At 43.5% G+C, this 72089-nt stretch overlaps 3 protein-coding genes across 3 annotated transcripts in view; all 3 read left to right on the forward strand.

The window, feature by feature from the left end:
- Nucleotides 1–5737: 5737 nt before the first annotated feature.
- Nucleotides 5738–25705, forward strand: fgg (fibrinogen gamma chain). Its single transcript, XM_072464085.1, has 9 exons — nucleotides 5738–5868; nucleotides 6155–6202; nucleotides 7508–7694; nucleotides 8587–8671; nucleotides 10276–10406; nucleotides 21126–21259; nucleotides 21924–22108; nucleotides 24305–24582; nucleotides 25510–25705. Exons 1-9 carry the CDS (start codon nucleotides 5806–5808, stop codon nucleotides 25692–25694), a joined length of 1296 nt encoding a protein of 431 aa, XP_072320186.1. The 5' UTR covers nucleotides 5738–5805; the 3' UTR covers nucleotides 25695–25705.
- Nucleotides 25706–27401: 1696 nt separating this feature from the next.
- plrg1 (pleiotropic regulator 1) lies at nucleotides 27402–35366 on the forward strand. The gene is made up of 14 exons (XM_072464078.1): nucleotides 27402–27528; nucleotides 28078–28184; nucleotides 28740–28867; nucleotides 28957–29010; nucleotides 29777–29870; nucleotides 29987–30068; nucleotides 30141–30236; nucleotides 30399–30641; nucleotides 31437–31538; nucleotides 31669–31771; nucleotides 32552–32660; nucleotides 33536–33675; nucleotides 34308–34501; nucleotides 35251–35366. Exons 1-14 carry the CDS (start codon nucleotides 27520–27522, stop codon nucleotides 35308–35310), a joined length of 1521 nt encoding a protein of 506 aa, XP_072320179.1. The 5' UTR covers nucleotides 27402–27519; the 3' UTR covers nucleotides 35311–35366.
- A 10085-nt stretch (nucleotides 35367–45451) lies between these two features.
- The window catches only part of dchs2 (dachsous cadherin-related 2), a 54101-nt gene continuing 27463 nt past the window's right edge, over nucleotides 45452–72089 (forward strand). The window contains exons 1-12 of the mRNA XM_072463655.1: nucleotides 45452–46382; nucleotides 47186–47732; nucleotides 48200–48436; nucleotides 53425–53613; nucleotides 54195–54426; nucleotides 60358–60594; nucleotides 62284–63312; nucleotides 64045–64232; nucleotides 65666–65765; nucleotides 65843–66015; nucleotides 67113–67944; nucleotides 70583–70822. Of these exons, the coding sequence (XP_072319756.1) occupies nucleotides 45472–46382; nucleotides 47186–47732; nucleotides 48200–48436; nucleotides 53425–53613; nucleotides 54195–54426; nucleotides 60358–60594; nucleotides 62284–63312; nucleotides 64045–64232; nucleotides 65666–65765; nucleotides 65843–66015; nucleotides 67113–67944; nucleotides 70583–70822 (4915 nt within the window). The 5' untranslated portion in view covers nucleotides 45452–45471. The remainder of the gene's footprint in view (nucleotides 46383–47185; nucleotides 47733–48199; nucleotides 48437–53424; nucleotides 53614–54194; nucleotides 54427–60357; nucleotides 60595–62283; nucleotides 63313–64044; nucleotides 64233–65665; nucleotides 65766–65842; nucleotides 66016–67112; nucleotides 67945–70582; nucleotides 70823–72089) is intronic.

Here is a 72089-nt window from a genome sequence, read left to right on the forward strand (position 1 = left end):
ATCGAACGTTCCTTCACACAGAAATTCCCGTATTAAAGTATATACAATGTTAATATCATGATATGTATGTCATTTATCTGGTCTCAACCTAAACTTAGTTAGCCTTTAGCGCAGATGACAATTTTACACGCTAATTGTTATCAAAAGTAAAACGCCAAATGTTTTTTACACACAACAAGGACTTTATAAGAGGCTGTGACCTGAATGTGGCCAATGTGGTGTCAGCCCAAACCCCCTGGATTATTAAGAACTTGCCTTTTTTGCAGGCTAATGCTAACCGCTACAGGAAAACACACAGCGGACTGGCTCCGAGTCCCTGAAAGTGATTCGCAGCATGAGCATCTGTCTGAACGTGCACGTGCCGAGGAGGATTTCACAGTCGTCTACGTTTAGTTTATCTTTACTTTTCTTTCAGTGGTTGTAGAGACAAAGGACTCGTCATGCGCCAAAGCAGATCCATTTGTCCAACACTAATGGCACTTACGACATTTCTTTGTGAAGAGCTCTATTTCAGTCGGAAGTCTATGGATTTAAGAGATGGTCGTAGAAAAAGGTTCAGTTGTCATCATCTGGACTCGTTTCGACTCATCCAAGAGTCATTGTCAATAAGGCCGCAGTTATTTTATAACTTGGTTTACAGATTTTTAAATGAAATGTATTGAACAGGCGGGCGAAATATAAATATAATTTAAATTTCAAAAGACGCAGGGACAGAGCAGCTCCGTCACAAAAATGCTTTCCAAAATAAATGACTCCCGCAGGATTTTGGCAAAAAAATGCTTCACACGCTCTTATCTTTTGACTCAATACCGCTTTTTATATTTCATTTAATGCTATTTTGCGTTGGTGTCGGTACTTTATATATTTTTTTATAATAATTAATTTTATTTATATTGTAGAAATCAATAATCTAAGTGCGGCGGATCCGTAAACCAAGTAATAAAATAACTGCGGCCTAAGCGAATTTAGGCCGGGAACTCGGATGAGATGGATGCGAGTCGAAACGTCCAGATGACTACAACTGAACCCTTTTCTACGATGGAACACTCCCGGACGAATGAAGGATTACACCGACAGATTTAAGAGATTATTGCGCAGCCTTTTTACCTCCAGGCCCATAGTTACCAAGGGCCCGATCTCATGTTGAGTGTATTTAATGTGGGTGAGGAGAGGTGGCCCTGAGGAAGCAAAGGACAGTAAACGTATTCGTATTTGTGATCTAAATAATTCCAACATACAGTAAATCATCATGTAAAGACTGAGATAAGTAATATATGACAAACAAACAGATAAATAACTTTGTTCTTCTCATGAAAATGAACTGGGAGACATTTTTAAAGGTGCACTATGTAGTTTTCCAGGTAAGAGGTCTGTCTCAATGGAAACGTTTTGCTTTGTCTAGAATGTTCTACGGTGTGACAAAATACTCAACTACTTTGCATTTATTTCATTACAAGTGTTTTAATTGCTCCGAAACACCTTGAGAACCATGCATTTTCATGGTCACCGCTTCACAGATCTGACCTGTAACTGGGCCTGTTGGACTCACCTGTTTGTTTCCAGGGAAAGTATCATGTCATACACTGTGGAACATTCCAGACAAAGCAATTGCATGTGGATACAAGCAGGCAGCAGGCCCTTTATCCGAAAAGTTACATAAAGCAAGTCAATTATTTATTTATTTTATTTTATTTATTGTATTTATTGTATTTATTTTATTATTATTTTATTCAGAGATTTATTTATTTATTCAGAGTTGTTTATTTATTTAGATATATATCTATTTAGAGATTTATTTATTTATTTAGAATGATTTATTTAGAGTTATTTATTTAGAGATGTATTATTATTATGTTTATTTTAATTTAAAAACATGCCACATTAATATATTTCATTATAAAATAAAAAGTAAACTTAATAAATCATAGTCTTCCAAATCTTTACTCACAATGCTTTTGATACAAAGTCGAGTTGCCAAAATAAGTACTATATACACAATAAGTACTATATACACAATACGCACTATATTCACAATAAGTAGTAGTTAGAAAAAAACTCAAAAGTGAAAAAAAATATATATATATATATATATACTGAAATTGAAGTTAAAAAAAGCCTCTTAAATGCCCCTCATAATAAAAGTGGGGTTCTCGCCGTGAAGCCCATGACCCCGTGACCCCCTGACACATGCTCTCCACAGTGTCCAGGCTTCAGCCAAGTGTAGAGACACCCGGAGGTCATCTGTGTTCAGGTTCACCTGCTGTGGGTCACGCTCAGGTCAGCACCCTCACATGCACCCTGGGCCTGCGCCACCACGTCATGAAAACAGGCCACCCCGGGGTGCTCATGTAGGGCCAGATTTATGAGCTAATGTCATCTCCCTTGAACAAACACAAGTACTGTAAGTATTAAACCTTCTTCTGTCACACAGTCCTGCTTGTTTTGATGCAATAGAAGAGCCACGAGGCGGCTACGCTACTGTGCACTGGGAATACAGCTTAATACGACGGCTACTACAACGTTATGAACATTTTTATAAGTATCCCTACAAATAAAACGAATAAAATAATGTGTACTGCGGAAAACTATATTTGCCATCAGTCTCGTCCAACCAGCACCACTCAGTCACACAAAGTATTCACACGAAGCAAGGAGGGCAAAGGGTCTTGCCCAAGGATACAACAAAAGGATGCACAAGTCAGAGCTGGGATCGCACCGCTGGCCTTTGAGTTGAACAATCCAAGACGTGTCACGCTTAAAGCTCTAAAAGGTTCGACTTAAAGGTTGAATGGAAGATTTTTTTGACCCAAATCTGAGTCTCATTTCCTCGTGGCGTGGAATGTCCATTAGTCCTGCCACGTATCAATCATAAAACGCACCTACCGCTCACCTGCAGCCGTGTGTGGCTCATCCCCACGTTTCCGCGTGTCTGAGCGCATTGATCTATCATAATATAGTTCCCTCAGTGTACGGGACAAAAAGAAGAGAAGAGAAAGACAGTTCGAGCTGACTCAGAAGAAGACGGAAATCTACGGGAGACGAGAGATGCGATGTGATCCGTCTCGCTAATAAACAAACGCACGTGTGTGTTGTATCAGTCCACACGGGGGAGTGGCATGTGCACTTCCGCCTGAGTTCTCAAATCGCCGAAAAATCGTCCATTGCGCCTTTAAGAATATTTTTAATAAAATAGTAAAAACCACAATGAAGCGCTTTACCGTGTAACAATCAACAATTTGAAAAAAAACTCCAAAATTATCTATGTTCGAAGTAATTAAGAAAGAAGAATAGTGATGGTAAACATCCTTTTGTCATACTCGTGTGCAATACTGTCATAATCGTGTGCAATACTGTCATAATCGTGTGCAATACTGTCATAATCATGTGCAACACTGTTATACTCATGTGCAATACTGTCATAATCATGTGCAATACTGTTATACTCCATGTGCAATACTGTAATACTCCATGTGCAATACTGTCATAATCATGTGCAATACTGTCATAATCATGTGCAATACTGTCATAATCATGTGCAATACTGTCATAATCATGTACAATACTGTCATAATCATGTGCAATACGGTCATAATCATGTGCAATACTGTCATAATCATGTGCAATACTGTCAAAGCTCTTAAAGAGTTTTTTTTATGTTATCTGTTTTTTTTAATTATTACACTTCTGTGCCTAATCTGTGTTGCAACAGTGGAATTTCCCCATTGTGGGACAAATAAAGGTTATCGTATCTTATCTCATTTTTTGTCTGTAATTCTGTCCATTAAGTGTCCGAGCGACAGAAAAAACAGGTCTGTTGCTGAGTATAAGCCGTGGATTTATTATGGTATAAGCGCTTGGACTTTAGGAGCGAGCCTGTGTTTACCAGACTCACATGAACGGTAAATGTGTGGCTGGATAAACGTCTTTCTCCTCCTCCTGTTCTCCCATGTGGCACTTTTGTCTGATGGGACGAGTTATGTTGTTGCTACTGAGCTAAACTGGGTGATTCTGAATATGAATTAACCAAAAAGTCAACAACGGCACAAAATAATTACTTTTAAATCACCTTTGACTATAACGTTCCACAGTACGGCATGACACTTTTCCATCTCTATTATTAAAAAAATGTTCTGAAATATGAATATGAAATATTTTTTGCCGTTCTATTTCCTTTGACGCTCCGCCACAAGGTTCACGGCAAAACATGATCATTTTTACAAACAAAACATTTCCGGACGGTCCAGAGTCCAGACACAGAGACCATTCCAAGCCAAATCAATTTATTACTTTTCCTTGGACTTCTCTCTCCCCCAGACGCTTCCTCGAGCTGTCCCGCAGAAAGCTAAGGGCCGCGTGTCTCCCTCTAGTGGCGGGACAACACGTAATCAAAAGAATGGACAGTCCTGCTCGTCACAATTTGAACATCTTCTCCTTTTTTGGCGATAACAACACCTGATTAAATGTATGACGGTGGAGATGTTTAAGGATATACTGTGGGACATTCCGGAGAGGTTCGAACTCAGAAAAATGCGTGATTTAGTCGGACACGTGCCTTTAAGTTGTTGCCCCCGATGAACGCGCCAAACAAAACACACAGAAACGATTAGCGTGCCGTTCCTAATAAGATTTCTACCGACGGATTACGAGGACTTAAACGTTCAGACAGTTTAAACACGTGGCCCATACGTACCCCGAATATGATATAGTTCACGTATAATCTGTCTTTTCTTGATATTTGTTGGCGAGGACACTTCAGCGTTTGTCCGTATTGGACCCGTTTCAGCCACGTTCAACCGCTAAAGTTCTAACGACAAATAAAGCCTCCGTAAAAGCTGCTTTGTTAGTTTAAAGAAAAAGAAAATCCTGGGAAAAATCCAGCCGGACAACTGTTTTGCACTGCCCTGGCAACAAACTTACGTTGATAGTGTTTGTGTTTGTGTAATTTATCGCTACGGAAAGCAACACATTTTTTATCACACACGACGGTTCTTGATGTTAACCACGTCTTAAGTTTTGTTTCATTCACACATGGGCTGTTTTTCTGGCCACCCGAGCTCAAAAATAGGCCACTTTCAGTTGTTGTGACTCTCTAACCCTTTAATGAACTCCGGGCACAGTTACCGCTTCTTACAGCTAATGCTAACTTTTATTAAAACATAAAATACCGGTACATCAACCCAACCAATTCAAATGTAAAGTCAAAACTACCTGATTGTTAGATAACTTCAGTTTGGTTATCTAATTTGTATATTTATTATGGCTTAGCGTTAGCATTAGCATTAGGGTTGATCCTCAAATTTGTTGCTCATTTATAAAGCCTTTAACATGCTGTCACTGACATTCACCTGCTATAATGTGATATCTTTAAGTGTTTGTTCCTTTTAGTGGGACTTTAATGGGACCTGATAGAGACAGAATTGGACAGGAAGTACTGGCGCTAACACCGAGCTAGCCGGCGCCGTCGTTGGCCTATCGTCTTCCCCATGACGCATCTCCAGGAAAGCAACTTCAAACCCATTCTTTTGGGTTTGCCCTGAGCCGCTTCAAACCTTCAAACCGCTGCAGCTTGCGTGCGTTGGAGTCGGTAAAACTGATGCAATATTTTGGGGGGAACTGGCCGTCCCCTGTGGCGTGTCAGATCTGGGAAACGACGGCCCGCACGGTGCTCTGAGTCATGGTTTTGTTAGGACGCTGTGTGTTGACCCTGTTTGCTCACCCTTCGTCAAACACCGCACTTAGGACCTTGTTCAGATAAATATCCCGGCGCGCTCGGCGACTCTTCATTCTCCGCAGACTTGGACCAGCATGGCGCCTTCCATTTTACACGCCGCAGCAGGACTCCTCTTCCTCCTCGCTTCTGTGGACGCGGTGAGGACAAAATACTTACATACTTGAGATTAAAGTACTGAAAAAATTGAATATATAGTTTAATTTATCTTTAATATCTCCATCGAGTGAGATGATTGCATTTGAAATAAGATACATTATTACTACGCTCCAATTGGTGGGTTTTCTTATCTTCTTTTTCTTATATTTGTCTTGAAACAAAGCTACTAAACTCCAGATAAATATTCTGATATACCTATTTTATCCCCTTCTCTGTAGTTTTTTTTATTATCATCTTTTAAATACCTTTTCTGATATTCTTTTCTAGCAAGTACGAGGAGACAATCTGGCATCATGTTCCCCAAATGACGGTTTTGTAAGTATTCGGAATAAACCTTTGCTCGAGCTGTTTAAGTACTTTTAGTCGAGCGCAATTTTCGTGTACTTTAGCTCTGGTTGTGATTATTATGAGGAAAAACATGGTCAACGTTATTCAAAAAGCCTAATCTTGTCCACATTGTCCAAAAGATATAATGTGACCACTTATATTCAGTGAGGGCATGTGACCCGTGAAATCAGACATTGTTGAGTCTAAAAAATGGTTGTGATTAATTGTAAAATATCTGGCTGAAATGGTTTGGGAATAATATTGAGTTGTATTTTATTCTGACGTTTGATTGCCTCTCTGGGATAAACAAAGTGATTGAATTTAATTGACATGACAAATACATTTCGATTTGCGTTTTATCATTTGAATCGACTTTTGGAAACGTCTAGGGAGCGTCAAGAGTTCGAGAGAAATCTAGTCCAGGATCCCATTTCATAACATGTTTGTAGGTCTAAAAGTTCATGACAACTTTGATATGTCTTCGTTGCCTGTGTATATGCTGTTTATACAATCTGCCACTCTTGAAATTGTGATTTTTATATTCAATTTGTGCTTGATTTTGTTGTCCAAATCAGTTATTTCAAACCCAAAGTATTGACAACGCATTTTTTTTTAAATTTCACTAAACTATGCTGTTCAAGTCAAATTAATAAACAAGACATACATACCGTATTTTCCGGACTATAAGTTGCACCGGAGTATGAGTCGCACCAGCCAAAAAATGCATAATAGAGAAAAAAAAAACATATATAAGTCGCGCTGGAGTATGAGTCGCATTTATTGGGGAAATGTATTTGATAAAATCCAAGACCAAGAACAGACATTTAATCTTGAAATGCAATTTAAAATAATAACAGATGAGAGAACATGGTGAATAGGTGTACGTATGCTAACGCTAACACCTTCAGCTACATGAGGCACAGACAGAACTGTGGTAAGTGTCTGGTATGTTAACGTAACATATGAACAGTTATTCAGATAACTATAGCATAAAGAACATGCTAACAAGTTTACCAAAGCATCAGTTTTACCCCAAATCACTAAATCCATTGAATTCTTCTTCCTCTGTGTCACTTCTAAACAACTCCACAAACTCCAGAGGAAGAGGAAGTGCAGATTCTTCTTCTGCGTCGCTTAGAGCCCAGAGCGCCCTCTTGTGGTTGTCAGTGTGAAAATAACGAATAATGTCACATTTAAGTCGCTCTGGAGTATAAGTCGCACCCCGGTAGTATGAAAAGGTCCAGAAAATACAGTATATAGTTGAATTGAATGACCTGTTCTGCTCGCGCTCAGGGAAAGTACTGCCCCACCACGTGCGGAGTGGCCGACTACTTCTTACGATACTTGCCGGACGTCAGCAGAGATCTGTTGAACATGGAGCAAGAGTTGGAGATGATCGTCAACATGACGACGAACACCGAGGAGACCGTGGTCTTCATTAAGGATTCGACCACAGCGGCGCAGAAGAGCTCTCAGTCAGGTCAGCGGGGGATTTCTGTCGTGGATGTTATGAATATGAGGGTATGCAGGACGGGTGGGTTGTCTCCATGGAGATGCGACTGCTTTGCCTGGCAATAACCACATTAGGGCCATTCAACTGCCACAGCGACAATACAAATGATGGATGACTGATATAGTAATTGTTTTGAAAAGTTGCAAGTTTTTTATTAGATTTCCCTTCTGCTTTTAATATACTGGATCATGAGTTATTGCTAAAAAATGCAATATGCACTATGGATTTTCATTGCATATTGTTGCGTGGTTTGCTAGTTATCTTTCACATTTAAAAAAATCTACACACAGCAGTTTGTCACTCTTAAAATACTTGAAATGCTAAGTACCTCAGGGAAACGGTTTAGGGCCTTTGATGTTTTCAGTGTTCATCATCTTCATCAGTGATTTGGATCATGCTAAATCTGTGATTAAAAGTTGATCTGTTTTTTTGTGGGCTCGTGCTGATAAGTTGGTTTTGAATACGACCCAAAGGTAGTCAAAGGTACAACGGTCCGTCAAGTACAGCAAACAAAACGTCCGGGTGTCATTCGATTGTGGAATGGAAGTGAATAAAGCTAGAGAAGTTAAATGTCATACTGTGAAACATTCCAGGCAAAACAATAACTTCTTTATGGAGACAAGCAAGTGGTCAAAAAGTCACATTCTGCACCGTCAATCAATAGTTTGGACTATTTGCTAGACAAACTATTTACGTCAGTTTTGGCATTTATTCAGTTATTTTGGCCGTGACTTATATTGGACCTGACAGCGAGCGGAGTGAAAGCACACAGAGGCTATAACTCTAAACTAAAGCTAAACTAAAGCACATAAACACAACCCAGATATGTCATGTGAATGTTCTTTGTGCTTCATTTCAGAGAGCTACGTCAAAAAATCAACCAACATGTTGGATGATGTCCTTCGGTTTGAAAAGACTATCTTTGCGCAAGAACAGCAAATATTGTAAGTCCCAGTGTACTCTGGAATAGAAGTTGTTTTTGTGTCTGCACCAACGCCCACGCTGAAAGGTCCATGCCCACACACGGTCAGCACATAGTGAAGTTTGCACAGATATATGTATAAAATATGTGTATAAAAACTTTAAGTTACTGGTACTTATACACATATTATGTGTATAAGTACCAGTAACTTAAAGCTTTGAATATTCATCTGTCATTTTAATATATGACATTTATAGATTCATGTTCTGTCAGTGTTGTGAAAGTTTGGGAGTTTGTTGTTTAGAAAAGAGGAGAACATTTGTCTTTTTTAATAATTTGGTGTCTTTGTCACCAACACATAATCTAGTGCTGAAGTGCACGTGTCGGGCGCATGATTTTCTGCAACACACACAAATCTGTCGTGGCACGCTGGCTGAAAATTAGATTTAAACTATTGTGTGCAGCGTGTACTTTTATTCAAATGGAATAAGTACTGACCGTGACTAATACGTTTTTATTTTACAATGTTTTTCCCGAGGTGTCCATATAGTGTCCATATAGTGTCCTTATGGTGTCCATATCATATGGTGTCCATATAGTGTCCATATAGTGTCGATATGGTGTCCTTATGGTGACCTAACTAGAATATGATTTTGTATCAAAAATCACTTTATTGTCGAACAAAATGTAAATGTTCCGGAGGTTATTTTCCACACCACCAGTCACATAGTTATCTGTATCAAGCACAAATAATTCTGTTCATTGGAATTATAATGACACACTTCTCATGGACATGATTTTCTAATGAGACTCAAATATGCACGCTCGTCAAAATGGAGAAAAACATTCTGAAAGGGTCATCATCCTTTTTGAATCTCTCACAACCATAAGGACTCATATGGAAATGACTTGTGGTCCATTTCACAGGGTCAAACCCTCTAATGCCCATAGTTAGTAAAAATAAGTATATGGACTTTGATACTCTTGACAACGTCAAAGTATGCACACCTGTAGCCTACATATACAAACAAGTTTGAAATAATTAAGCCTTAAATTAATATTTATCTGTGGAAATGGTAGCAAGGTGGTATTAAATGGGACAAAATATAAGGTCACACCCACCCCAATTGACTGAGGGCCTCAGTGTACACTCTCTTTTGTCTCTAAATTTTGTCTACACTTCCTTTCTTCACTTCGTCTCCACCCTTCATCTCCACACTTGGTCTCTCCCTTCATCTCTTCCCTTTGTCTCTCCACTTCCTTTCTCTTTTCTTCTCTCCACTCACATCGTATCGCCCTCATCTGCTTCACTTACACTCAACAGAACCACAACCTTGTCAGTGATTCCCAACAAAAACTAGTCCAAACTCACTACGCATTTTATCCAGTGGCGGACGGACAGATCTGGACCAGAATTTGGTCCAAAAAGCCCATAAAGTGTCCATAGGGCAGGCCTAATAGTTATCTTATGGTGAAAAACACTATCTTCATCTGACTGTATCCAGTTCATAGGGCAGTGGTTCATAAGTAGTGGGCCAGGGCAACACCATTTGAAGACTTAAAACTGACTGTAGCAATAAAGCCAAACCAAATGTATGACTAATGCATCGTTATTGCTTTTACTAGTGAGCTGCAGAACGTTCTTGCAGACAATCAGAGGAGGATGGCTGAGCTAGAGAGCATGTCCGCACAGCTTAAGCAGAAGTGCCAGGAGCCTTGCCAGGACTCGGTCACAATCCAGCCCACCACTGGCACAGGTAACGCCGAAAAAAAGCACTACAGAATGTTCCGGTTTCGTAAGAGCTTTCTCAATCCTCGCTCACATAGCCTTGACCGTTGCTCGATCAATATCCCACTGCAGAGCAAACACGCGCTCTGCTTTCATAGAGCTGTGACCTGCGGGTGTCCTACATGGGGCCAGTTCAGGCTTTAAGGAGGATATGTTCGTCTAAAGAGAGAGATTTAAATTCAGCGGCGATATAAAACGGTGTGGATATTTTTGAGCCAATGCCGATCTGGCTTTGCTGCTGTTGACGATAACGAGATTCGATTTTTAACCCCACAGCAAGGTCGACAAATCTGTGTAGAAGTAAAGTTCACAAATTAACTTTCCTCTTAAAAATACATACCGTATTTTCCAGGAGTATAAGTTGCACCGGCCAAAAAATGCATAATAGAGAAGAAAAAAACATATATAAGTCGCACTGGAGTATGAAATGCGGTTGCAAGTGTGAAAATAACAAATAATATCACATATAAGTCACTCCGGAGTATAAGTATAAGTATATAAATATAAGTAAAAGTCGCATCCCGGCCAAAACTATGAAAAAAGGTGCGACTTATAGTCCGGAAAATACGGTAATAACAAATAACGATAACAGAATGTCTTAAATCTTAAATTGAATCTTTTTTTTGCATGATTGCGTCAACATACAGCTGTTATTAGCCTAATTGCTCTTCTATTTCTATTTTTACTCATTAGTTTGTTAAAAAAATCATAATAATCACAATATGCTAAAAAATACCGATATTCCTCATAGCAGGAGTCATTTATTTAAACAGAATTAATATAGAAATTAAAGCCGCAAGCGGCATCCAACGGCCCTCGCGGGCCGCCGGCCTTCCGACTCTGCGCTTTCGACTTGATAAAGATGGCGCCCTTATTGTGTGTTGAATAAAAAAAGAACTTGACAGACGGCGACACATTGGACATGGCCAATCCAGTGCAAATGAACACAAGTGTCAGTCAAATTTGCTGCGCCACCGCACAGAGACCGTAGCACTTGGAATAAAAATATGGATAACTTTTGATGCCCCGCTTGTGTAGATGATTTTCCCCAAATATGAGCTTGATCGAGCTATTGCCCACAGAGGAGTTCATTAAAGTGTGAAGCGTAAATGTGAACATTTCAGAGATTTCGCTGTTTTCCCATTTCTGACATATTTTTGCGGGTCCGCCACACAGAGACCGTAGCACTTAGAATCAAAATATGGATAAGTTTTGATGTCCCGCTTGTGTAGATGATATTCTCCAAATATGAACTTGATCGGACAATCGCCCTAGGAGGAGTTCGTTAAAGTGTGAAGCGTAAAAATGTGGTGATTTGAGCAATTCTATGATTTTCCCATAACGATAACATGGGATGTTTCTGTCATCGCTACGGTTACGCCGTACAAAATATGACTTTGGCTCTCATACTTTTGTGATCAGGATGGCAAATTAGAATTGTGTTCAAAATATCATGTCATTTGGAAAAACTCTATTGTTTATAGGCCACTCTGAAGGCCAAATAGTCAGAATTCTGGGAAACGTTTGCGGCTCCGTCGCACAGAGACCGTAAAAGCTATCCTTAAAATTTGGATAACTTTAGATGCCCCACTTGTCTAGAGGACGTACACCGATTTTGAGGTCGGTGGGCAAAACGCACTAGGAGGACTTCGTTAAAGTGTAAAACATAAAAATGTGGATATTCGAGAGATTTAGCGGTTTTCCCATAGGGATAACATGGGAGGTTTATGTCATCGCTACGACTACGCCGTAAAAATTAAGGCATTTGTCTGACTGGCTTTTTTGATCGCGACGCCAAAATAGAATTTTGGGTAAAGTTTAGAAAATTTTGGTAAAACTAATTTTTGACCTTCAATGTTAATTTAAAGGTCACTCTGTAGGGGGCGCTATCGCGCCCATTTCAATTTTGTCATCATAAACTGGTCCAAACTAGAAAGTTGAACAACTGATTCAAATTTGGTCCTAATCGGACTTGTTTTGATCAAATGGGAACAATTTTTAGATCTGCAATATCCCAAAATAAGTTGTCCAACTTTGCGGCTGCGCCGCACACAGGCCGTAAAAGGTATCTCAAAAAATTGGATAACTTTAGATGCCCCACTTGTCCAGAGGACGTCCGCCGATTTTGAAGTCGGTGGGCAAAACGCCCTAGGAGGAGTTCGTCAAAGTTTGACGTGAACAAAATGGCTAACACAGCGTGTTTTCATTTTCAAAGGAAGATGGCGGGCATAGGGTAATTCTGGGGGCGTGGCCACAATAATATTTGTTTTTTGTCCTCACAAGAGGAATGCGTGTTCCGAATTTCGTAGCTCTACGACAAATTTGACCTCGGGGCGTCTCCCATAGGCGCAATGTATTTTGACTTTTGTCGGTGGCGCTGTCGCGCCATTTTTTAACGAAAAAAAAAATGGCCCAGAAAAAACAAAATTTTTCGCCGATTTTGAATTTTGGGTAAAGTTTGGTGAGTTTTTGAGCATGTTCAGGGGGTCAAATTAGAGCTCAAAAAGCAGAAGAACAAGAAAAATAATAAAAATTAAAGCCGCAAGCGGCATCCAACGGCCCTCGCGGGCCGCCGGCCTTCCGACTCTGCGCTTTCGACTTGATAAAGATGGCGCCCTTATTGTGTGTTGAATTAAAAAAGAACTTGACAGACGGGGACACATTGGACATGGCCAATCCAGTGCAAATCAACACAAGTGTCAGTCAAATTTGCTGCGCCGCCGCACAGAGACCTTAGCACTTGGAATAAAAATATGGATAACTTTTGATGCCGCGCTTGTGTAAATGATATTTCCCAAAGTAAAGCTTGATCGAGCTATTGCCCACGGAGGAGTTTGTTAAAGTGTGAAGCGTAAACGTGAACATTTCAAGGATTTGGCGTTTTTCCCATTTGTGACAGTATATTTGCAGCTCCACGGCACAGAGACCGTACCACTTAAAATCAAAATATGACTAACTTTTGATGCCCCGTTTGTGTAGATGATTTTCCCCAAATATGAGCTTGATCGGGCAATCGCCCTAGGAGGAGTTCGTTAAAGTGTGAAGCGTAAAAATGTGGTCATTTTAGAGATTTCGCTGTTTTCCCATTTCTGACATATATTTGCGGGTCCGCCACACAGAGACCGTAGCACTTAGAATCAAAATATGGATAAGTTTTGATGCCCCGCTTGTGTAGATGATATTCTCCAAATATGAACTTGATCGGACAATCGCCCTAGGAGGAGTTCATTAAAGTGTGAAGCGTAAAAATGTGGTGATTTGAGCGATTCTACGATTTTCCCATAAGGATAACATGGGATGTTTCTGTCAACGCTACGGTTACGCCGTACAAAATATGACTTTGGCTCTCATACTTTTATGATCAGGATGGCAAATTAGAATTTTGTTCAAAATATCATGTCATTTGGAAAAACTCTATTGTTTATAGACCACTCTGAAGGCCAAATAGTCAGAATTCTGGGAAACGTTTGCGGCTCCGTCGCACAGAGACCGTAAAAGTTATCCTTAAAATTTGGATAACTTTAGATGCCCCACTTGTCTAGAGGACGTACACCAATTTTGAGGTTGGTGGGCAAAACGCACTAGGAGGACTTCGTTAAAGTGTAAAACATAAAAATGTGGTAATTTGAGAGATTTTGTGGTTTTCCCATAGGGATAACATGGGAGGTTTCTGTCATCGCTACGACTACGCCGTAAAAAATTAGGCATTTTTGTGATTGGCTTTTGTGATTGGGACGGCAAAGTAGAATTTTGGGTAAAGTTTAGACAATTTTGGTAAAACTAATTTTTGACCTTCAATGTTAATTTAAAGGTCACTCTGTAGGGGGCGCTATCGCGCCCATTTCAATTTTGTCAGCCTAAACTGGTCCAAACTAGAAAGTTTAACAACTGATTCAAATTTGGTCCTAATCGGACTGGTTTTGATCAAATGGGAACAATTTTTAGATCTGCAATATTCCAAAATAAGTTGTCCAACTTTGCGGCTGCGCCGCACACAGACCGTAAAAGGTATCTCAAAAAATTGGATAACTTTAGATGTCCCACTTGTCCAGAGGACGTACGCCGATTTTGAAGTCGGTGGGCAAAACGCCCTAGGAGGAGTTCGTCAAAGTTTGACGTAAACAAAATGGCTAACTCAGCTTGTTTTCATTTTCAAAGGAAGATGGCGGCCATAGGGTAAGTCTGGGGGCGTGGCCACAATAATATTTTTTTTTTGTCCTCACGAGAGGAATGCGTGTCCCGAATTTCGTAGCTTTACGACAAAGTTCACCTCGGGGCGTCTCCCATAGGCGCAATGTATTTTGACTTTTGTCGGTGGCGCTGTCGCGCCATTTTTTAACAAAAAAAAAAATGGCCCAGAAAAAATCAAATTTTTCGCCGATTCTGAATTTTGGGCAAAGTTTGGTGAGTTTTTGAGCATGTTCAGGGGGTCAAATTAGAGCTCAAAAAGCAGAAGAACAAGAAAAATAAAAATAAATATAGCCGCAAGCGGCAATGATCGGCCCTCGCCACGCCGCCGCCACACCGCCGCCACGCCGCAAGAGGAGGGGGCGCTAACGCGCCCCAATTGTCCTTTTATCACGCCTACTGCTGAATCTGTGACGCTGTCACATGTTCTCCCCTTTGTTTTACCATCAAAAAGCAATTTTATTTTGAATTCTTGGCAAAATGTGCGGCTTTGCCGCACAGACACCGTGACTCTTTGAATGAAAATGTGGATAACTTTTGATGGTCCTGAAGATGAGTCTCACCAAATTTCAGGTTAATAGCGCTGACGCCCTGGGAGGAGTTTGTGAAAGTCTAAAGTGTAAACATGTTCTGGCCCCATTGGAATAACATGGGAGGTTTCGGTCATCGTTACGGCAACGCCATAACAATTATGACATGGGTCTCATTGACTTTTTTGATGGGGATGCTAAAATTGAGTTGTGTGTCAAATTTCATATAATTTCGCAAAACTAAACATTTAACCTCCATATAAAATCTGTAGGGGGCGCTGTGGCGCCAAATGAATTTATTTCACTTCAAGTAGGTTTAGGGCAAAGAGTTTAACAACTGATTCTAATTTGACGCAATTCGGACTTTATCTGCGCAAACGGCAGAAATTTTAAATATGGGAGATTTCTGAAATTTTAGTTACAGTTTGCGGCTTCGCCGCACAGAGACCGTGAGAGGTATCAATGTAATTTGGATAACTTTTGATGTCCCACTCCTCAGTAGCATTTTCACCAAATTTCAGCTTTTTAGGGCCAACGCCCTGGGAGGAGTTCGTAAAAGTACGACGTTTGGAAAAACTCCGAAGTCATGTTTAGCCATTTTTGAAGTAATATGGCCGACATTTGGTTCGGGGGACGGCGTTGCCGTAATAATATTTTTTACTTCTCTTGTCACCATCTACCTCTGCGCCAAATTTCATGATTCTACGATCAGATTTTTTTTGGGTCATTTCCCATCTCTCAATGCATTTTTGGTACATTTGGTGGCGCTGACGCGCCAATTTTTTTTATTTTAGAAAAGGGAAATAGCCAGAATGTAGAGAGGCACGATTTTTAGAGGTGTGCAAATTTTTGTGACTTTTCGTCAATGTTCACTGGGTGAAAAATAGGGGGGTTGGTCCCGAGAAGAAGAAGAAAGAAAGAAAGAAAGAAAGAAAGAATAATATTCCGATGCGAAAACAATGTTTCCCATTTTTCAAATATCATAAACTATACATTTTCGGAAAGCGCTCGCGCTTTCCTACCTCATGGTGTGGGTCCCTGGTCACTGACGGGTACTTTCGATAATTTTGAGTGGGCTCCGCCCACTTTGTGTTTTTGGCCCTCTATACAGTAATAATGTTCAATTTTTGCATTACATGCTTATATGCACGGAACATGCAAGAGATGGGGAACGTATTCGTGAGCTACTTAGCGCAAATGAGTGCTTTATATGGGGATGACGACCGCTTCGCGGTCGTCATCCCAATGTAAAGTGCTCGTTTAGTGCGAACTTTTGCACGGGCTTCGCCCGTTTACAACGGTAATGTTCCATTTTCCTACAACTAATTAGTATGCACGGGGCGTGCATGAGTGGAGGAGTGCGTTAGTGAGTGTTTGGAAGTGGGCGAGCGCTTCGCGCTCGATTTCGTGCGCACTACGTGCGCACTTTCGCAGCCGTGCTTCGCACGGCCTTACGAGATTAATAGGCCTCTCGCCAGCTTGTGGCGCTCGGGCCTAATAATATTTTTAGCAAAAACAATATAGCCGTTTCCACTATAACAACAAATTATACATCGTTTGAAAGCTCTAAGCCTTCCCCATGCCGCCATGGGGTGGAATCATCATTACGAGCGCTTACGCGCTCGTCACTCCCCATTCCGTCGGGATGCCCCGCCCACTCCCCATAGACTTCCATTGATTTGAGCAGATACAAGCATGGCCCATGCCTGCGGCATGGATTCTCGCGTACAGGACGATGCCAGGAGGGTTTTTGGAGGAATGCAGCGCTTCGCGCTGCTGTTGTCAACAATTAGTGAATGGGCTACGCCCATTCACAAATTGTTGACTATTTCTGTCATAGCAGGAGTAAGTATGCATGATCCATGCCTTCGGCATGGGCTAGTTCACTGTACTTGCCAGGGGCGACGGGGCACCAAACATGCGGGCTGCGCCCGCATGTTTGGTCAGACAGTTGCAACGCTGCCTTCGGCAGCGTTGCGGGAGCAATAGGCCCTCCGCCCTGCTGGGGCTCGGGCCTAATAAAAATAATTAAAGCCGCAAGCGGCATCCAACGGCCCTCGCGGGCCGCCGGCCTTCCGACTCTGCTCTCTGCATTTTACAGAGATGGCGCTAACGCAATTGTCTAAGAACTAAGACAGCGACACATTGGACATGTACAATGCTGTGCTTAACCAGTGCAAATGAACACAAATGTCGGTCAAATGTGCAGCTCCAGCGCACAGAGACCGTGACACTTGGAATAAAAATATGGATAACTTTTGATGCTCCGCTTGTGTAGATTATTTTTCCCAAATATGAGCTTGATCGAGCTATTGCCCACAGAGGAGTTCATTAAAGTGTGAAGCATAAATGTGAACATTTCAAGGATTTGGCGTTTTTCCCATTTGTGACAGTATATTTGCAGCTCCACGGCACAGAGACCGTAGCACTTAAAATCAAAATATGGATAACTTTTGATGCCCCATTTGTGTAGATGATTTCCCCAAATATGAGCTTGATCGGGCAATCGGCCTAGGAGGAGTTGGTGAAAGTGTGAAGCGTGAAAATGTGGTCATTTTGGAGATTTCGCTGTTTTCCCATTTCTGACATATATTTGCGGGTCCGCCACACAGAGACCGTAGCACTTAGAATCAAAATATGGATAAGTTTTGATGCCCCGCTTGTGTAGATGATTTTCCCCAAATATGAGCTTGATCGGACAATCGCCCTAGGAGGAGTTTGTTAAAGTGTGAAGTGTAAAAATGTGGTGATTTGAGCGATTCTACGATTTTCCCATAAGGATAACATGGGATGTTTCTGTCAACGCTACGGTTACGCCGTACAAAATATGACTTTGGCTCTCATACTTGTATGATCAGGATGGCAAATTAGAATTTAGTGCAAAATGTCATGTCATTTGGAAAAACTCTATTGTTTATAGGCCACTCTGAAGGCCAAATAGTCAGAATTCTGGGAAACGTTTGCGGCTCCGTCGCACAGAGACCGTAAAAGTTATCCTTAAAATTTGGATAACTTTAGATGCACCACTTGTCTAGAGGACGTACACCGATTTTGAGGTTGGTGGGCAAAACGCACTAGGAGGAGTTCGTTGAAGTGTAAAACATAAAAATGTGGTAATTTGAGAGATTTTCCGGTTTTCCCATAGGGATAACATGGGAGGTTTCTGTCATCGCTACGACTACGCCGTAAAAATTTAGGCATTTTTGTGATTGGCTTTTGTGATCGGGACGGCAAAATAGAATTTTGGGTAAAGTTTAGACAATTTTGGTAAAACTAATTTTTGACCTTCAATGTTAATTTAAAGGTCACTCTGTAGGGGGCGCTATCGCGGCCATTTCAATTTTGTCAGCCTAAACTGGTCCAAACTAGAAAGTTTAACAACTGATTCAAATTTGGTCCTAATCGGACTGGTTTTGATCAAATGGGAGCAATTTTTAGATCTGCAATATTCCAAAATAAGTTGTCCAACTTTGCGGCTGCGCCGCACACAGACCGTTAAAGGTATCTCAAAAAATTGAATAACTTTAGATGCCCCACTTGTCCAGAGGACGTACGCCGATTTTGAAGTCGGTGGGCAAAACGCCCTAGGAGGAGTTCGTCAAAGTTTGACGTGAACAAAATGACTAACACAGCGTATTTTCATTTTCAAAGGAAGATGGCGGCCATAGGGTAAGTCTGGGGGCGTGGCCACAATGATTTTTTTTGTTCGTCCTCACGAGAGGAATGCGTGTCCCGAATTTCGTAGCTTTACGCCAAAGTTGACCTCGGGGCGTCTCCCATAGGCGCAATGTATTTTGACTTTTGTCGGTGGCGCTGTCGCGCCATTTTTTAACGAAAAAAAAAATGGCCCAGAAAAAATCAAATTTTTCGCCGATTCTGAATTTTGGGCAAAGTTTGGTGAGTTTTTGAGCATGTTCAGGGGGTCAAATTAGAGATCAAAGCGCTGAAGAAGAACAAGAAAAATAATAATAATAATAATAATATTTTTAGCAAAAACAATATAGCCGTTTTCACTATAACAACAAATTATACATCGTTTGAAAGCTCTAAGCCTTCCCGATGCCGCCATGGGGTGGAATCATCATTACGAGCGCTTACGCGCTCGTCACTCCCTATTCCGTCGGGATGCCCCGCCCACTCCCCATAGACTTCCATTGATTTGAGCAGATACAAGCATGGCCCATGCCTGCGGCATGGATTCTCGCGTACAGGACGATGCCAGGAGGGTTTTTGAAGGAATGCAGCGCTTCGCGCTGCTGTTGTCAACAATTAGTGAATGGGCTACGCCCATTCACTAATTGTTGACTATTTCTGTCATAGCAGGAGTAAGTATGCATGATCCATGCCTTCGGCATGGGCTAGTTCACTGTACTTGCCAGGGGCGACGGGGCACCAAACATGCGGGCTGCGCCCGCATGTTTAGTAAAACAGTTGCAACGCTCGCGCTTTCCTACCTCATGGTGTGGGTCCCTGGTCACTGACGGGTACTTTCGTTAATTTTGAGTGGGCTCCGCCCACTTTGTGTTTTTGGCCCTCTATACAGTAATAATGTTCAATTTTTGCATTACATGCTTATATGCACGGAACATGCAAGAGATGGGGAACGTATTCGTGAGCTACTTAGCGCAAATGAGTGCTTTATATGGGGACCGCGAAGCGGTCGTCATCTCAATGTAAAGTGCTCGTTTAGTGCGCACTTTTGCACGGGCTTCGCCCGTTTACAACGGTAATGTTCCATTTTCCTACTACTAATTAGTATGCACGGGGCGTGCATGAGTGAAGGAGTGCGTTAGTGAGTGTTTGGAAGTGGGCGAGCGCTTCGCGCTCGATTTCGTGCGCACTACGTGCGCACTTTCGCAGCCGTGCTTCGCACGGCCTTACGAGATTAATAGGCCTCTCGCCAGCTTGTGGCGCTCGGGCCTAATAATAATATTTTTAGCAAAAACAATATAGCCGTTTCCACTATAACAACAAATTATACATCGTTTGAAAGCTCTAAGCCTTCCCCATGCCGCCATGGGGTGGAATCATCATTACGAGCGCTTACGCGCTCGTCACTCCCCATTCCGTCGGGATGCCCCGCCCACTCCCCATAGACTTCCATTGATTTGAGCAGATACAAGCATGGCCCATGCCTGCGGCATGGATTCTCGCGTACAGGACGATGCCAGGAGGGTTTTTGGAGGAATGCAGCGCTTTGCGCTGCTGTTGTCAACAATTTGTCAATGGGCTACGCCCATTGACAAATTGTTGACTATTTCTGTCATAGCAGGAGTAAGTATGCATGATCCATGCCTTCGGCATGGGCTAGTTCACTGTACTTGCCAGGGGCAAGCAAGTTCGGCAGCGTTGCGGGAGCAATAGGCCCTCCGCCCTGCTGGGGCTCGGGCCTAAATATCATTTTAATCAGTGTTTCTCAAACTGTGGTGGTATTTTATTTAGAGGCAAATCCATTTACGGGTTGTTGTTTTTTTGCCTTTGGATTAAGTCGCATTTACGAACATGTTAAGACCTAATGTGTTCTTGATATACTCCAGGTTCAGATCTCACGGTGCTCAGAAAACCTGATATAATACAGTATCAGGTGTGAAATGTTTGAGAACCACAGCTTTAAATCTTTAGCATAAAATCCTCCCTCAAACTGACCTGAACAGAGCCTTTTCTTTGGGCTCGGTCTGTGCGGAGTCAAAAAGGTCTCATATAAAGCCCTTTAGATCGGGCTGATTATTAAATTGAAATACCAATCGGTATCTGCCAATCACAGATCGCAAAGGCTGCAGTTAATGAATGTCCTCCGCTAACCCCACCTCTGGACAACATTCATTACATTCTTCTAATCACATCATTAGTCATTTTTAAATGTTCTCTGAAATGTTAATGAGAGTTTAACTTAGTTTGCAAATCTTGTATGGAGTCCTATTTTTCAACAGCTTCGTGTGAACTGTTTTTTGCTGACTTTTTGTGGTTAGATTGTCAAGATGTTGCCAACAAAGGAGCCACCACCAGCGGCCTGTACTTCATCAAACCTGCCGCAGCACCAGAACAGTTCTTGGTCTACTGCGAAATTGACGAATTCAGACGAGGCTTCACCGTAATACAAAGGGTAAGCAAATAATCGTTGAATTTTTTATTTTACTGTGACGTTTGAATTCCAAAAGTAGTGTAACTTTAGGCTGAGGTTGTCGCGAACGATCAGTTTCGACCGCCTGTGTGAACAACAATGAAAGGTCTTGTATTATGATGCAACGTTGTGTTGCTACCGCACCAAAGACATACTTGGAGCTGTGTTTGTTGCATTACCAAATCTCCAACTCTCATAACACTCTGTTCCAGCTTGTGACATCATCAGGTGGTAAAACCAGGAAGTGCCTCTTGCTGTTTTTTTGTTCTTATTTTCGCACACCAGAGTTTCAGTTTCATTTCCTACACTAAAATAGCCGCGAACATGTAGCTAGCGGCTGTAGTTTTAGCATCAACCAGCTAGAGCCTCCATTAATTAATGAACGGCTAATGCTAACAGCTAGCATAACAAATATACAGTGAACTGGTTCCACAATTCTAACATTACCGGACTTGCTTGACAGTGAATGAGCCATAGCTTTAGCATTGCACGCCATTTATGCTAATTATGTCGTGTACGTAAGTGTGCAAACTGTTGAGTTGTAAAATACCAAAGTTTAGAAGTTTAGCGGTGGTTTAAAAAGGGAAAGTGAAGACATAACGTGTTTTAAAAGATGCATGCGTTTGTTTGCTGCGTGTGTTCACAGAGAAGAGACGGCAGCTTGGATTTCAACAAGAACTGGATCCAGTACAAGAACGGTTTCGGGTACCTCTCGCCGGACGACTCCACAGAGTTCTGGCTGGGGAACGAGAAGATGCACTGGCTGACCGTCGGTTTGACCATCCCCACGGTGCTGCGGATAGAGATGGTGGATTGGGAGGGCAACAAAAAGTACGATCATTAACTCGTAAGACCGGCTTTAGTAAAGGCAGCAACTGTGAACTCTGATGCAACATGCTACGCTACACTACCTCTCCAGAGATCCAGAGATTCTGTGTGTGCAGAAGTGCCGCTCTTTGTTTTGAAAGTGAATTACCTTCACCGCATTCTCTCTGATATTTTAACAAAGTTCCATGACTTTGCAGCATACCAAAATAACCTAATTAACTATATTTAGCCTGGTCTGAAGCTTAAAACATATTAATTCGTCTGAGGAGCAGCTGGAGTCCACTGTTCGCATTTTGAAAACCTATTTGTAGGACTTTCGTTTAAGTCTTTGGACTAGAAACAGACACTTGTTCTGCTACTGCCGAAATTGGCCTTCACCCATAGAATCCCAAGAAAGAGAGAGTTGAGTAAACATGGAAAACACAAGACAAGTAACGCTACGGGAGCTAAACGATCAAAGCTCAGTGGAAAACACACCGTCTCACAAGCTAACGAGGCTAGCATAAAATGGTAAAAGGACAAGTTGCACGTCTCTCTACAGTTTTTTGTTTTTGTCGGAACAATGTAAGGGATTGGAACAGTTTGATCCTATAGCCCTCAGTGAACTGGCACAGATAGTTAAGTCTTTGATGCAGTTAGTCCAATTGTTTTGACTTTGATGAATGCATCACTTTCCTCTGGATGTGATCCCTCTGTTTTCAAACATACTGTTGTCCAGACCCATTAAAAAGCACAATTTTCGATACTACTGTTCTTACAAACTATAACGTAATGACATTTACGCATGTCCTCAGCCTTAGACACAGTTGACCACCTGTCGTCTCGTTTAGAACTGTCTGTTGACGTTAAAGGCACTTAACTGGTTCAGATCGTATTTGTCAGAACAAACCTTGTTTTAGACCTCACATCGGTCTAAAACGGGCCCATTGAACTGCGGCGTGCCTCAAGGTTTCATCTTAGGTCCAACTGTCGTCATCATTCATTCATTAGGATCACTCTTTAAAAAATGACAAGATCTCGTTCTATTGCTTTGCTGATGACGTGCAGATCTATGTCCCCTGCAGTCAAATACCTCATCATTTGACATTCAGAGACATTAAAGACCGGATGAGCCTAAATCTTCTACACTTAAATGAGAAAAAAACGGAACTTGGTGATTCAGATCTATTAGGAGGGGTGGATAGTGTTCTTGGTCCTCTGGCTTCTTTCAACCTCCCATTTGTGAGAAATCTTGGTTTGCTGATGGATTCACCTCTTAAGCTGGACGAACAAGTCAGTGCAGTGGTCAAAACCAGCCTTGTTTTCAGCTGAGGTTATTGGCTAAATGGTCTTGCTCCCTGTTATTTGCTGAAGTTATTGTCCCACCATGTTCCTGCTCGTCCCGTGTGGTCCTCCTTCTGCATGTGCCCAGGTCAAAGCTAATAAGCAGAGGGGCCCGAGCTTTCTCTGTGGCGGGGCCCTGGCTTCTCTGGAACAGCCTCTGCATGTTAGATCTGCTGAGACTTTTACTTTCAAGCTTTTTAACACAAACTGAGCCGACTCACTACTATGCATCTGTTTTTTAATTGATTGAATCTATACTTTTAATTGATTTTACTGTATTATTGAAATTGTCTGTACAGCACTTGGGGATTTAAAGTCGTAAATGTGCTTTATAAATAAACGTTGACATTTACATTGCAGCAAAGGCAGCATAGGAGCGTGGTGGTCTCGGGGGGTCGTGAATTGAACTCTTTGTGAGGAGTGGGACCAAGAACAGAGGGATGTTTGGGGGCCCTTCATTAGGAATGAAAGTCCCTCCTTTGAACAATCTGTTGTGTAGTTTTCGTGTTTTTGTGTTGTGTTCAACCAGAGAGTTTTCTAACATAAGTAAAGAGCTAATTCAATACAAATCAACCCAAATGTTATGAGTAGCAACCTTTAACGTCAACAGAGTCTTGAACCCAATCAAACGATAAATAATATCAACAAAAATTATAAAAGAAAAAATAGACATTATATATTTACAAGAAAAACATTTAAGCAAAAACTGACCAAATTTTCTTGCGCAGTCAATTTACAATAAAGACGGAGGGAAAAACCAGACTCCAAACCAATTAATTTAACAACGACAGCTCAGAGTTTGTATTTTTAATGCCCAAAATCACCACAACATTCCTTGTCCTATTGTTCAATTCCCTGTCCTTTCGTCCCACGCAGACACGCCGATTACAACATGTTCGCCCTGAGCCCAGAGGTGGACATGTTCCGTCTGACCTACGGCTACTACATGGGCGGAGACGCCGGCGACGCTTTCGGGGGTGTCGACTTCGGAGACGACCCCAGCGACAAGTTCTACACCATGCACAACGGTCAGCAGTTCAGCACGCCGGACAAGGACAACGACAAGTACGACGGGAACTGTGCCCAGCAGGACAGCTCCGGCTGGTGGATGAACCGCTGCCACGCCGGCCACCTCAACGGAAAATACTACCAAGGTACGAGTACAGGATATACTCAAGTACACAGTGGTCAAGTCTCAGAGTCAAAGAGGTGTTACCGTATTTTCTGGACTATAAACTGCACCGAGAGAAGAAAAAAAACATATATAAGTTGCACTGGAGTATGAAATGCGGTTGCAAGTGTGAAAATAACAATTAATACCACATATAAGTCGCTCCGGAGTATAAGTATATAGGTATAAATATAAGTATAAATTGCACCTTGGCTAAAACCATGAAAAAAGGTGCAAATTATAATCCGGAAAATACGGTTTATTTATTGCAACACACAACAATTAGCAACAAAATCAGTTGACAGCACTGGGTTCCTATGTAGTCTCCTTTATTGTCGGTCTACACTTGACTCATCATCATTACCGGCTAAATAAGTCCTTGTTGTTTGCTAGTCGCTCACAACAAATTTGAATCACCCATTTGTAGCGGGCAAATTCATAGTTCCCAAGTCATCTCCGAAGCCCGAGACCTCAGCTTCTACCTCAAGTTGACCCTTGACCACAAAATCTGGAAAAGCTGGCCAGGCGAGTCAGCCCCGCCTTCCTCCATTTTAAAAGCTAAAGATCTGATGCCCAACTCACAGCGAATCTCTGCTCCCTCAAGTTCGGCGTCAGAGCCACAGCACAGCCCTGTTTAAGACATATAATAACCATTGTCCAGTCCACTCACAGTTTTTGTTGTAGCCCGGTTGCTATTATTAGTTGTCCAGCTGCAGACTAAGGAACTTTGGTCGAAACGTTATCACAGTATGAGAATCCAGAAACTCTGAATCGCTAAAAAGATGAACTAATTTGCTGTCGAGACTCATGAAGAGACGAAAATGAAGCACCGAACAAAGATAATGTACCGTTTTAACTGGTAGTGGAAGGGTAAACTCAACTCAACTTGGCCTTGTGTCTTCTTTTACAGGTGGTAAGTACACGGCGAAGGATGCCGGCGAGTACGGCTTCGATAACGGCATCATCTGGGCGACCTGGCACACCCGCTGGTACTCGCTGAAGGAGACCACCATGAAGCTGATCCCCCTGACTCGCCTCACGGCCGGAGGAGGGCAGCAGGGCGGCATGAAGGAGTTCGGAGGACTCGGGGTCTGATCGCAACGCCAGTACGAGATGATAAAATGTATCCAGAATGTGCTTCCTTATCTGTGCTTGTTGTGTCACTGTAGCCCCGATACTAAAGGTTGTCAAGAGTAACTAAAAACGAGTGAATAAATGTCTGTCCTTTGTACTTAAACTACAGCAATATGTTGTAAAATGCCAAACAGGAAATAAAACAGGGTGGGAAATGTACTGGTTTCATTTGTATTATTTTTTTACATAAATACGCCTACATACAGCCATTGGCCAAAATGGACATCCGTCGGCTCTTCGGAAACTGAACACACGCAGTACTGGTCTTCTACCACACGAGCGCTCTTCTACCGTGTGACCGCTCTGACCAATCAAAGCGAGAGTTGGTACTTCCAAAGCCAAAGCTAAATTAATATTTTTTCAAGAAAAGTGAAGGATTTTGAAAGGAGTAAAAGTTCTTGATCTGAAAATAGGCAAATATCTCCACAAAATCAGACCTTTGTGAAAGCTGTAGGGGCCGAACACACGCAGTTTGTTTTTACATTGTGCGCTATAAGAACAACGAGTTTGCTGCACGACCAATGAACTGGCCATTAGTCCCAACTCACGGCAGATTTAAGCTAGCTTCATAGCACCGTGATCTTTTGTCTGCTCTGCTATGTAAACAAGAGAAAACACTTTTAAGCCCAGTCTGAGCCCAGTTTGAGTCCAGTTTGAGTCCAGTTTGAGTCCAGTTGGAGCCCAGTTTGAGTCCAGTTTGAGTCCAGTTGGAGCCCAGTTTGAGTCCAGTTGGAGCCCAGTTTGAGCTCAGTTTGAGCCCAGTTTGAGCCCAGTTCGAACCCAGTTTGAACCCAGTTTGAGCCCAGTTGGAGCCCAGTTGGAGTCCAGTTTGAGTCCAGTTGGAGCCCAGTTTGAGCCCAGTTCGAACCCAGTTTGAGCCCAGTTCGAACCCAGTTTGAGCCCAGTTGGAGTCCAGTTTGAGTCCAGTTGGAGCCCAGTTTGAGCCCAGTTCGAACCCAGTTTGAGCCCAGTTCGAACCCAGTTTGAGCCCAGTTGGAGTCCAGTTTGAGTCCAGTTGGAGCCCAGTTTGACCCCAGTTTGAGCCTAGTCAGAGAACATATTATGTTAGCTTATTTCTTTAGATTGAAAAAATTCCAAGCCAAACATAATTCTATGCATCAACTGAATGGAACTGATACTGACGATAAGAGAAACATCTCCAATTTCTGTTAGAAGTTCTTCTAAAGAGTATGCTCACTTTCTTTGATCATATTCAATCTATAAATGTCATTACTGAATAAGTCAAATCCGGCTGTGATTCTCCTTTTGAACAGCAGGAGATGCTGGAAACCATCTCTCAACTCTAAAATAATAAGTTACCAGGAACTGACGGTTCACATCATAATTTTACAATGAACATACTGAACTTTTGGCTCCTTTTTTACACAGTGTTTTGTTTTTTTAAGAAAGTAATGACAACGCTATGCTGCCAGGGAGTATATCACAAGGTCTCATCAACTTATCACTGAAAACAAATCATTTTTATTAATTTTTTGTTCATCTTAATTTCATTTAATTTCATATTGTTTTTCTTTATCCGTTATTATATTCGTATTCGTAACCCCTGTTGTGATAATTATGTAATTAAAACGAATAACATTTAAATCAAAATTTAAAAAAACTCGCCGCTCTGTCTTTACTTCCGGGTCGTTTCTTTTGCACCTTTAGCTTCCGGTTCATGCATGTTGTGGCGATGATCGTGTCCGTCTTTGAGAAGGTTTAGCATTTTTAGAAAGACCTGGGTTTAAATCATCTTTAAATCTATATCGGACTCTTTAGCGGCAAAATGAGCGAGGTGAGGACAGTTTGTTTCACATTTCTTTTCCCTAACTCTACATTATTGAGCTCCCGCGCAGACGAAGCGCGTGCAGCTCGGGACCGATTCATACAAACGTTTCGTGAACGACAAAGCTCCAAACTCTGTTATTCACTGTGCAAGTTAGAGTTTATAGGCTTAAATGTTGTGTTTTATAAAGCCTTTAAAGGTGTGTTAACTAAAGCATTTTATTATACATTCAAAGATGGAAGCTGAAGTGGAGCACGATTTGATTTCATTCATTTACTGGACAAATAAATAGAAATGTTTTGCAGAATTTTTTCATTTTATCTATAGATATTTTACATATGTACAATTTTACCTTTTGTGAAGCTTTGAAAGTCTATACTGTTGTGTTTGTAATAGAGAAGTTAAACGTAACTTTCATTTATACCATGGAAATTCAGAATGTTGTTGTTTTAACATCTGAAAATAGTCAGCAGTGAGGTCAGTTAATAATTAAGTGTGTTATGGTTTGATATTATGCCACTATATTGATCGTGACCTGCTGATGCTCTTGTCCCACAGGACGTACAGAAACACTCAGTCCACACGCTCGTGTTCAGGTCTCTGAAGAGAACACACGACATGTTTGTGTCTGACCAGGCCAAGTCCGTGGCCTCAGATGACGAAGGGTAAGACTTTATTTAACCCGGTCTATTACTGAGCCCTGGACACTACACCACTTTTACACATGTTTTATCATTTTCAGTCGTGCTCAGTCCCTCCCTGTCCCTCTGGCTCCCTCTATGTCCCCCTCTGTCCCTCCCTGTCCCTCTGGCTCCCTCTATGTCCCCCTTTGTCCCTCCCTGTCCCCCTCTGTCCCTCTCAGTCATCTCTCGCTCTCTCCATGTCCCCCTCTGTCTGTCCCCCTCTGTCTGTCCCCCTCTGTCTGTCCCCCTCTGTCTGTCACCCTCTGTCTGTCCCCCTCTGTCTGTCCCCCTCTGTCTGTCCCCCTCTGTCTGTCCCCCTCTGTCTGTCCCCCTCTGTCTGTCCCCATCTGTATGTCCCCCTCTGTATGTCCCCCTCTGTATGTCCCTCTCGGCCCCTGACTCATTGTAGATGCTAAATAACTACAATATGTACTTTTTCTGTTCATTTGTTGAGCTCATCATCAAAACATGTGATTGTCACTTTGGAAACGCCAACATTCGTGAAACTAACTGTCCTTTTACTTTCCCGTCTTCCAGTCGCAGACTCAAGATGGGCGTGAAGCTGAAGACGGAGTACGGCCCGGTGCTGCACATGCCCGTCCTGAAGGAGAACAAGGAGCGGGCGCATCCGGGCGTGCCCACCGCTCAGGGATACGCCCAGACAGGTACCAGGAAGTCAAACGCACGGCGGCGGGAGCGTAGCCAAGCGATCGCCGTCCGGTGCGCGTCTTTACGTTGAACCTCTGTGTTGCAGGCGAAGAGGCGGAGTACCTGATCACCGGGACACACGCGTACCCCTCCGGACCGGGCAAGTGTTTGTTTTTATCGAGTGACTCCATTGGTCAGTGTTTAACGAGCCCATTTCGTAAAAACGTTAAGTATGAACGGTAAACGAGACGTACACGATCGCACATTGTTCTAGAGTTTCAGCCTCCGGTTTTATGCAACATTTGGAGGATTCTTTTGCATTCGAACCATAACATGTTTAGTTTAAATTGTTAATTACTATGAAAACTCTTTTAAATCAAATTTTCGATGTTGTAAGTTTATTAAAGGCACAGTATGTAACTTTTTAGCCAAATGGACTTAAGCTAAAGCATGTTTTATTGCACTTAAAATGTATAAAACCTTTGTGGTTACTCTCCGAGGGTTGGCAGCTTGTCCTGGAGGAGCCTCCTGCTCGTTTCCATGGAGATGTTGTACCTTTTGGCTATAATATTCCACAGTATGGAATAAAACAAATCTCTGCATGGAGAATGTTCTGAAGTTTTAATTCTCGATTTCCATGGAATTATGCAGGTGACTTTCCCCCCTCAAAGTCACATAGGATGCCTTTTTTTGTTTTTCTTCTTTTTTGATTGGCTTGTTTTGGTGAAATTTGTCTTCCAAGCAGCAAAACAAAGAGTCAGAATGTACTTTGTTTCATAGAACACTGCTGTTCTTCGCGCAGTTTGAATATTTGCACACCTTGGATCACTTTAAAGCCGGGAGTGCATTGGTCCACACTGACCGCAGCACCAGAGAGCAATGTTTTTGTGACGTTTTGTAACGTTCTGTGTCGCTGTGTGAAACAGGCGTGGCCCTGAGCGCTGAGACCAAGCTGCACAGAAACCCCAGTGAGGCCGGAGTTCAGACTGTGGCCCTGGCCCTTCCCCCGTCACAAGCCAGGTACATGTTTGATCAAAGAAATACGAGTTACTTCCCACTCACAAGCAGGGCCGTCACACTCTGGGCCGACGCACGCATGTTCAGTCCGAGTATTTGATCACTTTCTCTGTTCAAAGGCAAGAGGCGAGTCGCACGGCCGCCAGCGTGGCAGAGATCCATCGGCACTACGGAGGGGAGCGGTCCCACGCCGGCACCGTGGTCAGTCGTGCTTCACTGTCATACGTTTCAAATGGTTTACACACTTACCCACAATGCATCATGTTTCCACAGGCTCTTCTAGAGGGCGGCGGGACGAGGAACTCTATGACGAGAAGAGCTCCGACCATGCCCAAACCTCAGTGGCATCCGCCGTGGAAACTGTTCAGGGTGAGCGCGCCGGTCGTCAATAGTCGATATAGTCAATGCACAAAGTCGCAGAAGGCTCGGGATCATGGGAAATTTACACTTGGATGAGATGAACCCGGCCTGTAGATGTGATCCCCGTGCTCGGAGCGTGCGTGGTTACGATGCCCTGTGTTCTTGTGCCAGGTGATCAGCGGGCATCTGGGCTGGGTGCGCTCTCTGGCCGTGGAGCCTGGAAATCAGTGGTTCGTGACGGGCTCCGCCGACAGGACCATAAAGATCTGGGACCTGGCGAGCGGTCAACTGAAGCTGTCGCTCACCGGGCACATCAGCACCGTCCGGGGCGTGGCCGTGAGCACCCGCAGCCCGTACCTCTTCTCGTGCGGAGAGGACAAGCAGGTCAAGTGCTGGGACCTGGAGTACAACAAGGTGCGGCACGTAACTCGCCACCATTATCACCACGTCTACTTAAGAGTTCAATAATGCTGTGTTTTCATGTTTACCAATGTTCAGAATATTCCACACTGCTACATTTGACTTATTTTATTATTGTTTTTAAGCTACAAAACACAGAACAGGACCGACAAACTAATTACTTTTTTAATTAATCTGCCGAATCGCAGAGGGACGGTAGCTCTGAAGCGCAGAGGGACGGTAGCTCTGATGAAGCGCAGAGGGACGGTAGCTCTGGTGAAGCGCAGAGGGACGGTAGCTCTGGTGAAGCGCAGAGGGACGGTAGCTCTGGTGAAGCGCAGAGGGACGGTAGCTCTGGTGAAACGCAGAGGGACGGTAGCTCTGGTGAAGGAAGCGCGGAGGGACGGTAGCTCTGGGGAAGGAAGCGCAGAGGGACGGTAGCTCTCTGAAGCGCGGAGGGACGGTAGCTCTGGTGAGGCGCGGAGGGACGGTAGCTCTGGTGAGGCGCGGAGGGACGGTAGCTCTGGTGAAGCGCGGAGGGACGGTAGCTCTGGTGAAGCGCGGAGGGACGGTAGCTCTGGTGAGGCGCGGAGGGACGGTAGCTCCGGTGTAGCTCTATGATGGGCCCTTCTATAAAACCTTCACACATCACAACAAATATCGTACCTACGGTTTTATCTGTGATTACATTATTAATTTAGGGTTAGGGTTTATCAAATGTGTAGGAATAAAGTGCACTCCATACTGTGTGATTGTGACCACATATAACTGCTCATTAGCCTCTCTTGACTTGATGACTTTGCGTTCCAGGTGATCCGACATTACCACGGCCATCTGAGCGCCGTGTACGACATAGACCTGCACCCGACCATCGACGTGCTGGTGACCTGCAGCAGAGACGCTTCAGCCAGGGTGAGTGTGTTTCTGTACCGCGTGTGTCGTGTTTTCAGCTCTCGTCGTTGTGCCGTGACTCATGTACTCGCAGTCACTTCGCAGATACATATACTGTACGTCTGAACGATGATGCCGCGTGTCATTTCAGGTGTGGGACATCCGGACCAAAGCAAACGTCCACACTCTGACCGGACACACCAACACAGTGGCCACGGTCCGGTGTCAGGCTGCGGAGCCCCAGGTCATCACGGGTCAGGACCACTCCATACTCTTACTGCAGTTTTCATAGTATCTAAACATATAAAATACAAATTCTTTTTTCTTAAAGGACACGCATTATAGAAAATACTATACTTTTCTGAGCTTTTAACCATGTTCTAACACTGTTCCGTCATCAAAAACATACCCGGAGTAGCATTTAGCTTCATTCACTTTAGTTTGATGAATCCTGGTTAGAAATTCCTCTCCCCTCCGAGCGTCAAAAAGACTCAATTCTGAATCTCCTCAAGAATCTCGTCTGTTTTTTATGTCCATAAATCATTGCCAGGCTTGTTCTGTGACAACTGCGTAACTCTTGGTATTTCTGTGTGCAATGTCCACGTTTTAGTCATTCCTTCTGCCGCCAGTAGATGGTGCCAAAGCTCAGTTAGTCCCAGGGGAAACGGGAGAGCTCCAAATGTAACTTAAAAGACGAGCACGTAAGCGGACATCAGAGCGCGTTTTAACAGAGGGTTTCATCAGGAGCGACTGCAAAAACTTCGATCATCTAAAGACAAATGTGATGATGATGTAATGTGTGATCGGTGCGTCTGATTGGCTCATTTTGCAGATCAATCATGCTCAGAGGCTGATTGATCGGCGCGCCTATCAAAATACGTTTTATAGTCGATTATTGGTGCAGCTTTAGTTTGATGCATGTTGAATTAGAATAAATTGAGCTAAGATGTCGTTCAAAGTCCCACAGTTTGACTTTGCTGTCGCCTGTACGTCTCCCGTAATAGTACTTTAATAATCCCATGTACATGTTACAGGAAGTCACGACTCCACCATCCGACTGTGGGACCTGATCGCCGGGAAAACACGAGCCACTCTCACCAACCACAAGAAGTCTGTGAGGACACTGGTCATGCACCCCAGACAGTAAGTACAAATACAACATGGAAGTACAAATACACGGTAGTTACACACATGGAAGTACAAATACACGGTAATTACACACATGGAAGTACAAATACACGGTAGTTAAACACATGGAAGTACAAATACACGGTAATTACACACATGGAAGTACAAATACACGGTAGTTACACACATGGAAGTACAAATACACGGTAGTTACACACATGGAAGTACAAATATACTGTAGTTACACACATGGAAGTACAAATATACTGTAGTTACACACATGGAAGTACAAATATACTGTAGTTACACACATGGAAGTACAAATACACGGTAGTTACACACATGGAAGTACAAATACACGGTAATTACACACATGGAAGTACAAATACACGGTAGTTACACACATGGAAGTACAAATACACGGTAATTACACACATGGAAGTACAAATACACGGTAGTTACACACATGGAAGTACAAATACACGGTAGTTACACACATGGAAGTACAAATATACTGTAGTTACACACATGGAAGTACAAATATACTGTAGTTACAGACATGGAAGTACAAATACACGGTAGTTACACACATGGAAGTACAAATACACGGTAATTACACACATGGAAGTACAAATACACGGTAGTTACACACATGGAAGTACAAATACACGGTAATTACACACATGGAAGTACAAATACACGGTAGTTACACACATGGAAGTACAAATACACGGTAGTTACACACATGGAAGTACAAATATACTGTAGTTACACACATGGAAGTACAAATATACTATAGTTACAGACATGGAAGTACAAATACACGGTAGTTACACACATGGAAGTACGTTCGTGAACATGCTGCTGATTTAAAGACGTGTTTCTTTCAGATATACCTTCGCCTCTGGCTCCGCCGACAACATCAAACAGTGGGTTTTCCCCGACGGAAACTTCATCCAGAACCTGTCGGGCCACAACGCCATCATCAACACGCTGGCTGTCAACTCTGACGGCGTGCTCGTGTCCGGAGGTACTACACCCACACAAATACTATTTCAATTTACTATTTATTTATGTATTTGTTTATCATTGTACATTGTTTTGAGGATGTTGTGGCCCGTAGGCTTTATAAGACAGTACATCAGAGCGTGAAATGGGGATGAGAGAAGGGAGGGACATGCAGTAAATCACTCCACCACCGGGCCGCACCCTATGGACTTTTGAAACACTCAACAATCTTAAGAACCTGATCTGACGTCAATGCCAAAATGATGAATCTACTGTCATGTTATTTTTGTGCTGGCCGCGGGCCGCGGCTCCTGAAACTGCGCCGCTATTTGGCCGCGTTTTAGCGCCGTTTTAGACCGCGCCGGGTTAAGGTTAGGGTTAAGGTTAGGGTTAGGGTTAAGGTTAGGGTTCGGGTTAGCCATGACGCTATAAGAAGTCCCGCGGTTCCTGAAACTGCGTGGCCATTTAACCGCTCTGCAGCCACGGCCATATATTAAACACAGTAGTCTATATATTTTGCCAGTCCAAAGGGGGCTGGTCCACCACTGATCTTTACTGATCACCGGCCCTGGCAGAACTGAGATGGCACATACATTTTCTGTGCTACTCTTGTTTTGTTTTTCGACTAATCGTTTCCGTGGTGATTGTGTACAGCGGACAACGGCACCATCCACATGTGGGACTGGAGGACGGGCTACAACTTCCAGAGGATCCACGCCGCGGTCCAGCCCGGCTCTCTGGACAGCGAGTCGGGCATCTTCGCCTGCATGTTCGACCATTCTGAGAGCCGGCTGATCACGGCCGAGGCCGACAAGACGGTGAAAATGTACAAGGAGGACGACACGGCGGTGAGTGCCACGAGCGACACGAGCGCCACGTGCGCCACATCTAAACCCGAACTGGAGCTTCTAAAAGTGTTAAACATTTGTAATATTGACATAAAACACCTTTGCATGTCCAGGAAAATGGTATCATTAGTTACCAAAAGCTTCGGTGTCACTATAATCGAGTTAATTTGAACAATAATAATTGGAACATTAATAATAATTGGAACAATAATAATCTGAAGAGTAATAATCGGAACAATAATAATGGGAATAATAATAATGCTATTAATAATAATAATGATAATTGGAATAATGATAATAATAATGCTATTATTAATCATAATAATTGGAATAATAATGATGATAATCGTAATAATAATAATCGACACAATCACGAATAGTTGACTGTCAAAAATGATCGTAGTATTATTTTGATAATCCTAATCATCATGAGGACTAAACCAACTCTAAAACACTTATGGAAATACCTTTATAACAGAAACTGCAGGTTTATTGAAACAAAATGCCAGAAAAAAATGTATTCATATTTTCATCAATAATACACTTTATTTGCAAATATTCTCCATCTTAAAGCATCTTCAGTCGCATGAGTTACACCTTCAGTTTGCTGGTGATGTGTTTTTAAATAGTCATTGTGCAATAGTTTAACAGTACGACAATCGAGAAATGACTCGCCCGCAGGTCGACTACTAAACGAATAGTTAATTATTGTCGTAAATAAGTGATTTAATTGTGTTTTCTCTCTGCAGACTGAAGACAGTCACCCGGTCAACTGGAAACCAGAAATCCTCAAGAGGAAACGATTCTGATCACATTTCTTTATTTTTTTTTTAAACGTTTTTATTTCCGCTTTCTCATTTCTCCTGTACCTTTCGTTCTCGATACTCGGATACTGGTCTAGTGCAAAAACCACCTGCAGTCGCCATGGTACGACTCCAGCCCCGTGAGGCGGCCGTCTCGGACCGCCGGGTATCGTCCCGACTCTCTGTTTTGGACGATGACCGCTCTGTGTGGGCTCCGGTCTGACCTGTCCACTAAGAGCAGCCACTCCTCCTCACATCCGGACTGACCTGACACGGACAGGACCTGGTCCGAGAGCGGGTCGTAACCTGAAGATACAAGAGAAGCATTTGTACAAAAGAAAACATGCATTATCCTCTGTGCTTTATTTTGTCTCGTAATAAAAAGCGTTGTTCTTAAATGTTGGCGTGTTCGTCTTACTGAGGCGTCTCCTGGTTTGGCTGTTGTGGTAGAACTTGCACCCGTGACCTTTGACCTCCTCCCAGTAGCAGTGAGGTGCAGGCTGCTCCGTGAGGCCCACCCGGGTTTTCTCCAAGTCGCATTCGGGAAGAGGCTCGGCTGGGGGTGAGGAACAGGAAGTGCATGTGGTGTAAGACTGAGGCAGAAGTCCGCCCGCGGCAACGGAGGGAATTACATTGAGTAGAAAAAGATTCAGTTGTATCATCTGTTCATCTGAGAGTCATTCTCAATCTGCGAGTTAAGACCGGGAACTCAGTTATTTATTCTACTCTGGGTAAGCCCAAAGGTGTTATTGGTTTCACCAGAAACTAAACCTCTTTTTTTCTATCAGGCCTTTAATGGGACATGACATAGGAGACTAAACAGCCATTTCACAAGAGGCTTATCAGCACTGAAGACACTCGAGTTCAGGACCACAGAGCGCCGTGCATCTTCATCTTAAAGCCACAAACCACTCAAAGTTGCCTGACCAGCCATTCCCAACACGTTTTGGCAAACTACTTATCATTCGAACAGAATGTGGGCGGGGCTGGCGGGTCAAGCAACTCTCAAAGACGGTGAGGTGAAGATGCAAAGCAGAAGAAAAGATGGTTTGAAAGAGGCTATCTTTGTTAAAAAGAAAAAAAATTTGAATCTCTGGAGAGGTCGACGCCCAGGGCATTCTGATGCTAATCAGTTACCCAGAGAGGAGAGAGTGTGAGCCAGGGGCAATAGGAGGCTGATAGCCCATTAAAGGACTCATAATCAACAAAGAGTGTCAGTTTCTGGTGATCACCTGAGACTGAGCCCTGAGTCTCTACTCGGCCAACTCTAATCGATCCATTATTGTTCCATCATCACTATTATCATTCTCTCATACTCCATTGTAGTGGCGTGGTCCTTGCTGGTGAACTTCAAATAATAAATGTTGCGTCCACACAGTTACTATTAGTTTACCCAAATGTTTTTCTTATATCTTGAATACACAACTGCACAATATACTTCTTGGCTGCTCTTCCCACCTCTGATTAGACCGAGACTAAAACAGGTCTAGAACATGATCAAACCAAGTCTTGTGCTGGTTTGAGCCTGGTTTAGTCTGGCTCAGGCAGATCATATCACCGCGATATTGATCTAAAACAACTCCATGATAGAACTGTGTCCATCGATTTCCTGCTTCAAACAAGGTCATATATGGAAGACGTTTTCAACATTTATACAGTGGCAATAGATAATGTGTATAGCCTTTTCTGTAATCTGGATGATGAACAATAGGGGGCATATGTGTCACGTGACGTCGCACACACTGCTATGGAAGATCTCTGGAGACGTCTTGACTTTATTATTCATCAAAGCCCAAGTTCTCCTCGGGATAATCACCGTAATGACAATGTGAGAAGGTGACTTTTGTGTTATCTCCCGCTCGGCTACTTTCTAATTCATTTTTCCTTCATTTCATCACATATTTTACCTTTCACTGCTCATTTTAAATACACAGATGCTCCTTTTCGCACAGGAGGACAAGCTCAGATGGAGAACCTGGTTTGATCCTCCCACCTGTGTCGCAGATGTAGAGCGTTGACAGGGCGTGGCAGAATCCACGGCCCGGTGTCTCCTTCAGCTGTTCTCTGGCTCCCCCGGGGCCCCTTCCTCTTCAGGCGGCTCCACTGCGAGCACGTGACCGGCGTTAAACATCAGCTCCGCTTTCAACGACCCAAGACGCGCCTCGAAGCTCTCGTCGTCCGGGGCTGCGTTTCTACAAAAAAAAGGGAAAAATAATTGCACATATTTGTTTTATTTATTTGCATTAAAGATATGATTTTAAGACGATTGCACTTAAATTATTATTTAATTGGCAATTTAATATTTTTGTGAAATTAGATCCAATAACTATAAACTACTTCAATTAAACTTTGTTTTGCCGATTTGTAAAAGCAGCTATTCGGACGCAATAGGTAAGTGCTAATTTACACATTTTTAAACATGCAAATTTGCACCAAAACACTACATACATCTGCAACTTTTTTTAATGTCATATTTTCTGTCGTTCTGGATCGCACAGCCGAGTCCAGCAGAGTCGTCTGGGGCGTTCGCATGCCACAGGAACACTGCCCTGGACTGTTAACATCGTGTGTGTGGGATTTGTCCTGTTATTGTTATTAACACGGTGCAAACATCCACACAGCAGCAACAGTTTGGACATGGCCCATCTCCATCAGCTGCAACTTGGTTTGGTTTAGTCCCAAGTTCAGGATAAAAAGCCTTTGTCAAACCTCTCATCAAAGTAGCAGTATCTAGCAAATTTGCTTATATTTTCTGGCATATTTGCGCATTTCAACTAGAATTATATACGATCCTATTCTTTTTTCTTTCATCTATAAGTAGCTCTAATACGCCTTTGTAGCAATACAAATTTTGTCAGTCAGGTACAGCCCCTTGAAATGTTTTGCAGCTTGAAGTAGTTTCAGATGTCCTGCTGGTATACTGAGGAACGACGCAATGGAAATAAAACTAGAGTTGTTGGCTAGTTAGTCCCGAATTGAGCTTAAAATGTGAACGCTACAATGCTTAAAGTGAGTCTAGAGAAGGCACAAAACGGATTCTGGACTCTCAAACCGGCCGCAGAGTCTGACCTCCCGACCTGCAGTGTGGCGTTCCCCAGGGAACTGTCCTGGCCCCCGTTCACTTCACCGTCTGCACCGCAGACTATGTGATGCGCAAAAGTGTCCAGGAGCATTTCAAAAAGGACTGGGAGAGCCGAACGAGAAAAGTGTCTCTCTTACGTGAAGTCCAGCCAGAGCAGACCGGCGGTGATGAGCCCCAGCCACTCACTGGGCTCCCAGTTGTCGGCGAGCATGACGGGGGACGATGGTCACCTGCCGGCGGTCGGCGTAACTCAGCTCCTTCTTACAGCTGCGCGACGCCTGGTACGCCGGGGTCAGGAAGGGGCACACCACCGCCGCCTGCTCCACACCGGCCGCCATCCTGACGCACAAGGGCGAGGTCAGAGGTCACACAGAGAAGTAGTGAAGGTGTGTAGGGTGGAGGGAGCTAAGGGAGGAACTGAGGAGGTTACATGGATGAGTGGTGAAACGTCTTCACTCTCAACTTTATTTAGTCCAATTCGAATGTCTTTTTCGATGGAACCTTGTGTCTTCCCCTCGCTCTCATTCCCATTTACCCTGTCCTCTTCTATAAGGGCTATGGGCCACAAACTCTTCAAAAAGAAAAAAAGGTACCTACCTGGATGACTGGGGGACTACACAGACAATAAAAATACCATAAATAACAGTGATATTTCCTCATCGATTATGAACAATTAAATGTGTTTTATTTAGTTATTACTTTAGTTATTACTTAATTCTGTGGCCAGACAATGCGCTTATCCCTTTTTGGCACTGATCAAACTCAACTAAAAGATTGGACTTCTTAAAAATCCGAATTGATGAAGAATTTCAGTTCAGTTTGGAAAAAAACAAAACTAAAACAAGCAGCTAATTCACTGTATCTTGGAATGATCAGAACCGGCCTAGTTTGGTGGACTTGGGTCATTACTTAGTTCTGCGGCCAGATAATCAACTTTTCCCTTTTTGGCACTGATCAAACTCGACTAAAAGATATGACTATGGACCTTGAGCCAGGACTATACCACCACTGCCACGACTGCTACTTCTACCACCACTTGTCTGACTAAAGACCTGCCTCGAGTCGTCAGGGCGACGCACACGGCCGTCGCTCACATCGTGCAGTTTACGACCTCCAAACAGGCTCATGTTGGAGGGAATCCGTTTGTACTTATGCATCATTGATGTTCCCGGTGACTCCCCCCTCGATGTCCATCCACACCGGGAGCCCGTCTTCTCTGAGGCGGTCGAACACTTTCTTCACCAGGGCCTGGTCGTCCCACTGGTACGACAGCATGATGTGGGACGGCATTTGAATTCAAACTTCCAAACGCGATCAGACGAAGACTTTCACTACTTGTGGAGCTGCTCGGCTTCGGCGGCGCTGGGAGGCTCTGGTTACGCGTGTTGCCATGGCGACTGGTCCGGTTGGACATGAGATACTGACAAATGCAGCTTCCAATAGGCTCATTAGAGTGAACTTTTACAACAATGGAAAGTGCACACAATAGTGTTGTCACGGTGATGACACAAGGATAATTAAAAACGAAAGACGATCATTTTCAACACAAATGAATAGTACTTTCTTAAACCTTGTGGTATTATACTAGTTAATACTGTGTTTAAATACTTTTACAACCCAATGCAAAATAGTCATAGGAACAGGAATACTCATACATTCATCACATCATTCAGAGGTGCACTATTTAATTGCTTGTCTCCATGGAAATGTTATTGCTTTATATGGAATTAAACGTGGAATAAACCAGGCCAAGGGTCATAAGTCAGATCTGTGGAGAGGTGAGTCTGCTCATGGAGAGAATGTATGATTTCCACATCGAGTATGAAATAACAGAATAATAATAATATGTTCAATCCCATAAATTGTAACACTGTGGATTATTATTATATTTGGATTATATTGGGCCAGTGGTTTCAAGTCAAACTACATTTATTTCACTAGTAAATGTATGAAAGCCTCAGTTATTGACTTTATATCATAAATACACTTTACACTCACTTCCCTTTTTTTTAAGGGAGAGTCTACAGAGCCAAAACTACCATGTTATTTTGTGCCGCGGCTCCTGAAACTGCTGCGCTATTTGACCCCGCCGTTTTAGACCGCGCCGGGTTAGGGTTAGGGTTAGGGTTAAGGTTAAGGTTAGGGTTAGGGTTAGGGTTAAGGTTAGGGTTAGGGTTAGGGTTAGGGTTAGGGTTAAGGTTAAGGTTAAGGTTAAGGTTAAGGTTAGGGTTAAGGTTAGGGTTAAGGTTAGGGTTAGGGTTAGGGTTAGGGTTAGGGTTAAGGTTAGGGTTAAGGTTAAGGTTAAGGTTAAGGTTAGGGTTAAGGTTAGGGTTAGGGTTAGGGTTAGGGTTAAGGTTAAGGTTAGGGTTAGGGTTAGGGTTAGGGTTATGGTTAGGGTTAACCATAACCCTAACCCTAACCCTAGCCATGAGGCTATTTGACCGCGCCGCGGCTCTGCAGCCACAGCCTTTTTTCTTACAGCGCAGTACGTGACTTGGTCAGTAGATGGAGCTAGTTAATCAATAAAGTTAGAGTGCACAATAGCCTTGTGTTAAAATCTTGTTTGGTCCAGTTTTATTTATCATTTCATAATTCCAGACTGAACCATTCATATATTATAAGCATCATCATCACCATCACCATCATCATCATCACCATCATCATCATCATCATCATCATCCTACACACACTTACAGTAGATCCTCCAGACCGTGATCCAGACCATGATCCAGACCATGATCCAGACCATGAACCAGACCGTGATCCAGACCATGATCCAGACCATGAACCAGACCATGAACCAGACCGTGATCCAGACCATGATCCAGACCATGAACCAGACCATGAACCAGACCGTGATCCAGACCATGATCCAGACCATGATCCAGACCATGAACCAGACCGTGATCCAGACCGTGATCCAGACCATGATCCAGACCATGAACCAGACCGTGATCCAGACCATGATCCAGACCATGAACCAGACCGTGATCCAGACCATGATCCAGACCATGAACCAGACCGTGATCCAGACCATGAACCAGACCGTGATCCAGACCGTGATCCAGACCATGATCCAGACCATGAACCAGACCGTGATCCAGACCATGATCCAGACCATGAACCAGACCGTGATCCAGACCATGATCCAGACCATGAACCAGACCGTGATCCAGACCATGATCCAGACCATGAACCAGACCATGATCCAGACCATGATCCAGACCATGAACCAGACCGTGATCCAGACCGTGATCCAGACCATGATCCAGACCATGAACCAGACCGTGATCCAGACCATGATCCAGACCATGAACCAGACCGTGATCCAGACCATGATCCAGACCATGAACCAGACCGTGATCCAGACCATGATCCAGACCATGAACCAGACCGTGATCCAGACCGTGATCCAGACCGTGATCCAGACCATGATCCAGACCATGAACCAGACCGTGATCCAGACCGTGATCCAGACCATGAGTGAGACCATGATCCTGACCATGATCCAGACGCGCCCTGAGCCTGGTGGTCACGTGGAGGTGGAGCTAATCTTTTGGCCTAATTAAATCTGAGGCGATTGGTGCCACAGATGGAGCGCGTGCGGGGCGCGTGCGCGGCGCGTGCGCGTAGTGTGTGCGTCCCGCGCGCGCGCAGCGGGAGACCTGTGGACACGACTCACGCACAGCTTTGTTACGCACAGCTTTACGCAGCTTTACGCACAGGTTATGGAAGTTAGTGCTGCGTCTTTATCTCTGGGAAACGTTGGAAAAATGGAGCATCGATCATAATTAGTCCGCGCTTCACGTCCTCGCGGCTCCTGCACGAGCTCCCGGTGTGAACTCCAGGTACAAGTGTTTTATTCTCATCTGCCAAAGCAAAAGTTCACACGAAACTGTCAGACTCTAACTAGTTTAGTAATACATGTAATAGCAGATGTGTTTCATATTTAGTCATTCATTTAGTAACATTTGTTGTGGTTTGTAATATCGAACAGACTTTTATCACCACTTCGGTCAAGTCGCACTATTATTTTTGAATTAACAGTATTCTTAATTTCTTACTTGTGCTGAATATGTAGGTATGTATTTTGTCACTAAATATATTTTTAATTGCGTCGTTTTGGATCACTGTTCACAATTAAATAGTAACAAAACTGTTTACACCGTGAAATCTCATATTTATTTATTTGGCTTTTTTAGACATTGTGGACATGTTCAGGTTTTTACAAGAAAGATATTATGCAAAAAGAAAATGGAAAACCTTTATGACAAAAGACAAACATGAAAGCGGAAATATTTTGCCCCCCCTGGTGGTCAAGTGGTTCTGACAGGTTCATATCCCGACTTCCGACAATTTGCTGCATGTCCTCCCTTCTCTCATCCCCATTTATGCTCAAAATGAAAAGCAAGAGAACATTTTGAAGGAGATATTTTAAAATTCATAGTTTGTCTTCCGAATACAACAAGACAAACTATGAATGTGACCAGGGGATTTTGTCCATCGAAACACACACAAAAATCTGCTGATTCTAGTTATCTTTCTGAATTTGTATAAGTTCTCAGTGTAGCATGACATGGAGGTGAGAGCAGGAAGGACATTCAGCAAATTGTCGGAGTTAAGACACAGAACCTGCCGCTGCTCAGACCACTCGACCATCAGGCGACGCCTCATCTACGCCTCATCTACGCCTCATCTACACCTCATCTACGCCTCATCTACACCTCATCTACGCCCCATCTATGCCTCATCTACACCTCATCTACGCCCCATCTACGCCTCATCTACACCTCATCTACACATCATCTACGCCCCATCTACACCTCATCTACACCTCATCGACACCTCATCTACACCTCATCTACACATCATCTACGCCTCATCTACACATCATCTACGCCTCATCTACACATCATCTACGCCTCATCTACACCTCATCTACGCCCCATCTACGCCTCATCTACACCTCATCTACACATCATCTACGCCCCATCTACGCCTCATCTACACCTCATCTACACATCATCTACGCCCCATCTACACCTCATCTACACCTCATCTACACCTCATCTACGCCTCATCTACACATCATCTACGCCTCATCTACACCTCATCTACGCCCCATCTACGCCTCATCTACACCTCATCTACGCCCCATCTACGCCTCATCTACACCTCATCTACACCTCATCTACACCTCATCTACATCTCATCTACACATCATCTACGCCTCATCTACACCTCATCTACGCCCCATCTACGCCTCATCTACACCTCATCTACGCCCCATCTACACCTCATCTACACCTCATCTACACATCATCTACGCCCCATCTACACCTCATCTACACCTCATCTACACCTCATCTACACCTTATCTACGCCCCATCTACGCCTCATCTACACCTCATCTACACCTCATCTACACCTCATCTACACCTGATCTACGCCTAATCTGCACCTCATCTACACCTCATCTACGCCTCATCTACACCTGATCTACGCCTAATCTGCACCTCATCTACACCTCATCTACGCCTCATCTACACCTCATCTACACCTGATCTACGCCTCATCTACACCTCATCTACACCTCATCTACGCCTCATCTACACCTCATCTACGCCTCATCTACACCTCATCTACACATCATCTACGCCTCATCTACACCTCATCTACACCTCATCTACGCCTCATCTACACCTCATCTACACATCATCTACGCCTCATCTACACCTCATCTACACCTCATCTACGCCTCATCTACGCCTCATCTACGCCTCATCTACGCCTCATCTACGCCTAATCTACGCCTAATCTACACCTCATCTACGCCTCATCTACGCCTCATCTACGCCTCATCTACACCTCATCTAAATCTCATCTACGCCTCATCTACACCTCATCTACACATCATCTACGCCTCATCTACACCTCATCTACGCCTCATCTACACCTCATCTACACATCATCTACGCCTCATCTACACCTCATCTACATCTCATCCACACCTCATTTACACCTGATCTACGCCTCATCTACACCTCATCTACACCTCATCTACGCCTCATCTACACCTCATCTACGCCTCATCTACACCTCATCTACACATCATCTACGCCTCATCTACACCTCATCTACACATCACCTACGCCTCATCTACACCTCATCTACATCTCATCTACACCTCATCTACGCCTCATCTACGCCTCATCTACGCCTCATCTACGCCTCATCTACGCCTCATCTACGCCTCATCCACGCCTCATCCACGCCTCATCTACGCCTCATCTACGCCTCATCTACACCTCATCTACGCCTCATCTACGCCTCATCTACGCCTCATCTACGCCTCATCTACGCCTCATCTACACCTCATCTACGCCTCATTTACGCCTCATCTACACCTCATCTACGCCTCATCTACACCTCATCTACACCTCATCTACGCCTCATCTACACCTCATCTACGCCTCATCTACACCTCATCTACGCCTCATCTACGCCTCATCTACACCTGATCTACACCTGATCTACGCCTGATCTACGCCTGATCTACGCCTCATCTACGCCTCATCTACACCTCATCTACGCCTCATCTACGCCTCACCTACACCTCATCTAAATCTCATCTACGCCTCATCTACGCCTCATCTACACCTCATCTACGCCTCATCTACACCTCATCTAAATCTCATCTACGCCTCATCTACGCCTCATCTACACCTCATCTACGCCTCATCTACGCCTCATCTACACCTCATCTACACCTCATCTACACCTCATCTACACCTCATCTACACCTCATCTACGCCTCATCTACACCTCATCTAAATCTCATCTACGCCTCATCTACGCCTCATCTACACCTCATCTACGCCTCATCTACGCCTCATCTACGCCTCATCTACACCTCATCTACACCTGATCTACACCTGATCTACACCTCATCTACGCCTCATCTACACCTCATCTACACCTCATCTACACCTCATCTACGCCTCATCTACACCTCACATGTATCTTCCGTATAAATCTAAATAGTCTGTCTTCTCGTTGCAGCTCTTCCATTATGTGAGGCGAGAATGGCTCGGCTCTTGCTCCTCCTCTTCGCCGCCCTTTGCCTGCTGAGTCTGAGTCGGGCTCAGGTGTTCAACTTGACCCTGTCCGCCAAAGAGGGGCTCCCCGCCGGCACCATTGTGGGCGACCTGGGGGCCGTCCTGAGCCGACCCAGCACCGGCTTCTTCATCTCGGAGAGCCGGGACTCCGATGTCTTCCGGGACCTGGAGATCGACGCGGACACCGGCCTCATCTCCACCGCCATCATCCTGGACCGAGAAACCAGGGACGGGTACGAGTTCGTGGCCGCGACATTAACTGGCGAGATGATACGGGTCAAAGTGGAAGTTACGGACGTGAACGACCATTTTCCCAAATTCCCATCGGAGAAATTTGACTTGGTCATTTCCGAACTGAGCCCGCTCGGAAGCCGCTTCAAACTGGACGGCGCCAGAGACCAGGACGTCGGCGAATACGGCATTCAAGGATATCGGATTATGCAACAGAACATGGCCGACCTTTTTGAGCTGGACTTCCGCGCCAATCCAGCCAGTCTTTACCTCGTCCTGAGAACTAAACTGGACAGAGAATTGTGTGACTTCTACTCTCTGACCGTCGAGGCGTTCGATGGCGGAGTCCCTTCCAAAAGCGGCGCGGTCCAGGTGAAGGTTCACGTCCGCGATGAGAACGACAACCCGCCGGTGTTCAGCCAGGCCGAGTACCACGCCGCCGTCGTGGAAGACGCGGCGGTTACGGTCGCCGTGTGCCAGGTGCACGCCACGGACCGGGATTCGGGGGAGAACGGGAGGGTGACGTACGAGCTGAAGAGTAACCCCGGCGAGGTCTTCTACGTCAACGAGAGCTCGGGGGCGATCCACCTGAACAAGCCGCTGGACTATGAAGAGCAGGCCTTCTACGAGCTGATCGTCATCGCCAGGTGAGGGCGGGGCTCGTCACACGCTGCCCCAAACAACGCTTTTATTTATGTCTTCAAATTCAGAATATTTACTCGATTCCTGCATGAATTAAATCCCCTTTTGTACTAATGGTGATAGTGATTTTATGGCATATATTGCTTTGTTACCAATGAGTTTTGTATTAAAATGCATTGAAACTATACATTATTTTACCTTGGCTCTCATTATTTTCTCTCTGTCCAAGTTCAAGCTAATGTAAAAAGTAATTATACTTGCAAGAAACCTGAAATATTAACGGAAAAAAAACTGCAATCAGTATTTGGTATAAATCTGCCAATCGCTACTTTTAAATATTATTGTTGTTAATTATTGGTTGCAACATACATTCTATACTAACGATTTAAAAACAAATTAAACAAATCTTTAAAACACGGCCATTTCTAACTTTGTGGGGGTTTCAGGGGCCGATACTTGCCAATAAAATAGAGGGATTGCATTTATTTATTAATAAATAAAATTATATTTATGAATAAGATAATTAGATAATTTACATTTATTCAACTATCAAAGTCTGTAAAATAACTAAATTTCTCTTCAGAGAGATTTATGAAAAATAAATTAATAATAATAATAATAAAAGAAAAAAAGCCTAAACAAAATCTTACTTTTCGGGGGCCCCTATTGGATGTAGGCACCTGTTCATTTGCTTCATCTGTGTTTTCCTGGAAGCGGCTCTGCTCAAAGACTGAAATCGCTGTCCTGTAATAACCGCATCGTAGACGGATAATACACGATTATATTTATTCTTTTTCTCTCTCTCCAGGGACAACGGGCCCCAACCAGAGTTCAGCAGCGCTTTTGTGGGCATCAAGGTCCTGAACCTCAACGACAACAGCCCCACCATCAGCGTCATGTTCCTCAGCGAGTCCGGCGAGCCTGCTGTGTCTGAGGCCGCCGCCGTGGGGGACTTCGTGGCGCGCATCTCTGTGTCCGACCCCGACTTCGAGCACCAGCCGATCGCCGTGCAGATGCAGGGCGGAGACAGGAAGTTCGCCCTCAAACAGACGGACGACTTCCTGTACGCGCTGTGCGTGGAATCGGAGCTGGATCGAGAGGAGAAGGACTTGTACGAGATCAGGATCCAAGCGTCAGATGGCGATTCGCTGAGTTCTGAAGAGGTTTTGCTCCTGAAAGTGTTGGATGTCAATGATTGTTACCCCAAATTTGACAAAAATATATACACAGTCAGCATTCCGGAAGATGTTCCACCAGGAAGTTCTGTTGTTCAAGTGCAAGCCAAGGATGACGACCAACCAGGGCCAAACGCCCAGGTTAAATATTCAGTGTTGAGGTCCAACCAGCTCGGATTGGTGAGTGAATTAATTAATACTTTTGTGTTGTGCTGATGGTGAAGAGCTGTATTGTACTTTATGGTTTTCACAATTAAAGAAAATCATATTTTTTTTATTTTTTTATAATTACTGCCGATATTATGTGAACAGGCCGCTTCTTCTAATATCCTTTGGAATTTCTCTGAAGTCTAAATAGGAATTATAAATGGCTATTATTATTATTTAATATTTTTTGTTGCACTAATGTTATTAATATTTTTAAGCATTATTCATGCTCTAATATGGAATCTCAAATTTCTATATATAAAGCTTTTTTTCAATTGCTCTTAACCTAAAGAGTCACTTTTACTTGAGTAAGACTGTTACTTTACTCAGTAGAAGTAAAAAGTATGGTGTGAAAAAAATACTTTACAAAGTACATTTTCTGAACAAAGTTGAAGTACCAGTTGACTAATGTACCACCCTGGTTCCCGTATCCTTCCCAGGTGGTCGTGGACGCTCAGACCGGCCTGGTGACCACGGCGGGGCCTATGGACAGGGAGAGCCAGGCCCAGCTCTGGTTCCTGGTGGTGGCCTCAGACTCTGGCGAGCCGCCCCTGTCGTCCACGGCGACAGTGACCGTTCTGCTGGAGGACGTGAACGACAACGAGCCCGTGTTCTCACAGCTGCTGTACAACATCAGCCTGCCAGAGCACAGCCCGCTCGGCAGCTGCTTCCTGCAGGTAAAGACACGCTGTCCGAGGGTTTGGGATCGTAATGACCGGCTGCAGGCGCGGGGGGTTTGGGATCGTAATGACCGGCTGCAGGCGCGGGGGGTTTGGGATCGTAATGACCGGCTGCAGGCGCGGGGGGTTTGGGATCGCATTGACCGGCTGCAGGCTCGGGGGGTTTGGGATCGTAACGACCGGCTGCAGGCGCGGGGGGTTTGGGATCGTAATGACCGGCTGCAGGCGCGGGGGGTTTAGGATCGTAACGACCGGCTGCAGGCGCGGGGGGTTTGGGATTGTAATGACCGGCTGCAGGCGCGGGGGGTTTGGGATCGTAATGACCGGCTGCAGGCGCGGGGGGTTTGGGATCGTACTGACCGGCTGCAGGCGCGGGGGGTTTGGGATCGTACTGACCGGCTGCAGGCGCGGGGGTTTGGGATCGTAATGACCGGCTGCAGGCGCGGGGGGTTTGGGATCGTAACGACCGGCTGCAGGCGCGGGGGGTTTGGGATCGTAATGACCGGCTACAGGCGCGGGGGGTTTGAGATCGTAATGACCGGCTGCAGGCGCGGGGGGTTTGGGATCGTACTGACCGGCTGCAGGCGCGGGGGGTTTGGGATCGTAATGACCGGCTGCAGGCGCGGGGGGTTTGGGATCGTAGCGCGGGGGGTTTGGGATCGTACTGACCGGCTGAAGGCGCGGGGGGTTCTGTTATCAACCGTTCAAACTATTGTTCAACTGGCGGCCTGCGGTCCAAATCTGGCCCGCCACGCAATAGGGATGGGCCACGGGCTGTACCTTATCGCTCTAATTTGCGTCACATCCGTTGCTGTTCACGGTAGATGAATTAAAGCCATTTTTATTTAAGACTCGGGGCCCCTGGAAAATACATTTGAACACTTCTGGTTTAGAGAGACTCGTGGGGGGCCCATTCTGCTTTCTGATTGGATCTTAAGAACCAAACCACTAAATGAAGACAAACAGCTTAGCCATTATGTCCCATATATTTGTAATAAAAGGATAAATCGGCATTACAGTTGTTGAACGCTATATTTGATTTGAACATGTTTACCTTGTATCTAAGGACACAGACGGGTAAGATTAAAACATTTCAAATATATATCCTACACCCTGCCTTTAATACAACCAACTCTACATATTTGATCAACTTTGGACTAAATGGGACTTGAAGGTTGGACTTAATAATGTCATTTTGTCTTATTGTGCCATCGTTATTCATTCTCTTACTCTCTGGTCACGCTGTGTTGTTTTTTGTTTGCAAGTCAGTTATAATAGGTCAGTTATAATAGGTTAGTTATAATAGTTCAGTTATAATAGTTCAGTTATAATAGGTCAGTTATAATAGGTCAGTTATAATTGGTCAGTTATAATAGGTCAGTTATAATAGTTCAGTTATAATAGGTCAGTTATAATTGGTCAGTTATAATAGGTCAGTTATAATAGGTCAGTTATAATAGGTCAGTTATAATAGTTCAGTTATAATAGGTCAGTTATAATAGGTCAGTTATAATTGGTCAGTTATAATAGGTCAGTTATAATAGGTCAGTTATAATAGGTCAGTTATAATAGTCAGTTATAATAGGTCAGTTATAATTGGTCAGTTATAATAGGTCAGTTATAATAGGTCAGTTATAATAGTCAGTTATAATAGGTCAATTATAATAGGTCAGTTATAATAGGTCAGTTATAATAGGTCAGTTATAATTGGTCAGTTATAATAGGTCAGTTATAATAGGTCAGTTATAATAGTCAGTTATAATAGGTCAGTTATAATAGGTCAGCTATAATAGGTCAGTTATAATAGTTCAGTTATAATTGGTCAGTTATAATAGTTCAGTTATAATAGTTCAGTTATAATAGGTCAGTTATAATAGGTCAGTTATAATTGGTCAGTTATAATAGGTCAGTTATAATAGGTCAGTTATAATAGGTCAGTTATAATAGGTCAGTTATAATAGGTCAGCTATAATAGGTCAGTTATAATAGTTCAGTTATAATTGGTCAGTTATAATAGGTCAGTTATAATAGTTCAGTTATAATAGGTCAGTTATAATTGGTCAGTTATAATAGGTCAGTTATAATAGTTCAGTTATAATTGGTCAGTTATAATAGGTCAGTTATAATAGGTCAGCTATAATAGGTCAGTTATAATAGTTCAGTTATAATTGGTCAGTTATAATAGGTCAGTTATAATAGTTCAGTTATAATTGGTCAGTTATAATTGGTCAGTTATAATAGGTCAGCTATAATAGTTCAGTTATAATAGTTCAGTTATAATAGGTCAGTTATAATAGTTCAGTTATAATAGGTCAGTTATAATAGGTCAGTTATAATAGGTCAGTTATAATAGGTCAGTTATAATAGGTTAGTTATAATAGTTCAGTTATAATAGTTCAGTTATAATAGGTCAGTTATAATAGGTCAGTTATAATTGGTCAGTTATAATAGGTCAGTTATAATAGGTCAGTTATAATAGTCAGTTATAATAGGTCAGTTATAATAGGTCAGTTATAATAGGTCAGTTATAATAGGTCAGTTATAATTGGTCAGTTATAATAGATCATAATAGTTCAGTTATAATAGGTCAGTTATAATTGGTCAGTTATAATAGATCATAATAGTTCAGTTATAATAGGTCAGTTATAATAGGTCAGTTATAATTGGTCAGTTATAATAGGTCAGTTATAATAGGTCAGTTATAATTGGTCAGTTATAATTGTTCAGTTATAATAGGTCAGTTATAATTGGTCAGTTATAATAGGTCAGTTATAATTGGTCAGTTATAATAGGTCAGTTATAATTGGTCAGTTATAATAGGTCAGTTATAATAGGTCAGTTATAATAGGTCAGTTATAATTGGTCAGTTATAATAGGTCAGTTATAATAGGTCAGTTATAATAGTCAGTTATAATAGGTCAGTTATAATAGGTCAGTTATAATAGGTCAGTTATAATAGGTCAGTTATAATTGGTCAGTTATAATAGATCATAATAGTTCAGTTATAATAGGTCAGTTATAATTGGTCAGTTATAATAGATCATAATAGTTCAGTTATAATAGTTCAGTTATAATAGGTCAGTTATAATTGGTCAGTTATAATAGGTCAGTTATAATAGGTCAGTTATAATTGGTCAGTTATAATTGTTCAGTTATAATAGGTCAGTTATAATTGGTCAGTTATAATAGGTCAGTTATAATTGGTCAGTTATAATAGGTCAGTTATAATTGGTCAGTTATAATAGGTCAGTTATAATAGGTCAGTTATAATAGGTCAGTTATAATTGGTCAGTTATAATAGGTCAGTTATAATAGGTCAGTTATAATAGTCAGTTATAATAGGTCAGTTATAATAGGTCAGTTATAATAGGTCAGTTATAATAGGTCAGTTATAATAGGTCAGTTATAATAGGTCAGTTATAATAGGTCAGTTATAATAGGTCAGTTATAATAGTCAGTTATAATAGGTCAGTTATAATACCTAATATACAGAAAGTGCCACAATTATGTATTATACAAATCTGATGTGTTTCTCTTGCTGTAACAGAGCACATCCACTGTAATGACTGTAAACTCTAATATCCCTTCACACTCTCATATTATTACTCCGTCGTGAGCGCGAGACGTGACTCTCTCGGTGACTCCCGCTGGCAACCCCCGTTGGCGTGGCGACCGTTGTCCGGGGGGCCCGCGGTCATCCTCGACAAGCGCGCCCTTCACTCGCTCGCACAAAGCGTCAGTGTTGGTGTTGATGCGACCAGACGCCCGGTGCCGCTCGGGCGCTGGCACGAGCCGCGGGGACGTCACAGGACGGGGGTCACGGTGGCAGCCCGGGACGATGAGCGTGAAGCAAGTCGCCGGCCTCACGACAGTCACGTGTTAACAAACGTCCAACTGTATGTCTGGATCACGACCAGATCTAGCGGTGATGTGTGCTGCGGCTCGTAACTTCATAAAGGGTGTGACCGCACAGACTTTGAACCGTATTCTCGAGGACAGTTCGTAAAGTGCGATATCGTCTTTATGAGCGTTCGGGGCAAAGCGCATGTAAACTGGACTTTTATTGTGTCGGATTGTAAGAAGTCCAGCTCGTTTACGACGTCCGCGGCGGCACATGACATCATCCCTGCGATAACAGCGAGCTGACGTGTAGTAGTAGTAGTCGTAGAAGGTTTACTGCCTCGTGTGTACTTCCCGAGTGTGGTGGATACGAGGGTTGCTCAAGCGACGGAAGCCTTTCACTTCAATGATTTTATCGAGGATGAAGGAGGTTTACTTTAAATCCATGAATTATTACGGCTCCATGGCAACAGATTTTTCTGAAAGTAAATGCGTTCTCCTGGTAAATATGCAAGATATGGCAGAGGACAAGTCCTTTTAAGGATGGTTAGTGCCCCCATAGCCCCCCTAAGTGCCTCTTCTTCATCTTGTTCTTCCTCTTTCCTTCTCCTTCTTTGTCTCCTTCTTCTTTTCCTCTTTCTCCTTCTTCTTCTCCTTCTCTCCTGCTCCTTCTTCTTCTCCTTTTCCTTCTTCTCTCCTTCTTCTCCTACTTCTTCTCCTTCTCCTTCTTCTTCTTCCTTCTCCTTCTTCTTCTCTCCTTCTCTCCTTCTCCTCCTCCTCCTTCTTCTTCTTGCTGCTGCCCAGTGGTGGAGTGGTTAAGGCGGCAGCACACATGCCAGGCCCCATGTGCAGCCGGCCGCAGTGTCGTGAGTTTGAATCCCTATCCAGCATTCACTGTATGTCCTCCCTTCTCTCCATCCCCGCTTCACGCTCCGCTGCCCTGTCCAATAAAGCCTCTGGGCCAAACAGAAGACACAATGTGCATTCTTTTATACTTTATTAAATCACACAAATGATCAGATACAAAGAAAATACTCACACTTCATGTACAAGCACAACCTCCCTTAGGGTCTTCTCGTCCTGAATGTCCAGCTGATGGTTTTGTCTGAACCTTGAGGCAGATTCGTCCCGCTCTGTTCCCTCAGGTCGTGGCCACGGACTCGGACACCCCGGAGTTCGGCGACCTGCAGTACTCGCTCACCGACGGCTTCGAGCGGACGGAGCACCCGCTGTTCCACATCCAGCCCCGCACGGGACGGCTCTGCGTGTCCCGGGACATAGACCGGGACATGGGACACACCGTGCACGACCTCCTGGTGAAGGCGCAGGACCCTGTGAGTCAAGTCACGTGTGTTTAACAGTGTCACAGGATCACGCCGCTCAAGAGAAGCAGGGAAACCTTTGTATTCCTTTGTATTTAGGTGAAGCATTTTACAAACACTATTGAAACATCGTCCAGTAAGTGCATGAAGTATCAAACGCGTACACTGGTGTTGCCATGGTAATAAAATGCCATTCAAAGGAAAATGCTCATTCCCGATTCCACAACAGACACTCTTATTGGCCATTATTTTTCACCTTTCCTTCCTTTTTTTTAAGGATTTGTTGGCTCAAGCTGAACTCTATAGGACGGTGTTGTGTGAAATGGGAATGAGACGGGGGAATGACATGCAGCAAATCGCCCAGAGCTGGATTCAAGCTTCGTTACATACGCACACGGCTGATTTGCATAAAAAAACACGGGAAAATTGCAGCCCTTTGTAGATGTGCTGAGCGTTTGCGAACCAATCTGTGCGTCTGCTCGAACACGGTTTACGAGGCCGTACAAAGAGTCATTTCCTGTTCAAGTTCTCACAGCACCGTACATTTATATATTCGTCTATCTACTACATAAACCTGGTGTGTTCTGTTCCAGGGAGGCCTCAGCGCTCAGACGTACGTGCACATCGAGATAGAGGACCTGAACGATAACGCGCCGGTGTTCAACCCCACCCAGTACACGGCGAGCCTGAGCGGCCACTCCCAGCCCGGCGCCGAGGTCCTCACGGTCATCGCCACCGACCCCGACGCCGGGCCGTTCGGACACGTCTCCTACCACCTTCTGGCCGGCGACGTGTCCTCGCTCTTCACGCTGGACGCGCACACAGGTCCGTCCAAAAATAAATGGACTTTTTTGGAGCTTTTAACTCTGTTCCAACATCGTTCCCTCGTCAAAAACATACCTGGAGTTGCAATTTAGCGTCATTCACACTTATTTCACGAATCCTGGTTAGAAAATCTCCCCTCCGAGCGTCAAAAACACACTGTTCTGAATTTCCCTGATGCGTGACGTTTTCTCAATCCGTGACGTGGCTCTGAGAACGGCAGATATCTTCTAACTTTCCCCACCCCTAACTACAGCGTTGTTTGCGTTTGTTGGCGTATTACAACGTTATTATCATGTAATTACATTTATTATTATCCACATATATTTGTAAATATCTATCTTGTATTGGAAAAGAAAGAGAAATGTACAATATCACAACTATAACAGACAAAACAATGACAGACAATAAATATATCGAAGTAATAGCACTTTTTACACAAATTATATACTGTATAAGTATAAGTCGCACCAGCCAAAAAATGCTTAATAGAGAAGAAAAAAGGCAAGGCAAGGCAAGTTTATTTGTAGAGCACATTTCATACACAAGGCAATTCAAAGTGCTTCACACAGCAGGAAAAATGCATTCAAATCACAAAGAAATTACAGAAACAGAAATACAATAAAATTAACTAAATTAAAAATTATCAATCCAACTGATTTTCTAAACTAATAAAATCACAAACAAAAGAGAAGAGTGTCAGTGTAATCCCTCATTCGTCCAGGCGTGTTCCATAGTAGAAAAAACTTCAGTTGTAGTCATCTGGACTCAGTTTGAAAAAGTAGACGTTTCGACTCTCATCCAAGAGTCATTGTCAATAACAGAATTTAGGTCGAGAACTCCGATATTAATACTGTTCTGTGGTAAGACCCGCCCATTGGGAGGAGCCTTCCTGAAGTAGAAAGAGTTGTTGGTTTCAACAGAAACTCCCCCCTTGTATCTACCGAGCTAGCCTATTCAGAATCTTAATGGGCTGTTAAAACCTCTTTGTCTTAGTGAGACCCTGGCTCAACCACCCTGAGTACCTGATTAGCATCTAAATGTCCTGGTCCTGGTCCTCTACCTTTCCAGGGGTTCAGTATCACATTATAAATAACAGGAAGATTAAACCTAAGCCCTCCATTTCTGTTTAAAGAAGGTCTTTCTTTTTTAACAAAAATAGCTTCCTTGACTCCTCTTTCAAACCATCTTTTCTCCCTGCTTAAAACCTTCACCTCACCGTCTTCAAACGAGTGATTAGAGGCTTCAAGATGGAGATGCACGGCACTCTGTGGACCTGAACTTGTATTTCTTCTGTGCTGATAAAGCCTCTTGTGTAGAGGCTGTTTTGTCTCACCTATGTAACGTTCTTTACAGCTTTCTTCACTGCATTGGATCGAATAAACTACATTGCTCTGTTTTTGAGTCGGCAATTTGTCCTTTGGGTGAACCAGTTTTTGTCTTAAAGTGTTGCCTGGTTTAAAATAAACATGGACTTCGTGTTGTCTAAAAATTTGTTTGTATTTTACAGGGACTTCGTGTTGTCTAAAAAATTTTATGTATTTTACAGGGACTTCGTGTTGTCTAAAAAAATTGTTGTATTTTAAACCAGGCAACACTTTAAGACAAAAACTCGACCTAAATTCTGTTATTGACAATGACTCTTGGATGAGAGTCGAAACGTCTACTTTTTCAAACTGAGTCCAGATGACTACAACTGAAAAGAGAAGAGTGCAAAGAAAAAATTGTTTCAGTCATATGCGCAGCTAAACAAAACTGTTTTTAGCTTAGATTTGAACATTGTCAGAGTAGAAGCCTGTCTCACATCTTCAGGAAAACTGTTCCAGGTTTTAGCTGCATAAAACTGAAACGCAGATTCCCCATGTTTTGTCCTGACTCTGGGCACCAGCAGGAGGCCAGTCCCTGAGGTCTTCAGAGTCCGAGATGGTTCATATGGCACTAACATATCCAAGATGTACTTTGGTGCTAGGCCATGGAGAGACTTGTACACAAGCAGAGCTGCTTTAAAGTCTATTCTCTGAGCCACAGGAGCCAGTGCAGAGACCTGAGAACAGGACTAATGTGATGGTACTTCCTGGTTCTAGTCAGGACCCAAGCAGCAGCGTTCTGGATGTACTGCAGCTGTTTTACAACTCGTTTGGAGAGGCCAGTGAGCAGGCCGTTACAGTAGTCTAATCTACTGGAGACAAACGCATGGATAAGTCTCTCTAAATCTGGTTTTGACACGATATTTTTGATTTTGGCAATGTTTTTTAGATGGTAAAAAGCTGCTAATGTTATTGATTTGACGTGGCTATTAAAGTTCAAGTCTGAGTCCATTATTACCCCCAGATTTCTAACTTGGTTTGTAGGTTTTAGAGCGAGACTCTGGAGGTGACCGCTAACACTTTCTCTTTGTTTCTTTGGGCCAAAAACGATTATTTCAGTCTTGTCTGAGTTCAGCTGGAGAGAGTTGTTTTGCCTCCACAAACTGATCTGTTGGATGCAGTGACAGAGTGAATCCACTGGTCCATATTCACCTGCGACAGTGAAACATAGATCTGACTCATCTGCATAATTGTGATAGGACACATTTTCACTGCGTATCAACTGACCTAACGGCAGCATGTAGAGGTTGAACGGAAAGGGACCCAGGACTGACCCTTGGGGCACTCCACAGGTCAGGGTCATGTGGTCTGAGACACAGCTACCAATTTCAACAAAGTACTTCCTGTCTTCCAGATAGGACCTTAACCAGTTTAGGGCAGTGCCAGTGATGCCCACCCAGTCCTCTAGTCTCTGTAAGAGGATCCCATGATCGACAGTGTCAAAAGAGCACTCAGATCTAACAGAATTAAGACTGAGGCTTTGCCCGTGTCAGTGTTCAGGCGGATGTCATTTGTCACCTTGACAAGAGCAGTCTCAGTGCTGTGATGAGGTCTAAAACCTGACTGAAAAACATCAAATGAGTTGTTTATTAAGAGGAAATCTGTGAGCTGTTGGTAAACAACCTTTTCAAGGACTTTGCCCCAAAATGGCAGATTAGAGATGGGCCGGTAATGACTCAGTACTGCGGCATCAAGACTGCTCTTCTTTAGGAGAGGCTTTATGACCGCAGTTTTCAAAGACATTGGGAATGTTCCAGATTGAAGCGACATGTTAACTATGTGAGTGAATGGTGCTAACAAACTGTTCAGCACAGACTTTAGAAATCTGGTGGGCACTCCCTTTTCTGTGCCCTGACCGAATCATCATTTCTCCACGGCGCCTTCTGCTTATTTTTAACCATTTTAGCCTTTATAGGGGCGATGGTGTCCAGAACATTCAAAACACTAGATGTAACAGAGTTCAACAAATCACTTACATTAGAACATGAGACATTTTCAAAGTTTATCATTTCCATAAACAGTGCACCTGTGCCATCACTTATGTGTCTCCTCTGAACAACTGCAGGACCAACCGGTGGTTTGGGAGAAACAGAAATGATCAGACAGAGCAACATCGATCACATTAACATTTGAAATATTTACCCCCTTTGTAATTATGAGATCTAGAGTGTGTCCTTTGCTGTGGGTGGGGCCTCTCACATGCTGAGTAAGACTGAAGGTTTCAAGGACAGCATCAAGCTCTTTAGCGTTTCTGTCACAAATATTATCAACATGCACGTTGAAATCACCTGTAATGACCAAACCATCAAAGTCTGTGCATATGACTGAAAGCATCTCAGTAAAATCATCAATAAAACGTTGGCAGTGCTGGGGAGGCTTGTATAAAACAATGAAGAGAATGGATGGAGACCGTTTTAGCTCCATTTTAAAGGATACATACTCAAATGATGAAAACACCCCAAAAGACAACCTGCGGGTAATTATTTCATCTCTAAAGACAGCACAGACTCCACCCCCTTTTTTGTTTTCTCGTGTTTCAGATTCAAACTTAAAGTTGGGTGGAGCAGATTCTATCAGAACTACATTTCCTGTGTTTTTGTCAAGCCATGTTTCAGTTAAAAACATAAAATCAAGATTATAAGAAGAAATAAAATTATTAATTAAGAGAGATTTGTTACATAAGGATCTGACATTTAGCACTGCAAGTTTTAGACTAGTTTCAGTGGGACTGGGCTTTATCTTTTCACAGGGAATATGAATCACATTTCTCAGATTGGGCCTGATTCGCATTTTGTTTTTCCATCTGTGTGATGATGTGACTACAGAAATAGCACTAGGGGGGGCTCTTTTTACATAGGGCCCCGGGTTGGTTTGATTTTTAATGTGACAATAAGTCCCGGCAACGCTGAGACCCAGTGCATCCTAGCTATGGGAGATACCAGGTGAGAGGCGAGGGGGGATGGGTGGTGGGGCTTTTGTTGGTGTAGTCGGCTTGTGCAGGGAAGACATAGCCCTTGCTATATTGGGCGTGAGTGGAGCCATCTTAATGCCTGATTTGGTCAGACTTTCAAAATGGCTGGGAAGGCCCATGGGTGAAAGTGGAGATGAGAAGGAGAATGATGAATCTTTAGTGGGAGTAGATGTTGCAGGGGGAACCCAGGGCTGGTGTGAAGGCAGGGGCGATGACAGGGATGTTGTTGGGCTTGTCACAGATGGGTCCAAGGCCTTTGAAGATTGTTTTTTGAAAAACATATATAAGTCGCACTGGAGTATGAAATGCGGTTGCAAGTGTGAAAATAACAAATAATATCACAAATAAGTTGCTCCGGAGTATAAGTATATGAGTATAAATATAAGTCACACCGGGGCCAAAACTATGAAAAAAGGTGCGCCTTATAGTCCAGAAAATACGGTAATGCATTCTCACATTTTTCATTACCATATCATTATTACTACAGACACTTGGATTCGAGCGCGACCTCAGTGACTCGTGGGCCTCGGCGTGTTGTGTGGCCGGTGTTTGCTGTATTTAAGGATGAACCTGGACTTAGCGTGCGTAAGTCGTCCTAAACTGATTGTTAGTGTCGCAGCTCGGCGGGGGGGGGGAACCTCAGGACTCAGGCAGGACCGCTTCAAATCACTGTCAAATCCCTGTCAAAACCCTCGCACCGACTGCAACACGGGGCCGTTCTCTGGGGGCTAGCAAGCGTCAAATTCAAAATGTGTGATTGCGTGTGATATTTGAGGTTGCATTAATTATCAGACAAATGTGAAATGTCTGTCAAACTAATCACAAAAAAATCACAAAAATATTACACACATACAACATGATTTTTTTCTTATTTGAAGCATTTTTTTTTAGGGTTTATAAATAAGAATTTTACATTTCTTCAAAACTACAATTCGATATAATGCCCACCTCTAAATATAGGCTGCGTCTGGTGAATTGGGGACGTTTATTTAAGTGCTAATCCTCAACTCCTGTCCCTGTTTGGGCTTTTCCACGTCATAATCGGCTCAAAACATTAAAAAAAAACACTCTTTAAACTCATATCGACATCAGTGCAGTTTAACATTCCCACATTCAACTGGCTGTGAAGTGGCAGCAGAGTGCATTAAAGGGATTGCAGGGTTAATTAAGGTAATGAGTCCTTAGTATACCATCTGTTACTCTATGTACTCTGTGTATATATACGTACGAGAGTTAGATCTGACTGACATTTAAGGTCAACAATATTCTTATAAATGACCTTCTTTTTCATTCCACTGCTTTATACTCACAATGACTCGAGTATCCAACCACTTATCCTCCAGTTCAGAGGCAAACGCTTTCCCTACCAGACATTTATACATATTCTGCTTTAAATTGTACATGTCTTACACAGATTTTAGCATCATTTTACATTTAATAATAAGGAATAAACCCTCAATTCACTGTAAATGTCCATTACATTCTTCTTCTGGATAATACGTCATGATTTCACTGTTATTTCTACCCCTCTAAAAGCATCGTACTGTCCCGTAAGTACACGCTCCGGGTACTCAAAGTGTCCCGTGTCTCGCTCAGGAGTGCTGTACCTGACGTCCGGCCTGAGCCACCTGGGAGCGGTCAGCGTCAAGCTGTCGGTCGGCGGGCGGGACGGCGGCGGCCTCGCCTCCTCCTCGCCAGCAGAGGTCACCGTGCACGTCCTGAGCAGCAGCCGGGCCCCCGCCGTGTTCCAGAGGTCCCGCTACAGCTTCAGCCTGCCCGAGGACGCGGCCCCAGGGACGTCTGTGGGGACGGTGCACGCCATCGATCCGGACGGTCGGTGCAAGCGAATTTAGCCTAATTTTTATTCATTTTTTCCCCATTTGATAATTTAAAGGAGCCGTATTATGTTTTATTTCATGTACTTAATATTGAACAGTAGCATAAGTAGATCATCATTTTGAAAAAAAAAACATTTTAAACCACAATATTGAGCCAAACGCCTTAATAATGGAATTGGGTCCATTGACTTCCTGTTCAAAACTGCAGATCTGTTAAGCCCTGCCTCTTCAGGAGCATTTAAATGTATTGTTCTTGCTTTGTTAGTTTCTACGTGACGTTTTAGTACCCGACGTGTATCAGTCTTCTATTTTCAAATCATCGCAATTAAGTGGGCGGGTGTACGGGGGATGTGGGCAGGGATAGGGAGTAGGTGAAAACAGGACAACGCAGGAATCAATCAAAATACAACCGTGAGTAAACTAAAGATGAGGAAACACAGTGGCAAGGTTAAAATCGCATTGAAGTCGATTTTGTCTCCTTTAAAAGTAGATAGTGTCAACATGTACTTATTGTTTTATTTTATTATTTATTATAAGGAATTATTTGTACCACAGAGTTATCCAAGTGAATCCTGGTTTATTTTTTACTTTTTACACACAAGCACATTTTACTCGTCAAGTTTGAAATATATTGTCAATAGTCCACATCTTATAGAGCCATTTTCTGTCATAGTAAAATTGTACGACGTTATGATACTTCCTGTAGGTTCTGGTTGTAAGTGTGATGAGACACTTTGGGGGGATTATGTCCACATTATGTCCACATTATGTCCACACGGCACGAGACGGTCATTTAAGGTCGTCCAGTCAATTAACAGATTAGACTTTGAAGTGGGGCTGTTGGTCAGTGCGTGGGCTCCTCGGACCCCCAACTGTGGATTTACTCACTCCAGTGACCTACTGATTATTTGAGGGTAGTAGTAGTAGTTGTAGTAGTAGTAGTAGTACTAGTAACGTGCAAGGCTCTTTCGGCTCTGTTCTTATTGCAAATAATAACATTGGTGACAGAGAAAATCTAATGTAATTCATGAGAGAAAATGTCCTAAGATGTAATGTTTGGTTTTATAATCCTCTAAAACCTTCTGTGGCTGTGACCTGTACAAACACGCTCTTGTAACTCGGTTTTGAAAAAATATTAAAAACAAATGTTCTTTTTGTCACCGTCTTGTACAGATATTACAATACATTTGGCCTTTGAAAACCTTATTGTACAAAGAGTAAAGACTATCACAACTTACATTCTGTAAAAGTGTGAATAAAATACAATAAATACAATAAATACAATAAATAAAAGACCACACAACTCCCGCAGTGTTTAAAGCCAGACAATTAAAGTGAGACTTAAAACACTTTGGGCCCGTTCGGATGTGGCGGGGCCGAGCGTTCCAGAGTTTGGGGACGACCACAGAGAAGGCCCTGTCTCTTCGTACGCACCACAAGCTGGAGCCGGCCCTCAGACCTCAGAGCATACGCAGGAGTGTAAATGTTGTATGAGTTCTGAGATGTGCTGCAGGGCCGGTCCATTCACACTTTAAAAACATAATAAAATCTTAAAACCCATTCCAAACGGAACAGGAAGCCAGCGCACAGACACAAAGACTGTCACAAATACTGTATGTGCACAGAGCCACCTACAGTGCACAACATTTTTTTCCATTTTTACTCTGGTTCCTCTCTTCTGCAGGTTCCTGGGAGTCCGTGTCCTACCGCATCTCGTCCGGGGACCCTCTGGGCTGGTTCTCGGTGCACCCTGGAACCGGCCTCCTCTCCACGCTCAAAGCTCTGGACCACGAGCTCCATCCGTACGTCCTCCTGGCCCTGCAGTGCTCCACGGACGCCTCCCCCGTCTACAGCATCGCGCAGGTCAACATCTCCATCGCCGACGTCAACGACAACGCTCCGGTTTTCCCCCAAGCCGGCGACGCCATCACCATATCCAGAACCACGCCTCCCGGAACGATCCTTTTCATCGCGCACGCTCACGATTACGACAGCGGCGCCAACGGAAGAGTCAAATACAAGCTAAAGAACCCCGGAGACGGCACTTTTGCTCTCGACGCTAACCTGGGAACGCTGACGCTGAACGCGAGCTTGCAACGGGACGCTACGCTAACGCACGCGCTGGAAATCGCGGCGGAGGACGAGGGCGAGCCGGCGCTTTCCACGACCTTCGGCCTGACGGTGGACGTGGAACAGAACATCGCGGGGAACAGATTAGCTTTCGAGACGCTGATCTATCAAGTGGAGATAGGAGAAAGCTACAGACGAGATTCCAGAGTCATCCAGGTGAGGGCGCATCAGAGCGGCGAGACGTACGCGGCGCATCCGGGCGTGAGCTACTCCATCCAGAATCAAAATGGCTTCCCTCCGGCCCCTTTCCGGATCCACCCCGGGAGCGGCTGGTTGCACTTGGCGCGGAGCCTTGACTACGAGGCGGAAAGGGCGTACAGGTTTCACGTGCGGGCGACGGCGGGCGGCGCGGGACAGGGGAACGTGACGGCGACGGCGGCGGTGAGCGTGCTGGTGCTGGACGTGAACGACAACGCCCCGGTGTTCGGCAGGGAGGCGTACTACTTCACCGTGCCTGAGGGGGCAGCGCTGCAGGGCCTGGTCGGGACGGTCCGGGCCACGGATCAGGACTCGGGGGAGAACGGGCGGCTGTCGTACATCCTGCTGTCGGACGGGAAGTTCTTCCGCGTCAACGCAAAGACCGGTAATGTATAGAAACAAGTTTATGTGCATGTTGCTTAGGTTCGTTAGCCATCAGACAATATCATATTTAAGGGAAGTGGATTTTTTACAGTTGTAATTTTTACTTTTGGCGTCACAACTGTGGAGTTTGCATGTTCTGCTCGTGTAGGTCTCCTCTGGGTGCTACCACTAAAAAATATGTACAATAGGCTCCTCCCCTCTGTGGCCTGGACTCCCCTGCAAAAGAGTCTGAATCTCAGAGGAACTTTCCAGGTTAAACAATGTTCGGTCCATAACAAATAACTTGAGTATGTTTTGCTCTTGTATATGTATCTGACAAGTTTTTTCTTCATTTTGACTTTATTTTGGTATTTTTACGGTTTACCAGCTGTAAATGACAGAAAGTGACATCACACTCTCATTCCATCAAACGTTTATATATAATTTATTCAAAATAAACGACTTTATTCAAAAGAAACAACTTTTCTGACCCTCTATACATCAAAGGTGCTTCCATATATTGTTAATTCAAAAAAAGTTGTGACGTTAGATGAGTTTTTGCCCACTGGTAATTTCCTAGTGTGATGTCATCAATTAAAACCAGGAAGTGCACATAATTGTACCTGCATCAGTTGAATGAGTCTATCCTGTCAGAGTTCGTCTTCCACTCGTGATAGAGAGCGAGAGTGTCGTATGTTTCTGGTTTTGGACACATTTGTTGATGGTCTCGTCTTTGTGCCCGCGGCGGTTCCAGGAGAGCTGATCCACTGGGTGGCGCTGGACCGGGAGCAGCACGGTCATCACACTCTGAAGGTGATGGTGACGGACCAGGGCCGACCGCGCCTGAACAGCACCTGCACCGTCCACATCCTGGTGTCTGACCGCAACGACAACAGGCCGCAGTTCACTCACCGGCCACACGGGACGGACAGCGCTGTGCAGGTCGGGGCTCACGCACACATATACACAAGTACACATGTACACACACATATACAAGTACACATATCTTATCTTATATACACATATACACAAGTACACACACATATACACAAGTACACATGTACACACACATATACAAGTACACATATACACATATACACATATACAAGTACACACACATATACACAAGTACACATATACACACACACATATACACACACACACACATATACACACATACACATATACACATATACACACATACACATATACACAAGTACACATATACACACATACACATATACACATATACACACATACACATATACACAAGTACACACATACACATATACACACATACACATATACAAATATACACACATACACATATACACATATACACACATACACATATACACAAGTACACATATACACACATACACATATACACATATACACACATACACATATACACAAGTACACACATACACATATACTCAAGTACACATATACACACATACACATATACATATACAAGTATGTGTGTAATGCATGGATAAGACACAGCAAATATTGTCTACAAACAGTCTTTGATTTGGGCAGTTTGGACTAGATTTAGTTTTTTTTTTTTTTACGACTGCCCAATTTTTCTTTTCAAAATACTGAAAATAATAGCGGTAAACTAATAAACTACTTGTCAATTCAAGTCAATATTCTCTTTTGCAATGACGTCATGCCAGGGTCCTTCCTATATTCATTCATAATTGAACATTTTGAACCACTTTTTGATGCTTTTTCATGTTTTATAATAATGTTTATAGCATTAGTCAAACTAATTCAGGTTTCTGAACATTCAAACTAACATGAGCATGCACATCTCCTGAAGATGTGAGACAGGCTTCTACTCTGACAATGTTCAAATCCAGGCTAAGAACAGTTCTGTTTGGCTGTGCATCTGACTGAGAGGATTTGATCTGAGCTCTTAAATGACATTTTATTGTATTGTGATTCTAATGCATTTTCCTGTTATTTGTGTATGAATCGTGCTCTACAAATAAACTTGCTGCGTCGGTTGAGGGTACAAGGGCTCCCTCTGCTGGCTCATTAATCAACTAAGCAGTTTAAATTGGGCTAACAGCTGTGGGTGCGAGTATCACTGTTGGATTACTGCACAGTGAGACTAGAGGCTTTGCGCTTGCCTAGATTCAATGGGGGTTCATGGTGGAGGTGGGAGTTTTGTGCATTTCAAGATTACTCTTTGTCATTGTCAATATAAAAACACATTTACATCATATACAAATACATTACAAGGACTGAAAGTAGCACTTCGAAGGGAAATGTCTAATGTGCGATTCATGTGGTGTACAGGCTGCTAATAGTAATGAATTGTTCCGCGCTGGTCTTCATAACTAATCTCAATTCTTTGTTTTGTGCAGGTCTGGGCCGGCGTACCTACGGGTTCTTTAGTCACCACCGTCTTTGCCAAGGACCCGGACGCCGGCGAAAACGGGACCGTTACGTTTTCGGTGGACGCAGGTCAGTCCCGTTTGACGATCGCGCTGCCGTTCCGTCCTTTTCCTTCATTGCCGGTGTTTTGTTTGCTCGTTTGTCAGCTGACGACGGTGTCCGGGCGCCCCAGGCTCACTTTGAGATAGACGCCAGGAGCGGAGACGTCCGGACCACGCAGTTCTTCAGCCACGACGCGCGGAGACGCTACACGCTCAGGGTCACGGCCAAAGACGGCGGCGCGGTTCCTCTGGAGGAGAGTGCGCTCGTGCATGTGCAGGTAACGTGTATGGACTGATATGTATGTGCCAAGAATGTCCCAGTCAGAAGATCTCGTTCCAATGGCGCAGAAATATTATCTAACGACACCAAATAACAACAATAGTTTTTTCTATGTGGTTGTTCTCACCTACTGGCCATCGCGGGTATTTAAAGCAGAATAAAGTCAAATTTGTACCCTATTAAACGTCTTTGTAAGTCCCTGTGATGGTTAAATATATATTTTCGGGGCGTTTGAAGTGCCCGTCGTCACCCCGTATTGTCTCTGGGCGGAAAATCAGCCAACAATGACCCAAAAACAACTGTCCTGAGAAACCCTGGCTCTTTATTTTTTTGATTTGGGCACATTAAAGGTTGAATGGACGATTTTTTTGCCCAAATCTGAGTCTCATTTCCTCGTGTCATGGACGGCCGATTAGTCCTGCCACGTATCAATCATAAAACGCACCTACCGCTCACCTGCAGCCGCGTGTGGCTCGTCCCACGTTTCCGCGTGTCTAAGCGCATTGATCTATCATAATATAGTTCCCTCAGTGTACGGGACAAAATTAAGACGGAGAAAGACAGTTCGAGCTGTCTCATAAGAAGACGGAAATCTACGGGAGACGAGAGATGATGTGATCCGTCGCGCTGATAAACAAACGCACGTGTGTGTTGTATCACACACGTGCGCACGGGGGAGTGGCATGTGCACTTCCGCCTGAGTTCTCAAATCGCCGAAAAATTGTCCATTGCGCCTTTAAATGATTTTTTTATGTGATTATGCTTCCTTGCTTCAATTACAAAAAAAAGTAAGGAAGCAAAAAAACGCAAACGCTTTTTATTTATTTTATTTTATTTATTTTATTTATTTTATTTATTTTATTTATTTTATTTATTTTATTTATTTTATTTATTTTATTTATTTTATTTATTTTATTTATTTTATTTATTTTATTTATTTTATGCATGACCTAAACATATATAATTATGTTTATTCTTTTTGTACGAACCAAATGTTGATGTTTTTAGAATAATTCCCATTTCCTCACAGTGAAACACATCATAACATATAACATAACGTTCATTAGCCTCTCAAACACCCTCCTCCTCCCGCAGGTGCATGGAGTCGACCCGCACCACCACCGCTCGTCCCCCCAGATCCTGAGACGCTTCACCGTGAGAGAGGACGCGGCGGTGGGCACGGTGGTGGGCTCGGCCGGCCTGTCCGACAAAGGCCCGCTCAGCTACGTGATCCCCGCGGGACACGGCGGCGTCCCGTTCGGCGTCCACGCGTCCTCCGGAGACATCTACACAAACCAACCGCTGGACTACGAAACGAGCATGCAGTACTCCCTCACGGTCCGCGCCGAGGACACGGACCACAGCTTGGGACTGAACACATCCATACTCGTCGTCATAATTGTGGAAGACGTCAACGACCACGCCCCCTTTTTCCCGGAGGAATTCGTCACCTTCGGGCTCCGAGAAGACGCCCAGGTCGGCTCGCTCGCCTACGCCTTCCGAGCGCGCGACGCGGACGGGACGCTACCGAACAGCGGCCTGACGTACTCCTTGACTCGCGACGAATCCCGGCCGACGCGCTTCCCCTTCCGCGTCGACCCGAGCACGGGGCGTCTGACGGTGACGGCGACGCTGGACCGCGAGACGGCCGCGAGCTTCGCCTTCACGGTGACGGCCACAGACGGGGCGGGGCCGGGGGAGGAGCGGCGGAGCGGGGCGGTGACGGCGCAGCTGTTTCTGCTGGACGTGAACGACAACAGGCCCGTGTTCGTCTCCGCGGACACGGCGCAGGTGATGGAGGACGCCGACGCGGGGAGTCTGCTGCATCACTTCGTGGCCATAGACGGGGACGAGGGCGACAACGGGCTGGTGTCCTACTTCATCGCGGCGGGGAATAAAGGGCTGTTTACGCTGGACCAGAAGACAGGTAAAAGTGACAGAACGCCTTTTTTACCAGTAAGACATTCCCTAGTCAGGATTTGGCATTAGCGCGCCATCTGTTCCTTATATTCACCCGTCACAATAAAACTAAACATATGTGTTTGTCCCACTTCCAGGCCTGCTGTTCCTTATATTCACCTGTCACAATAAAACTAAACATATGTGTTTGTCCCACTTCCAGGCCTGCTGTTCCTTATATTCACCTGTCACAATAAAACTAAATATATGTGTTTGTCCCACTTCCAGGCCTGCTGTTCCTTATATTCACCTGTCACAATAAAACTAAATATATGTGTTTGTCCCACTTCCAGGCCTGCTGTTCCTTATATTCACCTGTCACAATAAAACTACTTTCAGGTCTGCTGTTCCTTATATTCAACTGTCACAATAAAACTACTTCCAGGCCCGCTGTTCCTTATATTCACCTGTCACAATAAAACTACTTCCAGGCCTGCTGTTCCTCATATTCAACTGTCACAATAAAACTAAATATATGTGTTTGTCCCACTTCCAGGTCTGCTGTTCCTTAGATTCAACTGTCACAATAAAACTACTTCCAGGCCTGCTGTTCCTTATATTCACCTGTCACAATAAAACTAAATATATGTGTTTGTCCCACTTCCAGGCCTGCTGTTCCTTATATTCACCTGTCACAATAAAACTACTTCCAGGCCTGCTGTTCCTTATATTCACATGTCACAATAAAACTACTTCCAGGCCTGCTGTTCCTTATATTCACCTGTCACAATAAAACTAAACATATGTGTTTTTCCCACATCCAGGCCTGCAGTTCCTTATATTCACCTGTCACAATAAAACTAAATATATGCTGTTCCCACTTCCAAGCCTGCTGTTCCTTATATTCACCCGTCACAATAAAACTAAATATATGTGTTTGTCCCACTTCCAGGCCTGCTGTTCCTTATATTCACCTGTCACAATAAAACTACTTCCAGGCCTGCTGTTCCTTATATTCACCTGTCACAATAAAACTAAATATATGCTGTTCCCACTTCCAGGCCTGCTGTTCCTTATATTCACCCGTCACAATAAAACTAAATATATGTGTTTGTCCCACTTCCAGGCCTGCTGTTCCTTATATTCACCCGTCACAATAAAACTAAATATATGTGTTTGTCCCACTTCCAGGCCTGCTGTTCCTTATATTCACCAGTCACAATAAAACTACTTCCAGGCCTGCTGTTCCTTATATTCACCTGTCACAATAAAACTGCTTCCAGGCCTGCTGTTCCTTATATTCAACTGTCACAATAAAACTACTTCCAGGCCTGCTGTTCCTTATATTCAACTGTCACAATAAAACTACTTCCAGGCCTGCTGTTCCTTATATTCACCTGTCACAATAAAACTACTTTCAGGTCTGCTGTTCCTTATATTCAACTGTCACAATAAAACTACTTCCAGGCCCGCTGTTCCTTATATTCACCTGTCACAATAAAACTACTTCCAGGCCTGCTGTTCCTCATATTCAACTGTCACAATAAAACTAAATATATGTGTTTGTCCCACTTCCAGGTCTGCTGTTCCTTAGATTCAACTGTCACAATAAAACTACTTTCAGGCCTGCTGTTCCTTATATTCACCTGTCACAATAAAACTAAATATATGTGTTTGTCCCACTTCCAGGCCTGCTGTTCCTTATATTCACCTGTCACAATAAAACTACTTCCAGGCCTGCTGTTCCTTATATTCACATGTCACAATAAAACTACTTCCAGGCCTGCTGTTCCTTATATTCACCTGTCACAATAAAACTAAACATATGTGTTTTTCCCACATCCAGGCCTGCAGTTCCTTATATTCACCTGTCACAATAAAACTAAATATATGCTGTTCCCACTTCCAAGCCTGCTGTTCCTTATATTCACCCGTCACAATAAAACTAAATATATGTGTTTGTCCCACTTCCAGGCCTGCTGTTCCTTATATTCACCTGTCACAATAAAACTACTTCCAGGCCTGCTGTTCCTTATATTCACCTGTCACAATAAAACTAAATATATGCTGTTCCCACTTCCAGGCCTGCTGTTCCTTATATTCACCCGTCACAATAAAACTAAATATATGTGTTTGTCCCACTTCCAGGCCTGCTGTTCCTTATATTCACCCGTCACAATAAAACTAAATATATGTGTTTGTCCCACTTCCAGGCCTGCTGTTCCTTATATTCACCAGTCACAATAAAACTACTTCCAGGCCTGCTGTTCCTTATATTCACCAGTCACAATAAAACTACTTCCAGGCCTGCTGTTCCTTATATTCACCTGTCACAATAAAACTGCTTCCAGGCCTGCTGTTCCTTATATTCAACTGTCACAATAAAACTACTTCCAGGCCTGCTGTTCCTTATATTCAACTGTCACAATAAAACTACTTCCAGGCCTGCTGTTCCTTATATTCAACTGTCACAATAAAACTACTTCCAGGCCTGCTGTTCCTTATATTCACCCGTCACAATAAAACTAAACATAATATGTGTTTGTCCCACTTCCAGGCCTGCTGTTCCTTATATTCACCTGTCACAATAAAACTACTTCCAGGCCTGCTGTTCCTTATATTCACCCGTCACAATAAAACTAAATATATGCTGTTCCCACTTCTAGGCCTGCTGTTCCTCTCGGCGCCTCTGGACTACGAGAGCCAGCGCCTGCACCGTCTGACTGTCCAGGCGGTGGACCAGGGCCAGCCGGCGCTCTCCTCCACCCAGACCCTGACCGTGGAGGTGGGGGACGTGAACGACCGGCCGCCCCTGTTCGACCGGCCCGTGTATGACGCCAGCGTGGCCGAGAACAGGAACCCGGGCGAGGCCGTCGTGCGGGTCTCTGCCTCCGACGGGGACTCAGGTACTGCAGCTGTCAGGACTGTACGGTCGAGTTAATGTATAAAAATGCAGCGAGAATATGTTTTTAATTGGGATTTATTTGAATCATTTACTATTTTGGAGAGTCTTGGGCAAACTCCTGATGAAAAAAAAGAAACCAAAATTATTACCAAATTTTAAGAACAAGACAGTGACATGGACTATATTTTTACATTATATACCACTTTTTCCCCCTAAAGGTGTGATTTGGTAATACTGTACTACATGGTGCATAATAATAAGTGTGTCATAGAATATTTTCAACCATAAAAGTGCACCGTGGCTACAGATTTTGTTTTCATTTTACATTTTTTGTCAATGTCAAATAATTTTTTGGCGATTATTTTGAGAAGAAACAGCAATTTGGCGTAAAATAAGTAAATCATTAAATAAATAAAAAAGTTAAAATAATAATAATAATAATTTCAATGTAAAGTAATAACAGAAAAATATTATTCTTTGAAGCAAAATGTATTCCAAAGGTATGTAATTTAAAATATGTAACTTCATTCATTTAATGTATTTATTTAGAGAATGTAAAATTCACTTCAATATGCAGAATTTTGTATTCTTATTCAAGCTGAAAATGTATTTATTATTTATTTATGATCAGCAAATTCCAGGTATTGAAACTCAAACAATTCACTACTTAATCATAGCCTCGTGCAATAATAGTAGTAATAGTATTTTATTCTTGTAATGTGCTCCTCCTGTGTCCAGGGGGCAGCACTGTCTCATAAACCACATTCTGCTGAACCTGAACTAAGACACTGACATCAGCCTTAAACTGAAGTGGACAGATTCAGAGACTGTAATATATCATGTATATATCATGTACTTATTCTCTGACCACACCTTTTTAGTTTGATTGACAGTATAAGAGATTGGGAAGGGAAATATCAGAAGTGTACATAAAACAGGCTTCTTGTTACAAGTATATATGTAGAAAAACTATACAAGACTTTGAACTGACTTTTATGTTGTTCAGTTTGAAGTAACACGTTTACACAATGGATTTAATTTAAATATTTGCCATTTTTGGAGTTTCCTGTACCAAAATCATAAACAAAACAACCACCAAACAGTGAATTGGACATTTTTCCATATTTTATACCACTTTGTTTTTATTAAAAGCTCTGATTTGGTGGTGTTTCAGTTTTTGATGTGCTGTGGGGTCTTTTCAGCTCAAAAAAAAGTCTGCAGTGCCTCGAAAAAGGTCAAAAACGCTGGTCTAGAGGACGGACCAAAGA

The sequence above is a fragment of the Eucyclogobius newberryi genome, unplaced genomic scaffold (assembly GCF_026437365.1).
Source record: "Eucyclogobius newberryi isolate DKJ021-1_F unplaced genomic scaffold, fEucNew1.0.hap1 SCAF_4, whole genome shotgun sequence".
Taxonomy (NCBI): Eukaryota; Metazoa; Chordata; class Actinopteri; order Gobiiformes; family Gobiidae; genus Eucyclogobius; species Eucyclogobius newberryi.

Bases quoted from the DNA above. Each gene is read 5' to 3' on its own strand.
- fgg (XM_072464085.1), top strand. From the start codon at position 5,806: ATGGCGCCTTCCATTTTACACGCCGCAGCAGGACTCCTCTTCCTCCTC. The intron at 5,869-6,154 runs GTGAGGACAAAA...ATTCTTTTCTAG, and splicing joins TCCTCGCTTCTGTGGACGCG to CAAGTACGAGGAGACAATCT. The intron at 10,407-21,125 runs GTAACGCCGAAA...TTTTGTGGTTAG, and splicing joins CCAGCCCACCACTGGCACAG to ATTGTCAAGATGTTGCCAAC.
- plrg1 (XM_072464078.1), top strand. The intron at 29,871-29,986 runs GTACATGTTTGA...CTCTGTTCAAAG, and splicing joins CTTCCCCCGTCACAAGCCAG to GCAAGAGGCGAGTCGCACGG. The intron at 30,237-30,398 runs GTGAGCGCGCCG...TTCTTGTGCCAG, and splicing joins CGCCGTGGAAACTGTTCAGG to GTGATCAGCGGGCATCTGGG.